At 43.4% G+C, this 72,089-nt stretch overlaps 1 protein-coding gene across 1 annotated transcript; it reads left to right on the top strand.

Moving 5' to 3' along the window:
• Window positions 1-34,307: 34,307 nt before the first annotated feature.
• Window positions 34,308-70,818, top strand: MYL3 (myosin light chain 3). The gene is given in 9 exon segments (XM_049798880.1): window positions 34,308-34,356; window positions 34,359-34,385; window positions 34,777-34,916; window positions 56,206-56,233; window positions 61,462-61,611; window positions 62,740-62,913; window positions 64,842-64,919; window positions 66,403-66,438; window positions 69,984-70,818. Coding segments are annotated over 8 exon segments (675 nt in total). The 3' UTR covers window positions 66,432-66,438; window positions 69,984-70,818.
• Window positions 70,819-72,089: the final 1,271 nt, after the last annotated feature.

Here is a 72,089-nt window from a genome sequence, read left to right as displayed (position 1 = left end):
TTGTGGCAAGGAAGTGGGCAGAACTTCCTTTATGCACAAGCACTGAGGCCCAAATTCCCATGCCAGTTGGCCGTAGACCATCTCATAGAGATGGCAAGGGGTTGCAGGCAGTGACCTTACCTATTCCTCATAACCAGAGGCAGATCTGCTCATCAGCACCGTATATCAGTGTGTGTGAAACACAGTCGGTTGTGCCTGCAGGAGTCACCGCACGCTCCAGAGAAAGGGATCTAGTAATTTCTTACCGTCTGTGAAGTTCCTCCTAGTACTTTGAAAACAGATGTCTGGTTAGAGGGAATGGACGCTGTCCCTGCTATTCCTTGCACTCTGAGTGGTCTAGAATTTAACCAGGGAGGAGTTTATCTACCAGATGTACCAATCCCATCTGCTCCACATTGACGCACTTCAGCACTGGGTCCAGAATGAAGCACTTCAGCTTCGTTCCATGTGTTGTGATCTGTTGCCTCCTCTGGGATAAAAGATTCACCTTCACCATCCACGTAGTCTTGGAAGATCAAGAGAGACACACATTTAAGATGCTGTGATAAGACCATGTCGAAGAAATATGGCCCTAACAGAAACCCACTGTCTGAACATATCTACCACTTCAGAACAGAAAAAAAAAGAGAGAACCTAATGGGGAAAGGTTCAGAGAGAATGGCAAGGATTACTCAAGGCAAGAAACAACTTTTGTAGCGGGAAGGGCTGAGTTAGAAAAGACATTTCCAAGATTTTGGGACTCCACACTCACTATTCATGAATTACCTCATGGAGTTCATTATATCCTTGCAGAATCCTGCTGCTACAGCCAAAAAATGTGGGTCCCTTGGGCTTTTGGATCAAACCTCCATGCAGGTGGTTTGAAAGATGCTGCTAAGTCCAGCTCAGGCTTTTCCCGGTTTGGTGCAGGACGTGGTGCAGCTTGAGGTCATGAGGGGGCCGTGGGTTCATCCGTGTGTGAGACGAACGCCTTTGGTCAGCGTCGTTGGAATGCAGGGCCCTGCTAGATGACACCCTGCTTCTTTGGGGTGTAAAGTCACGGCCTCACCCCTTGCTCCGTGGGCCCTCTAGAGTAGGAAGAGATGATGGGAAGATTAAAAAAGCTGCAGACCAACTGGGCTAGTTCACAGAACGGGAACACGCCTGCGATGATGCTCTCCAGACATGGAAGATGCTGGCCTGGCTGTGTGGGAGCTGGGTGCGAATCCTGATTCCCAGGCTCAGCACATGCATGACACTGCTGGTGGCACAGAAGAGAGCGGAGGGCAGTGAGAGGGCTGAGCTCCACACCTCGTGGCCTCAGCACCTGGGCGAGGTGCAGACGTGGGCCCAGCTGCACGTTAACAAACCATTTTGTTTTCAGGAGCACATTTGCTAAAGATTAGTGGCAAATCTAGCTTCTGTGCAACCCCGGGGGGAGGTAACGGAGGAAAGGCACTGTGGTTCCTAAACGAGGGAAAAGGAGGAACATGCATTACAAATGGAAGAGGCTTTCTTCCTCCTCCCACCACTGCCATGATGGGGGCAGCCACAGACTACTTTGAAGTCCTGTCCTTCGGGCTCTTTGCCATCGTTTGTGCTCAGCCCTTCCAACAAAAGCACAGTCTCTTGGTGGCAAGAGACTTGGCCGAGGAGCAGAAGGCAGGCTTTTTACATTAAGGGAAGGGCTGTGAACAATTTTGCCTTTATCACCACAAAAGGGACTGTAAATCCCTCAGAGTTATGGATTCTGGTCCTGCAACTTGATCTCCCAAAACCAGTCATTTAAGTTAGGATAAATCTTTTCATTATTATTATTATATGGTTTGTTGTTTTATTTTAAAAGAGAAAAAGAGAGAGAGAGGAGGGAGAAATTGGCTCTGAAGTGGCTTGAAAATAACATTTGCAGCCAAAGAGTTATTTTATGTATACTGCTTTGCCTAACTACACTCTGTAAGGATAGGAAAGGACCAGAAGGCTCAGACCAGATTTCTCCATTAAGAGATGGAGCTTAGTCCGTTTCTTGGCACTACTTAGAAAGTCAATATTTTCTCTTTCTTCTTTCCTGGCTGAATTTGGTGGAGCAAAGGGTCTGATTCCCAGCTACAGTTTGGGATCCAGGCAGGCAGGCTGGCAGGCATTTCACCCTACAAAATCACGCCCTGCACAATTTCGGTCCTGGCTGTTTCCAGCTCTTTCACACTCACTCATTCGATTCCTGCCTCAGCTTACTGCAAGTTCGTAGTCTGTGAGTTTGTAGACTTGCTCCTTCCTTGGGACCCGAGGGGCAGCTGCAGCTGAGCAGCCTGCTTTGCCATCTGCTTGCCTGGTGTCTGAAGATCTGGAGAGGGAGAGAGGCCACGCCACCACGTGTGCTCTCCTCAGGACTCCAAGGAGCCCTACGAGAGAGCAAGGTTTTCAGCTGCCATGTATATCTGCTTCCTCACGTGCTTCAGTGTGTCGACACCTTCACCCTGCACATGGACAGCGGAAAGCTGGGCAGCCTGCTTTGTTTTTTTTAACAAATCCCAGTGGCAGATTTCCTTTATGCTACCAAATAGACTCTTAGAAGCATCTCTGCTCATTGCCACTGGTACCGTCTTCAGTGTCCATGGGTGCTGGTGAGTGGTTTGCCATCACTGATTTGGGGAATGGTGTGCAGTAACACATCTGGAGCCACTCTCCACCTGCACCCTGGCAGGTTGCTGAGGTAGCTCTTTACAACCAATGTGCTGGAATGGAATGGGGCTTGCGAGTCACCAGTCTCTTGCCTCAGCACCTCGGCAAGGGATTTTCCTTCTCAAAACGTGATCAGTGCCTCCACCTGTCAATGCAGTGCTGCTATCCGCAGTTTAAAAATCTCTGACTGATGGCTTATATCATGAGGTTGCCCCTTAATCATCATGAAAAAAGAAACAGACCTATAATGATTTCCTCCTGTATATAGATAATAAATCAAAAATTAACATGAATTTATGATCTTTATTACCTATGTGCATATACCTGTGATTTAGAGATATATATATATATATACACTCATTTGCTTAATAGGCAACATCTTATTTGGTCTGTCTTTGAATTATGAACTCCTCCCCTCTCCAGATCCTGCATGTGTACAAAAGGGTATAGTGGTTTCTTCTCCCATTTAAAAGTTTCACCCCCTCCCCCCAAAAAAAAACCTTCTGGCACAACTGCATGTTAGCCTTTCCTAGCCGGTTCTGTTGTAGTTGCCTGGATGAGGGAAGCCAGCTAATTAAAATGTTTAAACAAACCCAGAGTATTTTGACATAACTGGGTTAGGCAGGTTGATGCTGGCAGGGTGAGGTCCTCACATGTGGCAACAGGCACATTATGTGTTCAGGCTACCTCCTTCTCACCCCCTTCTGTCCCCAAAAGCAATATGACTCACTGCAGCCTTAATAACTTGTCCAAGGTCAGCTGCACAGGCAAGAACTGAACCCAGATCTGCTGGGAGCCACCTGAATTCCTGAGCCAAAGGATGTCCCAGACCCAGTCAAATCTCCATGTCCTTGCTGAGAGCAGAGCACAGCCTGAATGGAGTGACTTTCTGGATGGCTGCAATTGGTCCAGCTGCCTTTTTGCTGGGTTGGAGGAGCAGAAGTGATACAGATCTGCAGCAAACAGCTTGAGCCACGCTTTATGGACAGCTGGACCCACCCAAAGCCAGAAATAACTAAAAGCAAACCTAACATCCTAATGTCCTCTCCTGGGTACTGGGAGGAACGTCTTTTAAACAACAGTCTGTGCTTTGCCAGAAATTAATAGTTTTGAATTAACTGGTGGTAACCAGAATTTAGCTGCAGATGATACGGATATGCAGTCAGCCTCTGGTTATGCTACCATCCCATGAACCAGAACCACAAAAGAAGGCTTCAGTTCCTAGAAGTGACATGTTGCAACCAGGCATGGATTTATGGAGGGAGCTAAAGAGTTATTCTTCTTTGTACCCTCTTCAACCCCCCAGCACAGCGCATGCATCATGCCAGAGGGAGAGATGACAGCCACAGTTGCCTTTGTGGCCACAGGCACCTTGGCATCCTTGGCACTCATTAGTCTCTGAGGTGCCTTTCCCTGGGGAGAGCTGTGTGAGCCCTCCTGCAGGTTCTCCTGGGTGCTTTAGCTATCTAAGTACTGACCGTCCCACTTTCAGCAAGGCCTTGGGTTGTTGCAGTGATCTAAGGATGGACAGGAGCTCGACATTACAGCTGAGTTTTGTTGTGCTGGCCTCCTGACAGGATGAACCCAGTGCTGTGCTGAGACTGTGGTACCCACCTCCTGCAGCAGAGATGCTTCCCAGCTGGGCAGGACCTCAGAACTTGGGTCTCTCTACACCAAGTTGCGTGGGCTCCCCTTTACTCTTTCTTTGGTTCCACCCTAACACCCTTCAGAGTTGATAGTGAGGACGTTGCTCCCCACCAGGAATGTCTGTCCTTTGTTTCACCAAACGTTTCAGTCTTATTAGGAAGGGTTCACAGTTGGAGATGCCAGACTGATTTTTGAGAGAGTCAGATTTTGAGCTGGGACAGAAAGAAACTGATTTCCAAGACATTATACCTTATGCTACTACATGAGTATCTCCTAAAAAAGTAAACCAGATCCCAGAGGTGCAACTGTCTGGGAGGAAATGAGGGCTATTTTTCTCCATTTCGTGTCCTTTAATTCACTTTTAATTGTGCAGCTGGGCACATCTTTGAAACACCAGACTTCAGTCAGAATGGGAATCTGTTTCTGCAGCACCCCCTTGTTCCCATGAAACAAACCTCTCCATAGATCTCATTATCCACCCATCCATCACTGTCGCAGTGAACACAGCGCACACGTGTCCGTTCAGGCGCACAGAGCTCTGTACCGTAGTTCAGTCATTTTCTGCAATTGTTACTGTGCCCATTCATTAAATAATAGCCTCTGCCTTGCAGTAATGATACGTTGCTTAAAGAGACCTCCTTTCTATTTATATTATTTACCTGGCAGTAAGCCCACCCCAATTATTTATAATGAAAAAAAGTTATATAAAGGGATGAGATGTTTATACAGATGGCAAGAAGATTCCCAAATCATAGTAGTAAATACTCAAGTCTTAAAACTTTTGGATGGGATGTAAAACCTCTCACTCCAGGATATGTGCCAGCTGTAATTAATGGGGTCAAGAGGAGAGCAGGGGAAATAAGTTTTCTTTGTCTTGGTGGATGAAGTAGAAAAGTGGGGATGGTGGGAAAAAGGGATTAATTTTGGCTTCACCTGAAACAGAATTTTGGTTTTAGGATGTTTTGGCAAAGATGTCCTAGAAAAAAAAAAAAGGAAATACTGGAAAAAGATGAGGTAAATGGGAAATAAGACATCTCATTAAGATAGCTAAGACTTCTCTTCAACTTCACATTTGATGAAGAAAAAAGGCACACTGCAATTAACAATCAAAACCTTTTACTTAAAATTTGACAAGACAAATTCATTGGTTTGCCTTTCTCTAATATTTTATTCTTTTTGATCCTTTAAAAAGTATTTTTATCCTTTTTTTCTCCAGCTTAAATGATCATCTGCGTTTGACATAAGCATGAAAATTATTTCTATTCTTTTAAAAGTGTCTTCCTTGGTAGAGATTATTCTCACAAAACTGATCAGATTTTGGTCAGAATGAGTACTTCCTCCACAGGCAAATTATCTCCTTACTTCTCAGTACAGCTTCAGGCAACTTTTTACCAGCACAGTTGGCTCTTACTAAAGAAAGAGAATGCTGAATAGTCATTTGAGATGTACTAAACCTCTTGTCTTCTCATACACGGACATTGTCTTTCTCTGCCTGAAAACTGTAAGCACATTAAAATGTTTTCATTGGCCCATCTGTTAGCAGGAAAGGCTTTGTGAAATCCGTGTGAACTTCCATTGATATATGGTGCTTTATTAACTATCCAAACCATGTTGATTATTTATTATTCATGGTTTAGATTTATAGTAGTGTTAATAGAATAAATATTTATTATAAAAGCCCCTGTTGTCTAGGGCACAGTTGCAAACCGAGCAGAAAACAGCTTGAGTGAAAGACCACCCTTCCTTCCAAAAACCCTCTCTAACTGTGGTTGGATTCCACATCTCCATCTCCTGATGGTGTGAAGAACATTATTACAAGAGATCTGTACAGTGATTTACAGGGAAAACCAAAGTCTGGAGGTTATTTTTAAGTGACACTGAGGAAAAGAAACAGAGAAAATGTAGTAGAAAAAAAATCGCCCTTTCAGAAATCTCTGACTTGTTGCCTTCTATTTCTAGACATGGGTTTACCAGTGATTTTAAGGAGATGAAGGCCCATCTCCACAGGACCAAAATTGCACCACCACCAGAAGAGCTGTTACCTCCTGCCCTGATGGCAAGAAGAGCAAAGAGCTGATGAGCACATGTAGGAACCCATATCAACCAACTGGGTCTGCTGCCCATGTCAGGTTGGTGCAGAGGCTAGTGAGCCCACGAGTGTTGGAAAGTCCATCTGTCCACATGCCAAGGCTGATTTCATTCATGATTGGAAAATGTCCTTTCGGTAGAGCTGTTGTGGACTCAGAAGCACAGAACTGAACCGGAGGCTGAGCATCTCTGTCCCAAAGCGAACACCCTCATGCAGTGACCCACATCTGTCTTCAATCTTTTTTTACCTGTTTATTTATTTTTAATGTGACCTGCTTATTTTACAGGCCTGGTCCAAACTTTATTGGTGTTAGCAGGAAAGTTCTCAATGGCAATAGTGGTTTCATGCTCAGTTTGTAGAATGCTTATGAAAGATCATTCATGTATTATTTGTGCTAAACTTGCAAGGTAGGCATCAGACCAGCAGGGCTACTGGAAACTGCTGAAAAATGAAGCAGTGGTTTGGGACTTTCAAGGGGCAAATCAGCCTTTTTAGACCCCAAAGTGCCAAGACCCCCTTTGTTTCTCTTCCCCCACGTCTACAACCCTCCCTATCTCATGTTATTGTTCATTGAGAAAATCCCGGTATCATTCTTTCTAACATTTAATGAAAATGAGAGAACTGCTTCCAGATTTGTGCTTTCATAACTGGTTCTTGTTAGAGTTGCCACGCCAGGTTGGGAAAGGAGCCCAGAGTGGGTGGGTGAAGAGATCCCCGCCAAGCAGAGCTGGCTGACTCTTGGGGCGTGCTACGCAGGAGCTCGAGACTTTTCAGAAGCACTTGGGTTTTTCCCCTCAGGTCTGCGCTCTTTTGGCCTTTGGCTTTATTTTTAGCCTGACTCCATCTGGTGTTGGTCTCTTCACCTACACACCAACATCCCAGGAGCAGGGCCTGCCTCCGAATCACATCCCTGCTTGGGCGCAAGTGGTGAGCTAAGGTGCAGAAACCGTGAGGGGACAGCACATTTGGTGAAACTCAAATGAATCACCCTGGGAGCAGTGGGCTAAAGAAGAGGAACTTATGGACCCCACCTCACAAGCAACTCCCACCGATACGGAATCAGAGAATCAAAGCATGGTTTGGGTTGGAAAGGACCTTTAAAGGTCATCTAGTCCAACCCCCATGCCACAAGCAGGGACATCTTCCACTAGATCAGGTTGCTCAGAGCCCCATCCAACCTGACCTGGAATGTTTCCAGGGATGGGGCATCCACCACCTCTCTGGGCAACTGGTTCCAGTGTTTTATCACCCTCATTATCAAAGATTTCTTCCTTATATCTAATCTGAATCTACCCTCTTTTAGTTTAAAACCATTACCCCTTGTCCTATCGCAACAGGCCCTACCAAAAAGTCTGTCCCCACCTTTCTTATAAGACCCCTTTAAGTATTGAAAGGATATCCTCAGCTCCCCACTGCCCCCCCTGAGGCATCATCACTGTGCCCTCTCCATGTCCTCCACTTCTCAAAATACCTCATCTTTCTATATGTCACGCAGGGTCATCTTCCCACCCATCTCCCCCCACAGTCCCTCGAGTCTGTGGTATACCGATACCTGTTGCCCACATCTTCATGTCCATCCCTCCCCTTTGCAATCCCTACACCTACATTTTGGCTAGCAGCTGGGTGGTGGCTAAGGAAACAAGACAGATGCTGATCAGTCCGGTGCTATGTGATCTGCTATTATTTGGCAGAACTTACACCATCCTCCCCAGCACCGGTCAAAGTTGTATTAAACTGGCAAAGGTGGCCAGTACGCAGGCAAATTTGGAGTTAATGAATGGGGTGTGACTGCTTGCCTCTGCTGTCAGTTCTGCCCTGGCTGGCTCTGCCCAGCGGCATCAGCCTCTGCAGCCCCTACCCCATCCCCGAGCACAGGCATGCCTGCAGCAGGCAAAGAAGCCGACAAAGTCATCTGCCAAAATGCTGATGCTTTAAGATGTTGCTTTAAACCAGATTGTTGCTAGGAAGCATGTCTTTGTGTTGGAAGCTATTTCTTTCCTGTCCAAAGGCAGATTAGAGCAAATTCACTGAGAGCAGCCTGAAATATATATATATATATAAAAGAGAGGTTAGACAGGAGAATATCCAGATCCAGTGCATTTAGAGATGGGAACAAAGTCAAACCTCAGTCCAGGCAGCCATGAAATATGGAGGTTATAATGTGGATATAGGTTCAGCCATGGGAAACTGTCAAGATTTTATGCTGAGATCTTCACCAGCTCACAGCCCTGACTTATTAAACACTGCTTTGCCTTTAAAGATTTGGTGACTCTTTTGAACTCTTTTTCTGAATTTTTGTACATGTATACATTATTTACACTTTTTGTCTCAGACGTTTTTACATTAAACCCACAAATGTTCCACTCCCATGGTATTTGAGGTTGCTAGTCTTCAAATAGCCCTGGTTCACATCCCTTACTAGGTTTACCTATATTTGTCTTCTGTTGACGGAGTCTTCTGTTAAAACACCACATTTTCAGGGTTTTCCCACAACCATGGAATAAGAAGTCGCTAACTCCCCCCCCCCCCGCCCTGTTTTTTTAAATGAAGCACGATATTTTTAAGCAGTCACAGGAATCCAGAAGCTGGAACTATTGGGGAAAAAAAAAAAACCCGAGACTTGCAATAATAAATTGGCAGTTATGGAAAAGCAGGCCTGTGGTTTGCTATTTATACTTGCGTCTGATCTGTTTGGCTCTTGTCTGAACTAGATCATTGAGGGGATTACTGCTTTATTTGTAATGCACCAAACATATCTTTGGTATGAAAATTATCATCGTACAGATGTGTTCCTTGGGTTGCATCCTGCACACACATACCTCATAGTAAATCAGAAACAGCTTCAAGAAAGGAAGCAGATTTACACAGAAGTAAAACCGGGGTCTATCTTCGTGCCCACTGTATATATTTCTATCAGGCTCTGAGATTTGTTTGACTTCCTATGATTGAATACTGAGCTAATGTTGATATTAGCAGCTAATGCAGATGAAATATTGCCAGAGCTGCTGCCAACTTACATTCAACCAAGGCTGATGGATTGTTTTTGGGGTGGGATTCACCTCAGCTAATTTTACAGTTCTGTACTTGAGTTAGTCAAGCCCAAACTCGGCAGACGACTTGCACTCCTCTCAGTGACACAAAGCAGTACAAAACATGGAGCAAAAGATCCCTGCTCAATTATCCTCGTGCCCTTTATCCCCACCTCTCCTTGCCCCCATAATTTTTTCATTAAATCGTGATGTTTTGTTGAACCCTCAGAAGTCAGGTTTTTAGTATCTTTTCATGGGTGGGAAGATGGTCAAAGCGGGGGGGGTGGTGGTGGGGTGGTGGGGAGAAGAAGATGGAAATGCATTGAAATCTGTGTCAATTCCCAGAAATAAGGGGCCTTCTGTTCAGGGGAGAGACAGGACATCTGAGTGCAATTCTGATGGTGAAGTCCTTATGTTCACCAGAAAAATATGAGGAGGGTTTTTTTTGGTGTTTGTTTATTTATTTTATTTTTTTTGTAATCAAGTGACTACATGAAGAAATCTGTTTCTAAGCCTAGCCAGGATACAGAAAATATAGGTATTTATACTCTCAAATTATCTTTGAAAATGCCTTATTATTCCAGAAACTGGAAGCATTTTCATGAGATACTTTACTAGCTCTCATGACTAACGCCTCTTCTTAAAGATGTCCCTGGGAGCAAAACTTTCTGCGGAGAAATCCTAGTTTTGAATAAGACAAAATATTTTGCACAAATTTCACTTTTGTTAAGCTATTACAGGGGAAAAAAGTTTGGCAAACTTAGTGTAGAACTCCTTGATTTTTCCTCCAATTTTGAAATATTGCATGAAATATCATAAATATTACCTCACTATTGCTGGTTGAAATGTAGTATTTGTTGTTTAACAAAATGAAGGACAGCTGCTTCTCAGTACCATTAAAAATTCTTATCTTTCCTGGATCAAAGTGTCTTCTGTCTGGGTTAAAATGGGGCAGTATGACACTTTAGCCATTTGTGGGAAACATCAAAAGCTTCTTTCCATTTGGAACAAAGAACATATTTGATAATGTTAATTTCCCATAAAATGGAAATGTTGAGTTTTGACGAGTTGGATTTGAAATCATGAATACTTATCTCTATTCACTGAGCTGTGCACATCGAGGGATCTACCGACTTCTCCAGCAACATAACTTTAGTATCATACTTTGCCTGTCCTTAATTTATATCTGTTCTGGATCCATTGCACACTAATTTTTCTGTACAACGAAACAAACCACTTTTTTTTTTCCCCAAATCAACTTGAATCCTATGAAGTTTATGTTACAGAGAGGAACAAAAGCAGGGAATAGTAAATGACTCAAAAAATCAAGATTTGATCTGTCAGAATGTCTCATTCACAATGCTATGGAAAGCAGGTTCAGTAGTATTGTAGATCCTAACATTTTAACAGGCATATATATTTCACTTCTAGTAAGAAGATGTCAGTGAACTGTTTGGCCAAATACAACGTAATTATCCTTTGACAATAAAAAAGTAATATTATGTAGATGTGTGCATTCAGACCAGTCTTATTAAAAAAGTTGCTAAAGTTTGGCAGGGGAAACTCTTTTAATATAAAAGGTTTTCTCTCTGTCACTAGAAAGTATGTCCCCTGGTATATTTATTGCTTTACAGCTGTTAAGACACATAGGACAGTATTTATCTTATCTAAATTTAGCCATGAAAATGTTAGACAGCTGGAATCTCAGCTATTTGAGGGATTAGCCTAGACAAATTTTGTGTGATAGATGCTTTAGATAAGCAAAATTTTCCGAGATGATTCCTAATGATAACGTAGGATCTGAAGGTTCAGGCTTCCATTCAGAATCAGCAAAGGAAGGAATTAACTCAGCATGGCAGAAAGTTTCTTAGCACTGGATTCAAACCATCTAATGATCTAGAAAAGGATTTTGTTTCATCACGTTAAAGGCTAAAGCACTGGCCTCTTTTCCCACCCTCACTCCCACCCAGGCAACCAAAAAATGTCCAGCTCTTTCCACACCAAATCTGCCAAAGGAATAAGCAAGCAACAAACCAAACTCACTCTTCTTTCCATAGAGCAGCAGAAAAGAAAATAAATCCATTGATCAAAATCCAAAGAAGCCGAGGAATTGAAGTTATGCAAAAACACTTGGTTGACATCTGTTGGAGTGGGTCTGAAATAACAGCTTCAACTGGGAATTTCACCGGTGTCTAATTAAACTGCAATGTGTACATTGTTAATGACAGTGAATTAGCAAGGATCTATTTTCTTTTGCAATTCTATGCTTTAAAGGGTATTGCTGGGCCAACAGTGAAACTGGAAAAGAGAAGCTCTGAACTCCCACGGTTCCAGATAAATATCTCCAAGGCAAGGCTGATCTGAAGACTGGGTAGCTGCTGGTGCTTTGCTGTGAAGATTCTCTGAGATTTTCACATCAAGACTTTGTAGCCAGTCAAGAAAAAGCTCAGGCATCAGTGTTTGGGATTCAGGTGTTATACCTGTCTCACAGTATGATCATATTTTGTGCCTCATGGAGTGAGAAGGATCCCTGAAGTGGCAGTAGGACAAGCACAGTGATATCACCACATATACTGGCATATCAGATAGCACCTGAAATTTTAATGTGTTTTATGCTTTGGCTCCCACTTATACCAATACAAATTAGGCACTTCATTAAGTTTAAGGGTGAGGATCATAAAGTTCTTATATTGTCTTACCTCTAGGACAGCCCCAGTTCTGAGAACTTTGTGTTATGATATGGAAGAATGATCAATAAACAAAGCTTTCTCTCTTTCTCCCTGTTCTTTTGGGAACACAAATTCTTATTCCAATATTATCTACGCTCTTTCATCCTGATAATATACCCCCCCCACCAACTTTAATTAAAGCAGCTGTTCCCTCTTCTTCACAGATAAGAAAATGAGGTCCCCTGCCCATTAGTTTGTTATGTTTACAGGAAATGCAGATAGAGGAAATTTTTCACCCCCCCCAATGAATTCTGGATAGGCAAAGAAATGTAGAAGTCTCCCCTCTCTCCCCATTCCCTTATGAACAGTGCCGTCAACTTGCAAATTAACATGAGCTCTCAGAGTCTGAGCAACTTCTTTTTTACCAACCTAATTTCCATACATTTTGAGCTTTGTTTCCATCCTCATCCTTCTCCTCCACCCCATCGATTCCTTCTAGGGATTGCTTTAAATGTGCAAGTAGCATCCTGAACAAGGTGGCATCCCTCCCTGTGGGGATGCCGTCTGACCCTGCTATCCCAAAGTGTGGGCATCTGAGTAGGTGGGTGACCGAGGCACCCCGAGGAAGAGACGACAGGGTGGGTTCAAGGTGGAAGCAGGGGCTGGTTCCTTCTTTGCAGGTACATTTCCCATACCGGGAGCTTTACCCCAAGTTTGCTGTTTATCAGAAGCCAATCTTAGTGAACAGCCATCTGCTCCTCTCCTTGACCTGAGACTCCACTAAGCTGTGTTTCTTGAAACCTCAGACTGGATTAAGGAGTGGTTAATCCCCGAGGGTCAAGCAGCTTTGTGAACAGCAACAGGAGCAGAGCACCGCCACATGATCTACACGGTGGTGTCAGCTAGTCAGCGGCCTAAGATAAAGCACACAAAGCCAGCATCCCCTTGTAAACAGTTCATTATGTTCTTTACATCTCTCTTTCTTTTTCCTGCTGGCTTCTCGCTCCTACACTCCCAGACTAGCTAATTACTTTTATCACAAGCTAAGTATGCAGCCAAGAGGTTCCAGTTGCCATCAGTTGTGTATTTTTAAGCCTTTGCAGCTGACATGCCATTTTAAGATGCAGGCTGGCTTATCCTTGGCCTTCATAGCTTTGTATAACCTGGGGCTGGGAGGCAAGGAGAACCAGCAGAAGGAACGAAGCAGCCCAGCGAAGATGAGTCCAAACCAATGGAAGACATGGGATGGGTCAAGCAGCCGGGGGGGGCGGAAGGTCAGGAAAACTGAACTCTGGAGCTGCAGGGAGTGAATTCAGCCTGGGATGAGTGGTGAGAAAAAGAAGGGAAGTAACATGGGGTAAGAGTTTTAAACTAAAAGAGGGTAGATTCAGACTAGATCTAAGGAAGACATTTTTGATGATGAGGGTGGTGAAACCCTGGCACAGGCTGCCCAGAGAGGTTGTGGATGCCCCATCCCTGGAAACATTCCAGGTCAGGTTGGACGGGGCTCTGAGCAACCTGATCTAGTTGAAGATGTCCCTGCTCATGGCAGGGGGGGTTGGACTAGATGACCTTTAAAGGTCCCTTCCAACCCAAACCACTCTATGATTCTATGGTTCTATGAACAGGACCTAACAACTGTCTGATGAAAATCAAGAGAAGGTTCTGGCTCAGTCTGAGGAGCAAAATTAGTTTCTATATAAGAAAGAACCACATTTCTGGCCTTCTCTTTCTCTCATGCATATTGTCCCACCTCTGTTACCAGTCTAGCTCAGCCTCATGTTATGACAGGACAGCAGGGCTGCCCTATCTCTGGACACAAACCCTGCATTGATTCTTGAATAGCAACCAGATACTCCCTCTCACACTTTCACATTCACCCTGTTGCCCACCAAAATGTTTATGAATTCACCTTTCCTCCTCTTTGCACTCTAACGCACTCCTGCCAAGGACACTGCAACACAAACATTCAAACCCTTCATCCAGAAACACTCGTATGCTGCTCATCCCTCCATCTGTCCCTCCAAGGTATCTGTTCAAGTCTACAGAATGAATATTAACTTTCCTCAAATGTTCCTTCTAGCAAAGTTCTCAACACAGGCACATCTGTGCATCCTCACCCCAGATCAAATGCTTCCTAAACTCCTTATAATGCTGTGTGGCACATCACAACTTCTGAGCGAGGTGGTAAATTAATGATGCAGTAAAGTCCAGCAGCTTTTTTGTCAATCTTTCCAGCAATGTTCTCCCTTTAGTGTTAATACTATCCATTTATTGATTCCTGCATTGCAATTTGCCTTAAATAAAGAACTTCTGAGTTTGTACAGCTCAAATTACAACTGGAAACACGTCAAAACTTGGAAATCTTAATTGGGATAAAAGTCAATCGTGTCCAAATATTCTTGCAAGATAAAAGATGGTATCTGTAAGCAAGAACCATTGATGCCACTGACAACGTTGTGGGTGTATGAACTAACATCTGTTAGTTGCTGTTGCTGTTCTCCTCTGGGAGATGGATAATCCAGCAGATAGCAGTTTTCAGTTGCTGCTACATCTGCCTGGCTTTACACCAGGGCGGAGAGGTTTGTGCTTCGTGGCAGTGCCTGTCCTGCTAGAGATGCCTGGGGTTTTCAGCATTTGCTTTTGAGGTGCAGAATATCCCTACTCTGTTGAAAGGGGCTTATGAGCTTCTCTGAGCACAACTGATGCTGCCTGCAATGGAAATAATGCACCTTACAGAAGTTAACTGCTTTTAAAATAAACACTCTCTAGATTACAGTAGCTCCCATCAGAGGCTCATTTCCAAAAACTGCTAAAGAAAACACGGAAGAACAAGAGAGCAGGAAACATGCTGGAAAAATTACCTTGAGATAAATACTGTTAAAGTTTATTTTTCTACTCTATTTTAATGAGGTAATAGTTAGGGATATTACACAGATGAAATTGCATTGCTTAACTGGGTTTGCATCTTACCTCACCATTTTTCACCTTCTAGGATTTCCTTCCATTGGATTCTGGGGAATTTATAGTATGCTAAGTGCCTGCTTAGTATGGAAAAGAGGAATCCTGGTGGAGGCATGTTTTGTAAACAAGCCTTGGTTATCGGAACAAAGTTATGGTGAGCACGCAAGCTTGATGATTTTTCTGTTGGGTGTGCAATATGCCTAGCACATCTGAAATTCTTCTGTGTGCAAACGTGTGTGTTTCTCAGTGCTTTGGACTATCTGAGATGACAAGCACAAGCTGAAAGGATGATTTTCTTTAAGTAAAACATACTATGTAATAATAGCCCAGGGACATTTCACATGCAGCTGTTAACAGCGGAAAGCAGAACAAATGAATGCAATACCCCCAAACACTAAGTGTTTGCAGAGGGGAGGGATCAGGCTTTCAGTATACCCCAGATTTTCTGGTCTGCAAAAGCATTCTCTGTGTGTTGGAGCACGTAGGAAGTATTTGTAATTGCTAAGCTCCCTCCTTAATTCATAAAGAAATATAAGTACCTCTAAAAGGTGCTTCACCCCATCTTAAAACCAAAAGGTAAGGACAGTCACAGTAAGCCAAGCCATCCAGCTGATTTGGGGTATTGACCAATTGCCGCTCTAAGAGACCTGCTTATCCAGATCAACAGACTGACTTTCCCAATGAATTTTTTTGCACATATTTCTATCTTCTTAGAGGAAGCTATCTCCCTCCAGCTGTCTACTGACTCTGTATGCCTATGGACTATGCTGACTCCTAATATTCTTCCTTTTCTTTGTAGACTTTTGTGCCAGGTTCTCAGTGCCAAGGATGTGGGATTTCTTTTTTTGGGAATGTGATATTTTGGAGTTACCAACCGGAGGGATTCCGTAACAGCCTGTCTAGTATTCAAGGCACTGGGACTCTCTGGAAGCTGCTGGGTAGAGGGGTAAATGAATGCAGCCAGCTGCAAAACATAGTTATACCTGTTATTTTCCTGATTGCTGGGGGTAGCATTCATCATACTTGAAAATTAAGCACTTAGTCTATGCAAGTTGTCTAGGCTGCTTAGAGAGGCAGAGCACTCTCAGGGAGCAAATCATCCAGATTAGACACTTGAGTCAACACATGTTTACTGATGCTAAATGTTTACATGGATTCAAAATATGAACAAGTTAAAGGCGGATAAAAAACCCTGAAGATTACTGTAAAAAGATACCCACTCTTGTTCAGAAAGTCCCTGAGGCAGAAATTTGTGGAATGTATTTTGAGGATGTATATTTCGTTTGATTTTATATTTTTCCTAGGCATTTGTTGTTGGCAAATTTCCCAGAAAGACTGTGCTAGATGGACCAAAGGTCTGGCCCACTGCAGTTCCTCTTACTTTCTTATTTTCTTCAAGTGGGATGAATCACTCTCTGGAGGTACCTATCTGTTGTCATGGCTAGGGAGAGGCTAGATCAGTTGTTACTGGACATGAGGGAATGGGTTCTTACCTCGTGTTAGACAACTACAGTGTAGATGTCTACACTGGAATTAGTCACTCAGCACCTCCTCCAGTCATTGTAGAGAAAAGGGCATTTTTCGAAAACAGTCCATCTCATACTGGAACCTGTTTCTTCTATAGACCAGAAACACTGAACCCACAGAGTTCCTATTTCTCTCCTGGGTTTTTTTTCAGAGAGAAACACATCTCATCCTAACTTCTGTCTTTTCTGGAGACCAGGTGCATTGTGACCTCAAAGTTCCTATTTCTCTTCTATTTCTTTCTCAGACATCTGGGGTACACAACTAACAGTAGATGAGATGAATTCCTACTCCATATGCTTAGGAAGCGGAAGATAATTGCTATGGATCTCACCTTTCATGTCCTTGTTCCAGATATAACTAGCCTATTTCATGCTTCTTTTTCTCACAGAAAGAACCGACTGTGTTTTGTAGACTACACAAGGTCTACCATTGACTGGTCATTTGGTCCTCATGTCCAGCACAGTGGTCCTGTGTGATGCTCTTCGGGTCTCTCCACCAAGGATATACAGAAGGGCTCCTTTGCTCCTTGAACTCTCTAGTCCACTGCCTCAGTTCACCATTTTCCACACAGCTCCCATCACGGTGGACAGCAAAGGTTTTGCCATGTTGACATAAGACGGGTTCCGTGGCATCTGATTGATCTCTGATATCTTTTTCACCTCTTGGAGCAAGAGTGGGTACACAGTAGAGGAAACAGTATTCCATGGGGTGGTATTCAGGGTTGAACAGTAAGGTGAAATTTTATTATGTAGGTCTTGCAGAAGACAGTGATGACCTCTGAAACGTCTTCCTGCTTCTTTCAAGATTTTGCTTGACCCAAGGAGGCCAAAACACACCATTTTTCTGGATTTTCTTTTTAACCACTAAACCTCAAGTCCATGGGTTTATACTCACAGGAATTCAGTTCCTCCCATGATTTGGCAGAAGGTAGAACCGTCTGACACTTTTTGATCAGAAGTACCCATTCCTTTATATAAAAAACCCAGGATCTCTCCCAGTCTCAGGACAAAGATGCCACATCCACAGGTCATCTCACAGAGGCAACAAGCCCGAGACTCTCAGGCTCGCTGCAGTATGTAGTTGTCACAGTGCAACACAGCAATCCTTGTTCCTTCTGAGCAATTTCTTTCACTCACCCAACAAAATTTCCTATATAAGTGGGATGGTGGAACATGCTGTTAAATGTTTATTACTGAAAATTTGAGGGAAACCACATGGATTTGCTAGACAAGACTTACAAAAACAAGTTGCAATAAAAACTTTATAGCATCTCCCCCAGCACCCTAACATAGACTTCCTTTTTGTTTATGAAACATATGCATAAACTGATGGGCAAAATTTGCCTCTCTGGCTACATGGCAAACATCCATTTCTGACTCTGCTCATATGCACCAGATGAGGAGTTTTCCTGTTACCATTGCATTTGAAAAATTAGCATTCAACACACAACTGAGATTTGCACTGCATGGGGCAGAGTTGCAGGAAGAAGCAGAGAGGAGCACTATGTTGCTAGCATAAATTCCTTTTATTTTCTTTACTTCTTTCTCCCTCCACTTTGGGAACATTTACTATGAAATGGATACGTGTGATTCTGACATCAGATTGGACAATTATAAATGGTCTGATTATCTCAGCTTAATTAGTTACCTGTGACAGACCTCACCAATTTATTTCAAATGCCAAGCATGGTGCATTGATCAAAGGAATTCTGCTTTACATAGCAAAGCTTGGAGACATGTAAATACAGTAATTTCCTCACTTCTATTTTCCTTTCAACTTCAAACTAGTACTAATCAAATCTGTAGATGAAAAAAATTATTAAAATTAATATTTTGGTGTGTTACAGTACTACACCAGTGGAGGCTTGGTGCTGTATAAACTTGAAGTAGTTGAAAGTTCCCAAGAAAAATGAAGACAATCTGCAGTGTAAAAATAACATAGTGAAGCAAGGACTAAAAGGTTATTTTCAAGTTCTCAGTGTCCAAACCAGATAAGCCAAATAGTCACAGGGTTAAATCGCAACAAGGATGAATCAGTTTAGTCATCTGTACAAAAAACAAACAAACAAAAAAATCCACTAAAGTTTGTGTAATGGCTTGGGGAAGGAAACCTTCTATGCATTACTTTGGAAGACAGAGAATTTCCCATCCGTGCAGATTTTAGGCACACTCCTGCTGGGAATGACAGGTAGACTCAGTCCTGTCTTGGCAGAGGAGACACGAGTGAGACTATTTTCTGAGATTTCAACCAACTCTGCAATTGCAGAGAAAGGGTTAGTTTTGCAAATATTTTGTTAATTCTGCATGTGCTTTTTTTGGCATAGGCAGGAAAATGAAGCCTTGTTAGGATGAAGATTTATAAATAAGATTAGGATCAGACCTAATGGAATAAAGGGGACTCCAGTAGCTTTGCTATTTGACAGGTCCCATCCAGTTTTCTCCCATATGTCAAGTAATGCTAACAAAGAGTTTCCTGTTGGAAGAACACCCTCAGGAAGTACTGCTTGAAATAAACCTAAACAGGATAAATTGATTTTGTCATTCTTTGGGGGAAAGATGAGGTCTTATAAACATATTTTAATTACACACGATCACTTTGCCTTCTGTGTTCATACATGTGCAATGTTCTGCGTTTTACCTAATGTGACATGAGCCAAAATGATATTCAGAAGTGGAGGAAAGTAGCTTTTGCAACTGTGTAAGTAGGTAATTCTTATGACAAATTGGGCAGTGCTGAAGGAGCTTCCATGGGAGCAAGGAGAGAGGACAGATCGAGTCAGACTGATTTGTCTCTGTTTGACTATCCACCACGAAGACTGAAAAATGTCTTGCTCTTTATCTGCTTCCACCTTTTGTGGCTGTTTGCTACAGATCTTTCTTTGAGTTTAACTGTCTTCACAGTTTGTTTGTGGAGCTGTTGATATGGGTGTTACCTTTCACTACAAGGTTACCTGTCTTCGTGCTGAAGCGAGTGAAAGAGTGTCCCACCTACCCCAATTCTGCTGGTTGCAAGGGCTTGAGGTTTCTTCTGGGGACAGGGAAGAACAGACATTGTGGGGAGGCTGAAACCACGCCAGCTCTTTATAAAACCAAGCCCTCATCAGCAAACCTTAATGACTTCTCCTGGAGTACATAAGGAATGTCAACATTGTCCTGTGCGCTAGCAGGCTGCAGGAATATCAAACTTCAAGCTGGTGAATAGACACAGAAAGCTGAATGTACTGACATTTTTATTCAGAAGAGCTAGGTCTGGAAGTGGTCCTCTGTCCACTGACACCTGAACTTCTGGCCCGTCCCCAGGACATGATAGCTATGTAGTACTCTTTTTCTCCATTAGTGATGAAAATTCTCTCGCTGTTTGTGTGATGAAATCTAAGAACTGAGATGTGCGCACGAACAATTGTTCAGTATAGGAAGGACCATGACCAAATGTGATCTGATTTGAAACTACAGCCCTTGAATATGGAGATATCTCAAATCCCTTTCAGAAGGGCAGAGCTATGTGACCTAAATATAACAGCTATCCACTTTCTGTGCTTGGCTTTACAGAGAAAATCTCTTTTGACTTCAGCAGGTTTTGAATTAGCCCATCTGAGAAAGCACCAGTAAACCCACATCAAATTAGAGCTGGGAAAAATCTTGAGGATGAATCAAATCAATATGCATACCTCGAGGCAGAATGGGGCTGGCCCTTAGATGGTCTTCTGAGATGATGGACCAGTGGAGGGTATGGCAGACCATTTCCCCATCTTTCTCTGTTGGTGAAAGAAACTGAGACTGAACATTCCTAGGCACAGTAACAAAAAGTCTAAGGCTCTAATATCTGCCTGGCTGGCCCTGTGATGATTCAGTCTCCTTTCCTTCCTCCTCTGCTTTTCCAAGCGATTAGTGAAAAAAACCCTACTCTAGCCTCATCTGACTCCCTTTGTCCCTGTGGGGACAGAGAAGACGTGCAGGTAGCAGAGTCCTTCTGGCTCGCAGACCTTGTCATGTTTTCATAGCCTGTGCAACTAATAGCTACCCTGGTCAGGAAAAGGCTGTTCAACAAGAAGAGCTGGATCCCATTTATATGAAAACTTTCCGGGGAACCTGGACTTCTCTTAGCCTACCTGACTGCATAATCGGTACCATTCACTGACACCCTGGGCCCAGTGGTCTACCTGATGATGTGTGTGTGTGGGGAGGGTCGGAAAATGGAAGAGACTGGAAAAACCTCAAGACATGCCCCAAGATTGGTTCACCCCCACACACGATCCTCACCAACACGCTGGGGGACTCTCCATGGTGATGGCTCCTTCCCACGAGGTCACCTTGGTTACTGAGCCCATCTAGGTTTCAACGTGATGCCTTCAACACAAAATAGAGCCCTAGGATCAGATGACAGCAATTGCTCCCACTGCATCCAAAACACTGCCTCTCAGCCAAAAAATATGTCTGGAATGCACCATCATTGTATTACACAGGGGCGCGATTTCACTGCAGGGGATACAGTAAACCCCTGAAAGATGTTGGCAGATCAACAGATCATGCCATAAGACTCTGCTCAGATTGCTTTTGGCATGGCTGCCTTGAGACAATTCTAATTAAAACCAGCTGGCCCTAACTATATTTAGTGATACTTATTTGGGTTTTGACGCTTCTTTTTTTCTTGTTTAATCCATATGGCTGTAAAGAATTTCGAAACAAGCATGTTGTTGATCAGCTAATGAGAACAAGAGCTGGATAAAAGGGGATGGCAAACCCAACCGAAGGGCGCAATATAGCAATGAACGGGCCATAGGCAGTAGAGCTCTTGAGCTCTTGAGCTTTCTTTGTTGTAGGGTTGTGACTGGAAACTAAAGCAGCTAATTGTCATGCCTGCGTGATTGAGAGGGTGGGATTAGTTCTGATTCCTAGTGGGAATCCCAACATCCTGGTAGACCCTGAAAGACCATCCAGTCCCAAGGCAGGAACAATTATATCTATTTTCTTCCTGACAGAAGTTTATTTAAAATCACCTTAAAGCTTTCCAGCAGGCAAAAGTCTTCCATAAGACAGGTTCCAGCACACAGTATTCATCCTAACACAGAGTTTCTCCTAACATTTAAGCAGAAAGATTAACCGTCCTGCAGTTTAAGCTGTTGATTATCACAGACATTGAGAACAGAGTAGTTTTGTATGCTCTGAAGCACTTTTTCTGGTTCCTGAAGGTTATCGAGTTCTTGCCTTCTCTTCCCCTCTCACCCATCTCATTCCTCTTTAGTCCAAACAACCCCAGTTCATTCAGTCTGTCCTCACAGTTCATATTATTTGGATCTGTGTTGTCTGGCAGCATCTCGAGGAAGCCCGCCTTCCCCTCCCCACACAAACAACAAACCTACTTCTGAGTCTCTGTCTGTCTGTCTGCAGGATTTGATGGGTTGCCATTTGGGTGAGATGGGTTGGCGGCATAGCACATGGCCATCCCCACTTCACAAGAGCAGGCGCTCACCCCTCACCAACTAGTACTCATCAGACGAGGATTTACACAACTGGAAGCCCCTTCCCTTCCTCCCCCCGCTTTAAATCAACTTCTGAGCTAGTGATGTAACAAGTCAGATGGTCATATGGCTCCTATTTCCCTGGGATCTGAGCAAGGCCCGTCACTTCATCTAATACCTTGTGAGTGGTGGCTGGAGATCTGATGTTTTGTGAAAACATGCATTTCACAGCTGATGAACCAGAAGGGAAAATCTGGTAGACTCCGTGTTTTATGAGAATGGGGAGAACAATGCTGTCATCAGATTGCACTTAATCTTTCCCTCTTGGCAGTCCAGATGTAAGCAAGGTTGACATGCTGCTTTGTTTCAGACTGCAGTGCTGTTGTGAATATGACTGTTCTCTCTGCAGCTGTCATTCAACGTGACACAAATAGGACAAAATCAAACTCTGCAAGACTTGGAAAACCCACCTAGCAGGTCCTCTGACCTGTTTATTCTTCTTAAAACTCTATTTTTCTCTAGTGTTCCTACACTGAGTGGTTCCGTACAGGGAAAAATGCCTAGCAGGCTGACATTGGCTGAAAAAATGTTCATAAAATTCATATCCATAAGCAGTTGTAGGTGGTTCTCTTTCTCTGTTTTTACCTCAGATGTTTTTACCAGCTGAGGATGGGAAATGGGATGTATCAATGTCCCCTTCCATGTTGTACTCTGCCTTCAATTTATTAGGTTTACTTTGCACAGTTAAGCGAACCCCAGAAAATAATCATAGTTGCATATCTTTTGAAGATACACTGAACAGTTTATCATGACTGCACTTACACTGGAGGAGATCTGAACAAATCACAGCATCTATCTTTTCACTCATGCCTGTGGGACTGAGACTTGGTCACCAAATAGTTCTCTCCCTGCCCAGTATAGGATCTGCTGCAAGGTTGACGGGCTGGGACTGCACAGCTCCTCGCGCCTGACCTGAACACTAAAAAATTATCATCATCACCCTCAGCTAACAGACAAATCTCTCTGTATTATTCTGATTCTCCCTTACCAAGTCCCAGATCCTCTTTATCATGCCAGAACTGTAGACCTTTGTCTACCGTGTCTTCTGTGCCAGGAATTTGAGGGATATTGTGTCTATCCAGTGCTCCTGTCAGAAAATACAGAAGGAGCATAAAACTCTCTGGTTATTCAAGAGCAAAATGAGCAGGCAGATAGTGAATGTTTGGGGTTTTTTTAAATGATAATGTTATTAATGCTTTCATAGTGACCACACACATAATATGATTATATGTGTGACATACAATAATTCATATATATGTATCTTCATAAATGCAAAAATTCCTTGACAGATTCATTGAAATACAGTGTATTTTTCAATTCCTGCTATATGTTTATGAATTTACACAGTAAATATTCATAGGCATGCATGTGGCAATGCAAGCACACAAACATGTATGTATTTCTGCTCCAGATAAGCCAGTGTAACAAGCCAGACAGCAAGCAAATATGCTTTGATATCAGAACCTCAGAACATTCTTACAGAACCACTTTTGGGTTTTGGGAAATACTTTAAAATGGTCAAGCATATCTCTGGTTTGTTGACGTCAACAAGTATGAATTAGAGTCATTCTTTCCAGGAACTGTCCTCTTCTATTACGTCCTTGTGGTGTGCTGTAAACCAAGACGTGACTGGCCGGAGCTGGTGGGGATCACATGCCTCTTGTCTCATGAGCTGGAGTCCAAGGTCCACTTGTGAGCTTCGTCCCGGCGTATGTTAAGTTTTGATGTGTTCTCAGACAACCCTTTGGGATGTTTAAAGGAATACCCAGTGTGTCTTCAACTGCTGTCAAGTGCTAACCACTGGTAATGAATTGCTATTTTGGGGGGCAGAAGGGATTGCCTTTCTGTGCGCTGGGTGCAGGATACCCCGCAGACAGCACTTATAGGACAAGACTCATTAGTTGCTTCCGTAGTAGACTGATATCCCCTGTGGGTATCACAGCACAGAGGATACTTGGCAGAGTGCAGGTTCAATGTTGGTTTATTTCCCATGTCCTTACCCCAAAATATCTTTTGGCCTTCTTCTGTACAATATCATCTCTGGACAAACTCTTGTAACTGAAACCGGGCAGGACCAGGCTGTTATCTATTTTATGGCTTTTGCTTTATTTACATCAACATTTGTTACAGAGATCTGGGATGTTCTCTGTGGGGGTGGGCTTGTTTGTTTTAATTTTGACATTTGATCACTAGATATGCTTGGAGTAGGCTGTGTCTTAGTGGGAGAGTTTGGCCATTTAATATATCCTACACAAAAAGCGTAACCCCATAAGGACCAGACACCCTTGACATCTCGTTAAACAGAAAGCTGAAGGAGTAAGAACACCCAGGACCAGAACATCAATCCTCTTTCCCACATGTCTTCTAATAACCCAGTCATAGGACCATTGCAACATACGGTCCACCTACAGTTGTCTTCCCACTGCGAAGCAGTGTCATTTTGGTCTTTTGGCAAAGTCAGATGGGCAGGCTTGGCAGATGCCTCATAGGTCAACATACTCAAGCCATTTTGGACAAGCGTATGAGGATTATAGTGAAAGGGGAAAAGAATCTTGTAGATGTGTTCTCCCTGTGGAAAAGTATCCGTCTTTAGCCCTTTCTGTGATCAGCAAAGCACAATGTCAGAGGAAGAAACTTCAGCCTAAAGCAACACTTGAGAGGTCAGTGATATGTGCTGGCCTCCCCAGTGAAAAATGCGTATTAAACGGAACTGACTCATGACAAACAGCTTTCCAGGTCCCCAAATCTGTGACTCTCTTATCTCAAATGAGATTCAGTGAATGTCAGCAGTGGATCAGCCCACCAACCATAGCGCTCATGCAGTCTTTAGTCATTAGATAACTGTCCAAATCTTATTCCAGCTTCTTGAGTCTGTATGTGGGAAACCTCTCTTGGCACAACTAAAAAGCTAGGGGAAGGAGAGAGAAGAGTACAACAAAAAAGGGAAAAGGGTAATTTTTGAAGAACAATGAAAGTTCAGTTAGATGTCAAGACCAAAGATATGTGTTTGGTGGACAACTTTTTAAAAAGGATCTCAACCCTCTTCAGAAATGTGCCAGCTGATCAACAAAGAAATAAGAAATAAGAGGATAAGTTGATAACTAAGGCAGAGCAAGAAATGTAACTAGAAATACACTCAAGGGCAAGTCCTGGGTACGAATGCTGGGGGGTTAGCATGGGATCATATTCCCTGTTCATGTGCTGAATTGTGTCTGTATATCATGAACTGATCCATGGGCAGCTCTGGATCTCCACGTGCTTTGCACATACTTGAACACGAACTCGGCTGCCAGGGGTCAGCTCTCTTTTCCAACCTCCGTGGCTTCTCCTGCCAAGCAGTGCCCGGTGGAGGGTCCCCAGGGTTTCAAGAGCGCAGAGCAGAGCTAGCCCTTGAGTCCTTCAGCCCAGGACATTCTTGGCGTTCCTCTGCCAGCCGACTCTATGTGACTATTGTTCCCAAGATGTTGATTCAGATTGGGTTACAGCCCTTCACGGGGGGTTGAGTTTCACAACCAAGCCAGAAATTCCACTGCATGAAAAAGGAAGATGAGTATTTTGGGAAGTGACATTAATGTTACACCTGTGACATCACAAGAAAAGACTCCATATTCCCTTTTGATAGCCCCTCTACTTATTAATAGAAAAAAAAAAGAGCATCAACAGTAAGTAAATTATCTATGGTTAAAACATTGCTCTGTGAGGTTTCATGAATATGTTCCCATATGTTCCCACACACACTGTGTGCCTTCTGCAGGAATTGTATTCAGCTCCCAGCATGTATAGTACAGTGTGGAAACAGCATGAGAAATTTATTTATTTCCTAATTCTGACACAGACTCTCTGTTTGACCTTGGTAAAATCATCTAACCTCCCACTAAAAAAAAGGTATAGGATAACACTCCCCACTCCCTTTTTCTCCTCCTGTTACTTGTATATATATTTTCAATTTTTATATTTTTATTTCTATATTTTACATATTTTTAATTTTTTTTTCTCCATATCTGTAACTAGCATGCTGGAATTGTGGTTTCTGCCAGGACCTCAAGATATTCCTGTGACTCAAATGATAATGATAAATGATAGCAAGGTGTAAATTACTTTGATCATCACTGCAAAAGTTGCCTTTATGGTTATGGCCCAGAATTTTAAATATCTCTGGTAATAAAAGAGGAATAGAGAAATTAGTAGCAGGGCCAGATCATGAGTCTTTATGGCTCATTTCAAGTTGTCAATGGTAATCTCCAAGTAGGATTTGGCCTACAGGAAGCAGAAATGCCGGGTACATCTATTTTTGTTGTTGAACAGAAATTTCCAACAGAGACCTGACGTGTTGCAGGCTGTTTCTTCTGCTGTAGGATTTCTGCCTTCATCTCCCATCACATCAGGAGATAACATAAACTGCAAGCTTCCCAAAGCTATGCTTAATGCTATAGTTGTGTATGTCCCGGAAATTTCTTCTGATGGACTCTGGGCTTGGGCTTTGGTAATGACTGAGTAGAGACACCTCCCCAGAAAATTCACGAGTGTCTCTTGCACATAACTCTGAGAGCATTGGAACAGAAAAGTGGGAGTCTCAGACTCAGTCTGGGACCTTTGCTAACCCCAAAGTTGCAATATTGCAGCAGTTACCACAACTTCACAGCTTGAAATACAGTTGTATTTGGCTGGAGCTCATTTCATGTAACTACCCATCCTGATAGACTTCTGGGCTTCTTGTCTGGTAAGTGAAGTGATGTAGATGCCTTTGAAAAGCAACTAAGACAGATTTCCAAAAGAATGTGATAAATTGCCCTTTTTCATAGAATCACAGAGTGGTTTGGCTTGGAAGGGACCTTAAAGATCATGTAGTTCCAACCCCCCTGGCGCGGGCAGGGACACCTTCCACTAGACCAGGTTGCTCCAAGCCCCATCCAGCCTGGCCTTGAACACTGCCAGGGATGGGGCAGCCACAGCCTCTCTAGGTAACCTGTTCCAGTGCCTCACCACCCTCACAGTGAAGAACTTCTTCCTTATATCTAACCTAAATCTGCCCTCTTTCAGTTTAAAGCCATTATCCCTTTCCTATCACTGCATGTCCTTGAGAAGAGTCCCTCTCTGGATGAGACTGGGATGGAGTCTGGATGATTAATTATCTCCTGTGTCCAGCACCAGGTCAGAGAATTCTCCTGAGATGTCCTCAGATTTTGCTGTGAATCCAGATAAATTGGTTGGTTGTTTTGGTTTTTTTTTTTTCTTTTTTTTTTTTTTTTTCTCTGCTGTATACATCACTGGCCCCTTTTGGGTCATATTCTTAGTATAGAGCTAGATCTCTGTGAATTCACTTCAGGTTGCTAGAAGAGGGCAGCCGTTACTTAGAGTCCCTGGGATTGCTTTTCAGTTAATGTGTGAAAGCAACACAGCTTGGAAAAAAGGAAGAAATCCACCTTTGCCCACCCCTTGTACTGCAGCTGTCCCTGGTAGTGGTTTAGTAACAACACAAAATGCTCAGCTTTGAAATTTGCAGCAGCCACATGGCAGTCCAAGTGGGGACAGTCAAAGGCTGTCACAATAGTTGCAGTGCCATAGGAGCTGCTGATCTCATACAGTACCAAAAAAGAGAGAAAGACGGAGGAGAAAGGAGGACAGCTCGTTGAAATCAGCCGTGCATATCTCCTTTTCCTTATAATGAGCTTCACAAAGTTAAAAACACAAGGTGACGATGAAATGGTGATGGTAGTGGGGTCTTCTGGCTAAATCAACTTGGATCCACCGCTTTTGCCTTCAGCATCTGCTCTAGGATCTGCAAGGTCACCCTGAAAAGAAGTATTTACTTGCCTGCTAAGTAACCAGTGATCAGGGTATGGGTAGTAACCTGTTGTCAACCCGTCATTCGCTGAGGCTGATCATTTTACATTGTCCCTGAGAAGACCATGAGTTGACTTGCTCATAGCCCATAAGTATTAAAAGCAGAAGAGTTCTCAGACTCTGCTGAGTCCCAGAGACAAAAGCATAAAAACCTGTGGTGGATGGAGGTTGGGAGTAGGTATACTCCTTTTGGAAATAAAGGAATGCGTTATTTTATTCCTTTCCTGAAAAGAAAATTGAAATATCCTAATGGGGATAAAATGGACTATACAAGCATGGAAATGTGGGATTTCCTCACTTGAAGCATCTGAAAGTTAAGACTCCAGTGTGAATGGCTGGGACTTCCTTTGCTAATAAATATAGAGAAAGAAAAGTCTAGAAGGATATTCATCCTACCTGTTATAAAGACCAAAAATTGGAAAGTATCACCATCTGGGAATGTTTCTTCATTTTGACAAAGAAAAGGCATAGCTGATCAGTCATCTAAAAGCTAGACATTTCATCGATGCTAAAGTTAAATGACATCATTGTCCCCTAGCATTTCTACTAGGAACTAAATGATTTTCTGAAAAAAAATAACAGTCTATACTTAAAAGAATTAGGCTATCATGAAGCCTGCAAAATAACTGTTAATTAGTCCTTTTAATTGACATCTAACACTTTTTCCTTTCAACAACCAGCTGAAGGATCTTAATGATTTTTGCAGACTTTTACTGGCTTTGCAGCAACACCTTAAAAGTTTGCTAAGGCTGTAACTAACACACAAAGCATTTCATTTGTGTTCCTCATCCCGTGGTACCTAAATAGTCTCAGGATCCATTATGTACTAATTTTCTACTAAATTCCACATGCAGCAAGAGCACATTTCCACTGAGTTTTGTGTCACCAGTGCTGTTTTGCTGCTTGGTATCTTCACTGTTACATTTTCTATCAGATTCAGCTTTTTTTTTTTGCTTTTTTTTTTTTTTCCCTTTTCCCCACCCCAGCCCAATGAACAGCAAACATGTGTTCTCCTGATCCCAATAGTCAGAAAGTAAATGATGGTTACTGCCAGACAATCTACTATTCTGGTGCATATCCACAGCTGGTATAAATCAGCATAGTTCCCTTGAAGTTAGTGGAACTCACTGATTTATAGCAGCTGAAAAGTTGGTCCAAAGGCAGGCGTTTGCTCTTCTTTTGAGCTGATGTTGCTAATAGGGAGCAGTGGTAATATTGGTCAGACAATCCACCCTATGGAAATTGGGTGCAGCAATAATAATCTCAGAGAAAATTCTCATTTTTACCTTTATTTCTGTTCTCCTCTACCTTTGCTTACAGAAGGTTCCCATCAGAAAAACACCCTCTCAGTTGGCCCACCACATCCCTCTCTCTCCATCTGGTTACAACCCCTTCTGTTCTTCCTTTCAGTATCTTGTCTTGTTTTAACAACTCAGGTGTTAAGGCATGGTTGGAAAAACTGATAAGCTCTACAGCTGACAAAAAATAGGGAGAGAAATGGAGATTTCTTGGACATTCCCCGTCCGGTTTTCTTTTTTTTTCTTTTCCTTTTTTTTTTTTTCCTTCATTAACTATCTTTGAAATGCCATTACCATTTGAAAATATCTGACTTTCTGTTTATAACTTGGTTATATTAAAGTACAGAGGTTGAGTAGCATATGAGCAGATGTGGTTTGGAGCTTGCTTTCTTTGTCCAACAGCTGACAAGACATCTGCTGTACTGGAGACTGAAGAAGCAGAAAAATAAATCGTCTGCTGGTTGCAAATCTTCTAAAAACACTTTTTCGCTGTTCTCTGGGGAACACACTCAAGCTGTGGCCATCTTACAACTCTAAGGACAACATTCCTTATTGGGAAAAGTTGCACAACCACTTTTGGTTGGAGAGAGAACATCTTTGACGTGCTCTCAACCTCTCATTTAAAGATGTCTGGAGAGTTTCCATCAATGGTTGTTTTTGAAGAGAGAATTGAAGTTTAAACTCAAAGATTATTCTTATTTTCAACAGGAAAAAAACCCCAACCTACGTGTGTGTGTGTGTGTGTGTGTTATTCTGTTAAGACGTCAAATGTCCAAAAACTGATACGTTTTGGCCCCAAATAGTTCAATTCAAATATCCCACAACAATATTTCATGACAATTGTTAGCTTTTCTCAGGTCTTCATTTTCCTCGGAAAGAGGTGATTCACATTCTCTATGCTATCTCCTCTACTTGGTCTGAGGGGGAGTGTGGCAAATTGCAGTAAATGGAGTCAGATTGCTAGATAATCTCATCCAGGCTCCCTTTCCTAGGAAAGGCTGGACAAGATGATCTTTTGAGGTCCCTTCCAAGCTGGGCTGTTCTACGATTCCAGTAAAACTGGACAGACAGCCTTATCAAGGACTGGAGAATCATAAGGCGCTGCGGCAGTATTCCCAAATTTAAACCATTCAGATTTGGGCCAGAATATTTTGTTTTCACATACATTCTATTTTTCTGGTTCTTAAATCCAATTTTTTTCTGTGGGAAATGTCTTGATGAGCTCTGTTCTCTTTGAAGATGATCTTGGTCCATCTCCCAGGAGAAACTTCTCGTACCCTGATGATCAAGAGAGTTTTAGAAAATTCACAGCTAGCCCAGCCTCTCATGTGGGACTCTAGGGTGACTCTGGAATAGCTTTTTGGCACTGAGATCTGCTGCTAACATCTGTTGTGAGCATGACTGAAAAATTGAAGAGCATCCCCACCCCCTGCCCTTCAAAACCTATTAATAGGAAGAGGGATTTTTGGTCAGGTTTGTTTGCAGCTGCTGGGACTCTAGGGATCCTTATGGGAGAGATGAATGGGGGATTTAGGGCAAGATTAGCTGCATCGATTTGGCTTTTTGCAGAAGGATTTACAGGGCATTGGAGTATCTTTAATCCGTGGAATTGATCCAAGACATCCACCCAGCAGTGGTTGGCCAGCTCTGCAGGTACTTAAAACTCATAACCTACCTCCCTGTTTTGCCTTGACATTGTATATTTAAAGATAAGCACACATATATGCAGTAATTGCATAGCTGGGACTATTGCCTGCCATCTACGCTACTTTGTGATGAAAAAGCAAAGTGAAGAACCACATGAGGCTGTGAGAAAGGGCTGATCTGGCAGGGTATTTTGGTCATCGATGGGTCTGCACAAATAAACTAAACAGACATCAAGAGGGAATGTGCCACGGGTCTAGAAGAGGAGCAGAAAGGTGGGAGATGGAATAAAATCCCAAAGTATTTAACTGGGATTTTTTAGCATTTCAGAAGCCTCCCCTCCAAGCAGAACTGACAATTTACAAAAAGTGGCAGGATACTGCAAGCATTTCAATTTTGACAGAAGTGCAAAGGATGTTTTCTGTGAACTGTGTCATGCCAGCTCTATTGGGAATACACTTTATCAGGAACATGTAAAAAAACCATACTGAGATAATCTTTGTATGACAGTATGAGTACTGAATTTTGGCTGAGAATCAGACTGAGGTGAACTTCCAGGATCATCTTTGCTATTATTTCTCTTTTTATTAGAGAATAGCTGAGGGGAAAAAAACCCAAACAACCCAACAAACCCCACAACCATGGCTGATTTGTGGAATTCAGAAGAGAAAGGTGAAATATGACTCTCCTTGTTATTATGGTCTCTTCTTATCTTGCAGAGGTGGAGGTGACAAGATCCCAAGCTGCTGTTGAGCTGCTGCTGGCATCTTAATTGCCTGATATTTTCCAGTGCTGTTTTCAGTTCAGGAATAAGATCTGCTGGGTTTTTTCAAATGCTGTGTAAAACGCACTTATGTGCTCAGGCTGATGCTTGCTTAGCTGCTGTCCTTGGGGTTATGGCTGCTCTCAGAGCACACGTTAATTTGCACTGCAGTTTTGCTGCTTTGATTTAGCAGAACTCAGAATTTCCTGGGTCTGTGCTGGCTCCTGCCATGTCAATCAAGAAGTCTGCAGTGGGGGAACATGGAGAAATTACTCCCTGGTATTTCTCTGGGTCTGTAGAAAGCTCTTACGATTCTCCAGCCCTGACCCATTTTAATGCAGAAATCAATGCACCAAAATGTTTTACAGGGTATGAAAACAATGCATGATTTCTGTTATTTTTTTCACAGCAATACCTACAACTTGTAAAGTTTGCAGGGATCACTTATTCTGATCATCAGGGTACCTCAGACACTTTCCACGCTTAATTCTTGGTTTTCCTGGACAGAAAATGGGCAAACAAGAAATAGAAACCTGCAGAAAAACCTCTACTCCAGGGCTTTGCAATATGAAGGAAATCTCAGAAGATGGAATTCAGCCCACGTAGGGTTCATCTCAATTAATTCAGGTGTCTACAATGCAAATATCTTTACGTGAACTCTGTGGCTCTGGTCCCGATCACAGTCAACAGAGTTCTAGTCCATATATTCAGTGTGATGGTGAGGCATCTCTTTGAGCTGTAGGTATCTGCGGCTTCACTCAGTTGCTTAAATGGAAGTATCTGGTGTCATTCGAGATGCCTCTGCCTACAATGGCCTTTCCAGAACTGTGTGGGCATCTTGTAGTTTAATAATTCACAGGGGATGGGATTAATTTGCCCACATAAGTGTTTCTAGAGCCATTTCTGATACCCTACGGTACCTGAGACATGTATGGGACTGGCAGGTACGCAGTTATGGCACAGACCCTATGGGAGACTGAGACCCTTCTGCAGCAGCAGCTGAAGGCCAGGTGGGGTCATCTGCTGCATCTCTGTTGGGTTTCGAATGCAAACAATGCCCACCCTATAACCCAGCGACCAAATCTAGGTTTCTACCTTAGGGAAGCTGAACTGCTCCCCTGGCTGCACTGGCTGTAGTGAGCAGATCAATACGTTGGTAAACTTCTGTCAGAAACTTCTTCCCCTGGTGACCACACAAACATGAACTGGGACTGGTGGGGTCTTGTGGCTTTTGTGAACTGAAGAGAATTGTCAGGACTAGAGTCTGATTTGGGCAGAGTGAGTAGACAGACGTCTGCACAGCTTCTCGTGGAGACACATCCCTTCTCTACTACTAGCTTTGACCAGAACTGAGTTTCCTGGAAGGTGACACTGCAGGGAAAAATGCAGTTCTCCAGGCTGTCCCTGAAACAGCGAAACACCAAAATACCTCACCAGCTTGGTCAGGAGCAGCTCAGGGCTCCTGTCATAGCCAATGTTCTCAAAGTGTCCTTTTTGATGAGATGAATGAGATTTGCTTCCCATTATCCAAAAAGCACAAATTACCATTACTGTGATAATCACGCTGTTGCAGTGATGGATTTGTTACTGCAATAACTGCTGTGGCATTGCCTCAAACCTGGAATCAGAAAGCAGGCTCTCATTCAGGTAGGACCTGGAATGCACGGTGTGGTGTACAGACACAAAGCTCAGCCCTTCTCCGTTCCCCCTCCAGCCCCTCCAGGGTCCCCAACAGTTTTCATTTGCTGAAGCCATGGTGGAGACAGCAGCGTAATGGCCAGCTTGCTGTGTAGTATTCATGTTGCGCTTCAAAGCTGCTTGTGCGCTGCCAGTAATGGATGTGCCGTGATTTGGGAGCAGCTGGGCAGGATAAAGCACAAATGCACTTCCAGCAAAGCCACCCGGGAATGGAGGAGTGCAGAGAGGCAGGCACTGGGGGGGTCAGCCTGACAGCGATGTCGGGAAAAGCAGGTCAGAAAGGGGTTTGAACAGTAGCTTATCAGGATGACGTAGTGCGTAAACGAAAGAGATTTATGGTTCAACTGATATTTATTTGAAATGCCAACATAGATCCCCTTTCAAATATATTGTGGTTTGGTGGGTGGTTGTCTTGTTACAGAGGATGATTTTTTTTGGGAAAAAAAAAAAAAAGAATCTAGGGAATGTGGAAGCGACCGTGTGTCAGAGAGTGACCTCCTGATTTAGCAAAATGACATAACCAAATGCAGATCTGAAAATTGTTAACTCTGTTTTGCTTTGAAGGGTGCTTATTTAAATCAAAGTAAGGCTGGGATTAGAAAAGCTTCAAATGGATACCCTTATCTGAGTTATTTTAATAGGAATCTGGCATTCAGGTTCCTAAAATGGTCTGGAAAATCTCAGCCATGAGGATGTACTTACAGGCACCTAGTGCTATCCCAGACTTGTGTGTGTATGTGTGTGTGTATGTGTGTGTGTGTGGTTTTGTTTTCTTTTTTTTCCCCTGCTCGTTAGATGCATTCTGCTATAAGCAACACTGGTCCTTTGCACCTTCCCAGGAGAAGACCAGTGTGCAGTCTGAGGCGTGAATGCTCCCCTGCGCCAGCTGACATGTTGATGGTCAACGTCCCGTACAGCTCCATCCTCGTGTCTAAATATAAATCCGTGCTTGCCTTTTAATGAACTGCAGCACAACAAAGGCCAGCGGTGCCGTCCAGCCTGAAAGAGAAACCCTCTGCAGCAAGTGAGCTGGGAATGTGAGTGTCAGCGTGGCCCTGGGGAGGAGAAAACCCATCGATGGGACCTGGGTCGTAACCCAACCTCCCCCTTGTACGCGTACACGAATGCACACGCACACCAAAAATGTTTGACCCAGCGCCAGCCTCAGACCTAAAACCCCCAAACTCCCTTTCCATTTAAGTGCTAATTCGTAACAATGCCGTATCCGATGGCTCTAAAATAGCCGGGTAGATGTCTTGTCCTTTTATAGCAGTGGCCCTATTGTAAGCTCTGACATGTGACGGGTCTGAGAGTGACACAATGTGTGACTTCAAGAGAGCGGACAGGGATAAAGACCTGTGCGCGCTGGTGATTTATCCCGTCTTCCCTGTCTGCCTGTCTGTCTCCTTCTCTCCCTTTCTAAAGCAGCCCACCAGCAAACCAACATGCCTCCAAAGAAGCCTGAACCTAAGAAGGCCGAACCCAAGAAGGAAGAACCCAAACCAGCGCCTAAACCGGCAGAACCAGAACCCAAAAAAGAAGTTGAATTTAACCCAGCTTCTATCAAAGTACGTATCTTTTCACCTGGCATTGGAAGAAGCAATTTGGGTCTGGTGGGGCTTGGGTCTGGTGGTGGCGTATTCAGTGCTGCGAGATGACCTTCTCCAAAAGTAGCTCTTGGTTTTGAGCAGAAAGTGAGCAGCAAAGGCAATTGCCACAGGCAGAGTAAGAAGTCAAATGAGAAGGAATTTGGTCTGGGGCTAGTTTTTAAAGTAATGACACCAGAGTTAGTGCCATGCTCTGAGAAGAACTTCCAGTGTGACCTTGGGCAAGTGGTACGTGGTGGGATCCAGCTCTCTGCTAACATCTCTGTACTTAACATTCCTGCGCTGTAAAAGGAGGAGGGGGCAATTGCAATAACTTCTCATCAAGGGCACAGATAGCTTCAGCCAGGATACCATGACATTGTGGTAATATTCAGCTGGGATACTATGACATTGTGGTATGAAGGGCAGCTAAGTCCAGCAGCAAGATGAGTTGTAATTAAAAAAACCCCCAACCCCCAAACTGGTACCGCCTAAAAAATAGACAGGCATGTTTGTAGCCAACACAATTTCAGGATCATCAAATACATTTTCATCCAAACAGGACTTGAAATCAATTCATTTCTGCATTTTTCTTTTAAACTTACTCAATCTGCACTCTTATTCATGCAAATTCTCTTTTTTCCCTCCAGCACAACTTGCAATTATGGACTCTTATCATGTTTTTTAAAGTGCTACAAAATATGTATTGAGTTCCTAAAAAATAACTAAATCCAGAACTCCCATGATAACATCTCTTCATCTTTGCAGAGACTATTCCATTATCTACTATACAGAAAACTGGAGTAGGGAAAGCATTGGTAGATGCATGGTTTGGGTCTGGTGGGGATATTTTATCCAAAACTTACAGCAAAGGGAGATGATATCCTCTAGAGAAGTCTTCCTGGGAATTTTTCAATTAAATGTTTTTCATCAGAAATGCTTTTGTCAAAATTGAAACTATTTGTGCAGAGGGGCTGGGTCTGGCAAATATACTGCTTCCTGCTTCATAAAGCTAGCTCTGGTGGAGCTCAAGCCATCTGGTGTAGATCAGAATACGTCCCTAGATCATTGTACAACATTCGAAAAAAATGCTTTAATGAGTTTTGAAATTCTCCAAACATTCCATTTCTGCATTCCAGGATGAAACTGTTTCTTGTTTTCATGCAGAAGATAATATGTAGTTAAAAAAGGCAAGGAAAACAACCTTGTATCAAAACAAAATGTTAAAAATGATCAAAATGCATCTTTTGATGGGAATGTCTCAAATTATCAATATTTATTCTCAGACCTTATTGCACAATTTTGTGTTTGGAATTTTTAAACTTTTTTTTTAGACACTCGAAAGTCAAAGAACTAAAATATCTCCGTGGTAGAGAAAAGTACTTCTTGTTTCAATTTTCCTGACTGTTATAGTCTGCTGCCATGATAATGGTTTAAAAGAGCCTTATTTTGCACTCCAGAATCCCATTTTCTTTCTCTTGCTGCTTCACGGTCTCAGTCTGTATTGGGTCTCTATTGGGATCTCAGTTATAGTGGCCTAAATGTGAGACACATCCCCTTAAGTAAATGGAGTTATTCTAAAGTTTTAGTGTTATACACATATACATTCCCATAGGATTTGATCCAATACTTAGGAATTTTCAAAGTAGATTGGGGGCGATTGAATGTTGTTTGCAACTCATAGAAAAGAGTTTGGGGGTTGTGGGTTTTTTGATTTGTTTTTCTGTAAGAGTTTGTCTGAGTCCACGAGGGTTTTTTTTTTTAAGAAAATGTTTCTCTGGAATGGCCCCTGAACCTCTTTACTTTGGGGAACAGATTGTCCCGAAGAGATCTTATAGCAAGAAACTGTCTTTTCCATATATCTAATTCATTTCCACCTGAATGCTGTCTTTGAGCAGGGGGGGCACATTTTGCCAGAAATTTATTCTGCTCTCCTGAAAAATAGTAAGGCTGATTCAAAACAGGATTTGTCTTTTATAGTTATGGACACAGAAAGTGGGACTAACTCATCTAGCTTTAACCATTGGCAAGTTGATCAGATCATCTATGATCAGCAGAAAGAAACTCTCTAGAGGCTTATCCCTTGCAGCAGTGCAAAACACCTATATCAGGATGGATTGAATCACCCTTGGGAGATGCTGATCCGTTGACAAAGGGAGACGAGACAGGTATTTGGGTGCCAACATTTCAGCAGCTAAAGTTAGCTGAGATGACGTGTGCTTAGAGTCCAGTGAGTCCTGGGTACAAAAAGGCCACGCAGAGACAGCTGGCGTCGTGTGAGGACCTGGATGGGACACGGCTTACCATATGGAGTTATCTTTAATAACCACACCTTCCCTTGTCGTCACTTGATATGCTTATTGTAGCAGCATGCAGTAATACAGGTGCCTGGGGAAAACCAGTCACCGTTTATTTTTGTGGAGTACTGTGATCCTGAAGCCATGTGAAACCCCTTCTCCCTGAAAGCCCTGCAGGCTTCTGAACACCTGCAGGGATCCTAAAAAATAAAAGCTTCTTCCCTTTTTCTGCAAGAAAACATGTAAGACCATCCAGGATGGGATTCAGCCAGGAGGAAAATAAAGCAGGCATCGTGCCGGTAAAGATGAGATCCTGCCGGACTTGTCTGTCTGCTCAGTTCCAGAGCTCCGAGCGGTGCGATGGCAGGGTTGCAGCTGGGCGGATGTGCAGGGGGACACGGGCGAACATCTGGCACGGCGTGAAGCAGGGCTGAGCAGAGCTTGGGGTGGCTGCTGTCTGCGGGGAGGGAAGCAAAGGTCTCTTGGGGGAGATGGATTGATTTTCATGGGGGAAAAAAATCCCATTTTGACAACAAATAAATGCCCTGCTAGGCGGGATTGTCACAGTAGTTTTTGGTGCCTTGCTGGAGAATTTATTCTGGGCTGAAGTGACTGAAATGATTATTTCAGAGTGAGCTTGGATGTGGGGGAAATGTATATGAGTTAATAGTGGGCATACCTGTGAGAAGTGCTTAGAAGGGGGAATGAAAAAGCAGGAGACACTTTGTGGTTAAAAAGGATTTTGTTTGTTGGGTAAATGTGTTGCATTAGTGTGCATGAGAGAGAAAAAAGTGCTCTATTAAACATGTGACTGCATTAAAGAAATTCAGTTTATGGGAGTAATGAATGTGTGTACAAGAGAGGGTGAAGCAGCATGTGACACCTTTGTGCCTACGTGTGTGAGACAGAGGCTTCGTAGTCACGGTTTTGGGGAGTTTCTGTGTGCAATCAGTAGCTGTGGGGTGTGTGCCCTGACTTCTTGAAGTTCTGTAGCTGCGTGAGGGCTTTTGAATGTACCTTTTATTCAGGAAGAGGAATTTAGCTAAATCCCTGACTTCTGTAAGAAAGGGAGGGGGGTAGGGATGAAGGGTTTTGTAGGCAAAAAGGCTTCTTTGTGAATAAGGAATCTGAGGTGTTGGCCCACTTGAGAGAGATTCTGAGTGTGCAAATCAAGTATTTTATTTGGATGTGTGAGGGAAATGGGGGATGAGCTCACGGGCCCGTACCTCTTCTGGCGTGGGAGGCGCAGCAGCAGGTAACCTGTAGCTGGCTGGTGGCAGGAGTGTAAGGTCCTTTCCAACCCAGACCCATGGAAAGCGTCCTACGACAGGTTTTGCTTAGGAAAGAGGGTTTTTTTTCTTGCCAGAAGAAGCCATTTGCTGGGCCAAGGTTAGGACATCCCAGCGCGGGCATGAGTCGAATCTCAGCTTATTGAAGAACCCCTTCCCTCTGGTGCAGAGACAACAGGAGCAGGTTTCTTCAAAGCGATTCACCACTCTGTCTCCCCTCTGCTTTGCACCAGAAAAACACAGCGATGTCAACAGTGCATGAGGTAGGAGGTGGTACAGAGCTGTCCCTGAGCCACCCCCACAGGGCAGCACAGTACTCGGGGTGGGGACCGTTTCTTTGAGTCCCTGAGTAGGGAGATGGTGACCTGGGACATACTAAAGACATCCAGACTACTAAGGGCTTGTCTGGTTCAGAAAAAGCTGGTCTGGATATCCCACGCAGCGTACACATACCGTATCCAGCTTGGAAGAAGAAATCATTATGTTTTACTAAGAGGTGGGGGGGATGCAGGTCTTTGCCCACTTTGAAACCTGTCAGGATGTTACATCTCCTTAAGGGTTTGGCCAAGTCTTCAGGCATCAAGACAGCTGAAGGTGGCCACCATAGGCGTTCAACCTCCTCCCAACACCCTCTCATCTTTCTCTCTCCAACCTATTTTTTCCCTTGGTTTCCTTCCTTCCAGGTGCTACACATTTCCATTGTCATCACCATTATTATTATTGGCCTACAAGTGCATCTCAGTAGAAATATTTTTAGAGAGCAATTTCCCTCCTGTGCTCACATATTTGAAGGTTTCTGAAGTGGGCAGACACCTGCCAGGCTAAACCAAGCCCATGCTGGGCCTCCTTCGCTCTCAGTGGTTTTTTCCTGAGCCTTTCAAACACAGGGAAATTTGAGTAGTGAGTCTTGAGGAAGCCCCAGGCAAAAAGACTGAAGGTTTAGCAAAGACAAGAGACACCATTGCAAGCTTGTGGGAGTCAGTAGGAAATGTTTCCTTTTGAGTTTTATGGGATTGGCCTCTGACTCACCATTCTTGCTATGGACCAGTGCTCTGGCAAGGTGTGAGAACTTCTGTAAGCTTGTTGTGATTTACTTTTTAATTTAGCAAGCAGCGAATGCCTCTTAGGCATGCGCTCAAAAATTGCATAGATCTGGCAAAATATCTTCAGATGCATCGAGACAATTCCCTTTTCAGCATAATAATGGTACAAAGTCCTGTAACTCCAGAGGGAGATTTCAGATGCCGCCTATTTTAAATATCAGATATCTTTCTTAGGATAGGATGAATAAAATTGAAAGTGGAAAAAGTCCAGTCTGGCTTCTACAGAGGGAACCTAGACATTTAGTTTACATAAGATGTCTATCTCAGCTGGTTACAGCAAAGAAAAGGAGCTCCGCCCTGAAACCTTTGGCTGCACAAGTTCAAGTTACTATCTCAAGCACATGGTCTTAGTAGACAATCCAAAAAAGTGCGGAGGGTGACTGGAGGTTTGGATTGCATTATTAAAAAGTTACCACAACTAATTAACATGTGACCCACTTCCCTCTTGCACAAGATAATGTACCAAAGTGCCCCGATTCCCTTGTGATGGGCACAGGAGAAGAACCAGAAAAGAATAAAAGAGGAGAAATTCCGCTTAAACCCCAGATAACCGGAGTCCTCTGCCCTGCTCAGCCTACACCAAATGGAAAGAAGAGGATGAGCAAAGGCCAAAGGCTCCTGCATGACCTATTAGCATTTCATGTCACTGAGCGTGGCGAGTACTTGTTTTACAGAGCTTAAGGCTGTTTAGTCACCTAATCTGACATCCTATATGCAGATTTTGACTCACGTGAGCTCTGCTGAGCCCAAAGACTTTGGTTAGGGAAAAGCATTTTGGGCCCAATGACAAAGAAACAAAGAAAGGAAGAAAAAAAGTGGGATTCACATGCAGTATTTCAGGCATCTACAAGTTAGATCCTCAAGCCTGAGCTAGTCTCTTCAGGCTCCCAGTACAGCTGCTAAAGAGAAACAGGCACTTTCAGAAGTTCATTCATTTCACCCAAAGATGAGCACCTAAGGTAGATCGAATAAAGCAGTGGTAGAGAAGAGGGGCCACTGAAGTATAGGCACACTGGAGCCATGACCTGGATGCAGCGAAGACCCCTGGTAGCTCATTTTTGTGCTCCAGCTAACGAGAACTGCAAGTACTCGGTGGTCATCAGTAGAGCCCTGCCAGAGCTGGGCTGTGCCTGGATGCAAACCAGTAAAACTATCTGGTTTGTACGGTGCTGTATAGATTTGGATTTCTACCAGTCTGGGGACTTTTCCACAGTACAGACATTGGCTGCTGAGTGTTAGCAGTTCTGCCCGAGGCCCTGCTCTAAAAGAAATGATGGACCTACTCCAAAATCCTGGCTCTGGGCGGACCATGGAGGAGAACAGATCTGCAGGATCCTGAACCCGAGCAATCTCTACCATGTCTGAAAGAAAATCCTGCATCTTCCCAATCCATCAACCCCACGAAGCCGGGGGGAATCCAAATTCAGTAGCCTGTGGTCCTTCCTCGGAAAAAACCCTTACCTGAGGATTTCAGGTCATGGTGGGCAGCAATTGCTTTGAGTGGGAGCTGGAAAAGGATCATCCTTCTGCAGGGATCCCCCTCCAAATTCGTGACAGCTCAAGTCCACAACATAGCACTTTCCCCTTATAAATGGTGCTTTTTCGTACCCGGTCTCACACTCTCTGTGTAGCAGAGATAAGCGCAATTAACATGCCATTCTAAAGGCAGCTCTGCTCTTTTATTCTCTCCTTTATTTATCACACTCCATGTCACTCTGGAAGCACAGGGCATTCCCAGCCAGGCTGGCCATTGCGGGGCAGCTTTTAATAGCGGAGAGAGCACCTTTGTCCCTCCTGTCCCTTCCTTCGGAGCAGATGGCCCCAGGCTGACATGAATTTGGCAGCTTGCTTGACAGAAATGAATCAGTGCCTGAAAGTGTGAAGGGATTTCAGCGTTAGGAAACAACCTGTAGCCTTGACCCAGTGAAACGTTTCATCAGAAGAGGGGTGGGATGACACAAGTCCTGGGCTGTAGCATCCCCAAAAGAGATAATCCACAAGAGATACAGGCCAGGATGCAGAGCGACGACGAAAGAGTAAGATGTTGAGCAAGCATGCATTAAAACACAGCAAAAGGGTTTCTTTGTGGTATATTCCACTCATTCTTAGGGCCAAAACCGAACAGCACTGGAAATTGAAGGAGCTTTCCAGATGAATTTTCTAGGCCAATGAAATTCTGGCTATCTTTGTATATCACTCTTGTTCGCAGAGCTGGGTGACGTTTCTCGTAAAAATACTTTTCGGGGAGACTTGAAAAGTGCAGTTTGGTGGTACCAGAATGTTTTGCTAATACACACAGATTTTGCAAAGAGTTTTCCAAAGAAATCTGAAAAGGATAAAGAAAATTACCAGTTTCAGGTTTTTTTAGTTAATTCCCTGTTTAGATTCTTTTTGATCTGAAGCAGCTATTAATTTTGGAGGGTTCTTTCCTTCTTATATAAAAAAATACCCAGAAATTTTTAATGGTTGAAATTACTTCAATTTGGGCAAAAGAGAACATTTTGACCTATCTGGAACAATTTTTCTGCCTCATTTCCAACTAAAACTGTCATCAAGTAAAACACAAAACCCAAACCTGTTTTCATTCTTAATCAAAATGACTTTTCCCCTGAAAATTTGGAAATTGCTCAGTGGCACCCTAAAATATGTAGTAGGATGATTTAACAAAAAAAAAAAAAAAAAAAAAAAAAAAAAAAAATATTCTGGGCAGTTTCCTCTTCCAAGTCTCTGCTATGCAGCTGCCAAAAAATAACTTTTCTGCAATGTCTGATGTCTGTGGCACAGGGATGTGCAAAACCAAACCTGTAAACAGCTCAGCTTGGTTTGAGGGATGTAGAGAGGAAAACCTGTCAAGTTTCATATGTTCTTCTTTATTTGAAATAACTCAGAATTGCAGCATTACTGAGTCCTCAGGCCTTGAAAGTAAAATGTATGGCTTTCTGAGTCTGTATCTGGATTGCTGAGAGGCAGGAATGCAGCGTGATTTTCTGAATGTGGCTTTCCTTAGTCGCTTATGGAAAGGAGATGGTTTCTGTAGAGGGTCTTAAATACCATTAACTTTATTTCCCTAATACAGAAGACAAGGCTGTGGCATTGGGTAAACCTTGCCCAAGGGTAGCCCAGCTTTACTGACTCATTTGAAATCATCGAAAGTAAGATTTTCTGCAAGCATGTGTAGGGGATTTTTTTCATCTCCCTCTACATTTCCTCTTGTAGACCTGCATGTTTCACATCTTCTTCTGTTTCCCCTGACATTTATACACCCCTTGTCTCTGCAGTATTTCCCAGCCTCCTTTCAATTCCGCGCGAAGCACAGACATTGTGCAAATTGTGCAAAGCAAAGAATTATGCAAAAACAGAGTTGGTTTGAAAGCGTTTGCACTGCTCTCAGCAGGGTGATTTCAATGCCGTTATTATTTTCCTGGTTCACATTCTCTTTTGCGTTGTTATCTCAGACAAACTAGGACACAAGAGGCTGTTTATTTCTGCTTTGCCACCAAATGAACTTTGCAGCTTTTTGAAAAGACGGGGGGGATGAAAGAATAACAAATAAGTCCTGTTTTGACAGTTTCTGGGTTTTTCAAGTGGCTCTGCAGCAGGTCCTGACCTAGAAAGCCCTTACGGCAATACATCCTGCCATGATCTTCTGAGATCTCAGCCAACATGTTTGTCTGCTTCTCCAGCACGTGGTGTGGATGTAGCCTCTGTAGGCTTGTTTGCATATCTGTAGTTGCGTGTAAGGTAGGTTTTCTTTGATTTATAGATGGGGAAGTAATCAGCATATCTGTGCGGAGATCTCGTGCTATAGGCGCGTGTGCCCAAGGTGGGAAGCGAGTGAGAGCTGCCCAACCTGCAGCCTTACCATCATCCCTTCAGCCGGTGCCTCCCAGCCTTGCCTTTCCCTTTTTCTCTCTCCAATCTGCCCCTTGATGAGCAGGGAGTTATTAAAAGCACACTCTGGATATGGAGCAGCTCTGTAATACGGTCTGCATTTCTCACATAGCTGCTAAACCTCAATCAATATGGTTTTAATCGCCATTTGTGTAACGTGCAATAACTATTAAATTTAAATTAAATGCACAGCTCAGAGCATGCAGAAGGCCCTGGCCAAAGTGCTAACTTTTCCCAGGTTGCTGGAAAGCTGGACTGTACAGACAGAATATTTATTCCTCTCGTAAACCAGTTAAATCTTCACTTGGAGAAGGGGAAAAAATGTTGAGAGTAGCTATAGGAGGGATGGGGGTGGAGAAGAACAGTGGCTCTTAATAGAAACAGAAACTTTTCTGGGTTTCCCCTAACTTTTGCAAAGAGGTTAGTGTTCAGGCAGAGGTGACCGAGTATACTTTTCCCCAGTGTCTGTGCTGACAGGATGGAAAACAGCGTTAGTGGGTGTAGAGCAGAGCCACATAGGTTGTGAGCTGATGGGGACGTGACTCGGAGCCCGATGATGATGATGTGCCGCCTGCCCTCCTGGTCCTGCACCCCATCCCTTCCCAGGGGCAGGCTGGTTACCAAACCGTCACCAAGTCCTCGCCGTGCTGGCCAAGGGCGATGCATCTCCATATGAGATGCATTCTCAAGTGAAAGAGCCCTTCAGCTTTGCTGTGCAAGCCCCGACGGTGACCTTGGTAGCAGTCGCCTTGGGTAAAGACCTATCTCTGCACTTACATGCTGCAGAAGCAAACTGGAGACAGTGATAATTATAGCTCCGAGAGGGGCTTTCATGAAGGGTTTTGATGTGTTAGAAGAGTAGGGCTGATATAAATACCTAAAAGCTGCTACGGAGCAGTTCCCCTTGGCAGCAGGAAAAGGCAGAGTGTATCTACAGCGACTTTCAGGCAGAGGCGTGCAGTGGGTACCTGCTCTGGACTGGCCAAAACCAGGGTAACCAATTCGCTTTGCACCAAGACGAGGAGCATGGGAAGAGCTCCTGCTGCCTCTCTATGCACATGGCTCCAGCCCATGAGACCTGCCCGTCTCGCTGCACAGGCTCTGGGACTTTGAGTCTGAAACCATCCCAGCCTCTCCTACAGCTGTCGTGGCTCTGAACAGTCTCACAGTATAGAGCTTTCTGATGCTAGACTAGTAGTGAGCTTCTCCACCTCCACCTTCTTTCCTCCCCCAGCCCAGGGACTGGTCTGTTCGCTTAGACCTTGTCGTAAGGTTCCCAAGTGACAAAAGGGTTGGTTAAAGCCCAGGTATTATTAAAACCAGCAAGAACAAAGCAACGTCAAAGCATATTTCCTACCATTATTTCATATATATATGTACAAAATTGTCATATGCTGGCCAGAGTAAAGAAGTGGAAAGAAATATGGGAAAGGAAATGGATGTAATGTTAGTAGAGGGGCAATGCCAATGTAATCCCCAGAATATTGTTTTTTTTCTCTCCTAAGCAAATTTCCTTCTTGAGTTTAATTTCATGTCTCATTGTCTGCACACATCTTGCATGGCATTGTTCCCTTCCCTGTCCTATCTGCAATCTGAATCCCAAAAAAGCAGACAGGCAGAGCAGGACTTACCTAAATTTAAACTGAAATCATCACGCTATGCTCAGAGTATGCGGTCGGCCTGCAGCCCAGCTCTCTTTGACGAGATAGCTGCTTCCCAGAATCCCAGCCATAGCCAGGGAACTGGGTGTTACTGACACTAATAACAGGGATCAGGGCAGCTTTAGCAGCTTTTGCTCGTGAATGCTGTCCACGTCACAGACTAATTCCCAGCAGGGGGTCAATTATCACAGCCCCTGCCAATCACGCATTCATCCATGCTGATTTATCCCAGCTGAATACCTGCATCCTATTTTCCCCAAAGATCATTGCTCTAGATCCAGAAGATGCGAGCCTCTACATTTAAAAGGATCAGTGCAGATTTAGACTGGTCTTTTATAAACCATCCTCTCTCACTTCTGGTTTCTCTGACTGCCTTGGGGGTTAATGACTGTGTATGGTTCTCAATGTGAGTTGTGCACACGATATATATATTAGGAAGAAATTGTTCGCTGTGAGGGTGGTGAGGCACTGGAACAGGTTGCCCAGAGAGGCTGTGGATGTCCCATCCCTGGCAGTGTCCAAGGCCAGGTTGGATGGGGCTTGGAGCAACCTGGTCTAGTGGAAGGTGTCCCTGCCCACGCCAGGGGGGTTGGAACTAGGTGATCCTTAAGGTCGCTTCCAACCCAAACCATTCTAGGACTCCATAGTATACATATATATGTAGTAAGTGTGTGTGTATGTATATATAGTATGTGCATGTGTGCATAGACATGTATGTAGGAAAGAAATGTGAGTGTGCATTTATGTATATTCATATGTATATATGAATCAATACACACATATATACAGACATATAGATGAGCAAACATTTACACCCATGCATACCCCTATAATGTTTTTCTTTATCCCAATGCCCGGTGCATGTGTAAGCACACACCATACCCATGCAAGGCACCGGTCTGGCCAACCTGGGGACCAGTGCCCCCTTGGCAGCCCTCCGATGGGTGCAGGGGAGCCGAACCATGCAGCCCATCCTGCTTGGATCATGCTGGGAATGAAGGAAGGTGTTCCTCAGCCTGTGACCTGGACGGAGCCTGCCTAGCCTCCAGCATATAAAAACTGTTCTGCTCCAACGAAAATTACGCATCCAAAACCCAAAATAGAAACACTGACAATCTATCATTTGTGTTTTCTGGGAGGCAGCGGAACATCGCAGCCACTGGGCAGACGTGACCGAAAAATCTCCTGCAAGAAGTCTGCTGCTGTGAACAATCTTAGAAAAACAAACCGGTTTCTAATGCACGCAGCCTTAAAAAACCAGCAACAGGGAGAAAGGAAATAAAAAAAGGCATCACTGAGAGCCCAGCTATGGTTAAGAGCAGCCTGATAATAACTGCTGAGTGCTTGGGGGGAAAAGAAAGACAAAAAAAGAATAAAAAAAAGAAGAAGAAAAAACATAAAATGTTGGTAAGGAAAATAGCTCAAACTTTTCAGTGTTTGTGGTTAGTGCTGACTAGTAGGTAACAGTCACAGCCTGGCAGGGGTAAATATGTTGCCTCTCTTTAATATAATGGTTGCAAAAAGAATCCCCCCTTGCAAAATGCACCTCTCTCTGCCCAAAAATGAAACGTCATTGAATGCCATGCTGCTTGGTGACAACATTTTATAAACACAGTGACTGAATCTGCCTCCAACATCCTTGTGGATGATGGCAGGAGCTGGCTGTAACGGGTGCGAAGGAGTGTTGGGGACTGAGGCTGCGGGACATGCACAGACTTTGTGGGTCTCGGGAGAAACTTGTTTTTCCATGTCACCTTGCAGGCTCCGCTGCAAAGCCTGGAGAAAACCGTCACGGGTCAGAGCACTACTTAATATGATCAGGTTTTGGACATTGACACCATTGTAAGCGGACCAAAAACAACCCAAAACAAAACTCTGAAATGTCAGCTCCAATTGCAGTTATAGGAAACTTCAGATTTGGCTTCTTTCTACATAAATAAATAAACCTCTAAATCAAGCAAAGGACCCCAGCAGGCTGAACTGAAAAGAAAAACTCGTGGTGGTGCAGGGAGAGGGAAAGGGCTTCTCCTTCTTTTTTTTTTTTCCATTGGAATTTGAAATTTTGATAAAAGGGCAGGATTTAAAATTTCCATCCTCTTGACCTGTCTCCCAGCTGGGGCTCAGCTTTTCGGACTTGAGCTCCCCAGTGGTGCTGGGGAGACGGGCAGGAACATCCAGTACGGCTGTGGTTACATAGCGAGATCAGAGCACACTGTTTTTCTGCTCACAATGAATAACGTCCTGCTTCGGAAAATAATTTAAAAAAACAAATAAAAAAACCCCCCAAACCCCAGAGTACGAAGTATGGCAGATAGTGCTTTGTGCTCGTGGATTTTCAACGGGGAAGTTTTGGCCCATTTGAAGCTGGGGCTGGGTTCTAGTGTGATTATTTTGGGAGCAGCATGTGCGCTGCGCCTGCCAGCTTCATGAAAGAAAAGCAGAGCTCTCCCCGTTGCCAGCACGTTATCACAGTGACTCTTTGGCAGCTTATTCCTGGTTTTTTTTTTTCAAGACAGTTACAGGGCAAGGGGTGTGACATTTTAAAGGGGTCCAGCTACTGTTTGATTTTCCTGGAGCTGCAAGTGCACGAGGATGGACGGGATTTGCTGGGGGCTGGTGGTTGGCATCATCCCATCCCTGGGAGGGTTGGGTGGTGATGGCTGCAATGCCGATGATGGAGAAAAACAACACCTTTGGGACAGAGCTGGGAGAGTGTGATGTTTGCATCGTGTTGCTGTGTGATCCCCATGGTATGGAGTTGTGTCTGGGTATGTCTGGGAAAACCTTAATATTTTCTACCCAGGACACTGAAGCTCTTTTGCATGTGTCGTTGGGCTGCAAAACACTGTCAGACTAGACCTTGGAGGAAGAAAAGCGTGGTAGATGGTTGTGGTGGATGGACTTTGCCAAGGTATTTTGTTTCTCGGGGCACCTCGCTGTGTACAAGCAAAAGCTTCAGCTTCCACATCAAAAAAATGACTCCTTGGTTTCCAGGAGATTTTTGCTTTACAGCTGCCCTTCTGCTGCGTCTTGCCTGAGACGCATCAAGCTCATTTCACTTAAGCCAACTTAATGTCTCACGTGGTCTCATTCACTACTAGCATGACTGACGCATCAATCAGCAGCCTAGAGGAGTTAGTTACACAACTGTGTCATCTGAGAGCAAAATTAGTTCGGCAAAGGCTGGTTGTTTTTAGGCTTGGTGGGGGAATTAAAATATTAAAAGAAACCAGCTTGAATTTTCAGGAGGAGGTTTCAGCAACACACAAAAAACCCACAAAAATTCTTTTCTGGCAACTCAAAATGGATTTGTTCAGCCCCAAAAGAATTGTTTTGGTAGGGTTGGGGGTGATCTAATGCAGGGTGGTGGGATTCTTTAAGTCAATTTTACATGAAATATGCCACATCAATATAAAAATATTTGAATCTAAAATTAAAAAAAAAAAAAAGATAAGAAAAAGCTGCCAGTATTTGCAAGACAAAACATTTGATTTTGGAAATGAAAGACAAAGGGAAAGGCTTTTATGTCAAATTTATAAGTGTAATAATAATAATAATAATGCCTCATATTTTTTCTTACTTTCAGATGTTTACCAAATTAAATAGTAAAATATTTAGCTATTTTTAAATTAAAAAGTGTTTCATTTTCCCTGGGCACTTTCCAACATATCATATCCACCAAACGTATTATCTGGTGACTAATTTTCCCTGTCCTGTTTCAGACCTTCCATTTTAAGACGATCATACTGCAAGGGGCACAAGTGCAATGCTGTCCCATAATTATATGTGAAACGGTGAGGTCCACCTGCCCCCATGCATGTGGGTTGAGAGATGGGCCTTCTTCCTTCTTAGCACCCACTCACCAGGAGGTTTGAGGGCCTGAATCCCCCCAAAGTGTTGTCTCCTGGTCCACAAGCTGTAACCTTGGGGTTCTTCTCCATCAAAGACCCAACCCATGAGCTAGTGTCTACTTGAAGCAGACAGCACAGGCAACGTCTGACCTCTCCTACACCCCAGGCTCCCCTCCAGGATTTAACAGAGGGTATTTTTTAGGTTTTATAATTTCTTCCATGGTTGCGAACATCTGAACAAACATCTGCTGATGGGGCTGGAGAAGGGGGGAGCGGCAGAGGAGGTGGGAAGCCAGCCATCAATAAATGGTTGGAGAATCCAAACCCATGTTGCTACAGGGAGAACAGTCAGTCTACAAAGTGTTTTATATTTCTGGTGCTGGCCGTTGCCAGAAGCCGTCTCAGTTCTCCAAAGCGGCTGTGTCATTCTCCTGTCGAAGCTCTGGAATTTCCCTTTGCACTCCGGAAAGTTGTGGCAACACGTTCCCCATCCAAGAAAGGCAGCTATCAATTTATAGCCTACTACCAGAGTTGGAAAAGCACAGTGATTGAAAAGCACACCGCTCCTTAAACCCCAGAAGGTGGCTACAGGAAAGCAAGAAGCAAGGCGATGTGCAGCCCTGCCAGGGGACTGCCACCCAGCGCTCCGGCTCGGGCTGAAGGTGCAGAGCATCAGCACCAAAAATGAGGCTGCCTTGAGTCGCCGCGTGCTCGGACACGCTTCCTGCACAGTGCAAAGCTGAACCTGTGCCCTGTAGATTTAGCAGGCTGCGGTTCCTCACTCAGCAGGGATCCAGAGCACAATACTACGGCTGAGGTATTGAGGGTCAGGAGTATGTTGTATTTCTTTCCTTAGGGTAGGAACCTCATGGGTTCCCCAAATCTATTTCTCAATCTGGCTGCACCACTGATCTTGTGTCTCTCCACAGTCCTTCGCCACCCCATAACCTTTAGTGCTACCTCAGCTCTCCCCATCTCCAGCTCTGTCTCTGCCAGGGAGCATCCCATGGAGTGACTCTGAGACCCAAACCAGCGCTTTCTAACCCCAAACGAGACACTGCTCTTTCACGCTAGGCTTCTGCATCCACTTCTTGAGGGACCAGGTGAATCAAAAGTCATAATATGGCAGACCTCATCCAGGCTTATTCCAAAATAAAGTAGGGACCTGGAAGCCATAAAGTCTGCTGAAGTTATAGTAGGGGCAGTGGTGATACACTGCTGTAATTTTTCAGCTCTCAGGAAATGCAGATAAAAGAAAGATTCAAGGTGACCATCTTCTGGTGGAAAAGAGTGCAGGCTGGAGAAAAACGTGTGTTTGTATTTCCTTATGTAGCAGCATCCTCTGCATGACCTTGACAAAGACTTTACCCTGTTTTCCTGATCTTGAAATACATATCTTTTTAATGAAAGTCTTCACCAGTTCAGCTGAAAATAATGGTTGATTTCTATCTTCACTTCACTTTCACTATCAGTATAGTTGTGCATTTTAAGAGGTCAGCAATTCAGTTCTCTATCTGACTCTCAAACAATATATTTTCTGCCATTCCAAAATGACCTGTCATTTCAGTCCAACCTGAAATAATTTTTCTCCTGAAAACATTGGGGACCAAACATAAAACTAAAACCACAGAATATCAGTAGAGTTTTATGGTTGGGTTTCTACTCTGCAAAATGATCATTATATTTTATCTGTTCCCCGTGAAGACCAGGTGGAGCATCTTGTACTGTCCTGTGTCACAGCTCGTATTCTAGTCGAGTGTCTGTATGTTGTACGGTGCCTTCCTTCCCATCAGACCATGAGCTGAGTAGAAATAATGAGGAAAGTCCTTAGGGCAACCCTGGGAGCTAAACGTAGGTGTACCAAAGGAGTTTCAGAAGGCAGAGGAGATGAGAGATCAGGAGTAACTATCAAACAACAGTAAGGGATAGAGTTGTATAAGACTTGACCATGTGTCAAGGTTTACCCACGGGCAGTGGAGGAGTTTATGTACATCGTAACTGCTCTGAGCAGAAAGTAATGGGAGAGGGGATGATGGCGATAATGTGTATTAATAAGTTTAAAAAGGTCTTAGTGGAAAAAACCCACACGCTTGTGAAATACAAATGTAACCTCAACACAACGATACTGATCTTGATGGTCTTCTGGGCCTCCTTCCATCTGCTGCATTTCTGCCTCCTAAATTGGTCTCTCAAGAGCACAATAAAAAAACCAAAAAAACCCAGCAACCCTTCTCCTTCTCCAGAAGTAGTCCTGCCACGGCTAAGTGAAAACCTTGCTGTTTGTATTAGGATTCCTCAGTGTACTATGAAACAAGAAGAACATTGTTTCTTTTCTGGAGGGGCTCCTTGCTTGCATTGTCTAAATGCTTTCCCCCAGATAACCTTTTGGCTGCTGGTTAGCGACAGTTTTATTAATAGGACTTATTTCAGACTTAGTTATGTCTGACTTATCATGCACAGCATTATGTGCTTGATTGAGATACTATGGGTTTATAAAAAAATTCCCTGAGATAGGAAGCTGTGAATGACGTTAACAGCGCCAAGGGGTGCGTGCAGCCCTCCTGGTGTCTCTGGGACAAAACCAGCTTAATGCCATGGTTTAAGCAAAGAGGAGAGTAGTATCAGGGCTACAGCTGATGCCACCAATGACCAGGTGATGACCTCCTGAAGCCAAGATTGCTAAACCAGCAGGGAAGCTGGCATAACACTTCCCATTTGTTATGGAAAGGATTTAATTCAGACATCTGGTGTCTTCAAAGAACGTGCAGCACAGCCCACACATCAGGGCAGGGGACAAGTGGAAAGAGATTAGCTGTCAGCAGCTCTGTCTCTCATATGGATTTGTACCAAATAACGCCACTGTGAGCCTTGGTGTAGTGCATGCTTGGCACTCATAGGAATGTCCCTGCTTTAAAACCTTGTCAGTTACCAACACTGCCAGGGGAAACTCAATTCTTCTGAAGTGCCAGTGTATTTCAAACAAACAAACAAACAAACAAAACACTATGGGAAATCATCCTAGTCTACTTCCAAGGAGCTGGAGAACGTAAAACCGTATCTGGGAAAGGAAATTCACATTAAGCCTGTGGATAGGTTTTGCAGCCTCCAGCTTTTGGCAATGCTCTGCTGCCGGAGCTCAGTGCAGTGTGGGGTGACGCTGGTGTGCGGTGTAAGTGTCTGGGGGCAGGAGCGGGCCTGAGCATCAGAGATCCCACTGGGAGCTTCCACTCCCTCGGATGCTCGTTGCAGTAGAGCAGCAGAAGCAGAGCTGCCTCAGAACATGGATACGGGTCACTCTTTGTGGCTGCGGTGCATTGGGACTCCTTTGCCCGCTGCTTGCCTTAGCCTGAGCCCATTTTTACAGCCTGTCCTCTGGATCCCTCCTGCCTGGGTTCTCCAGGGCAGTGAGTCTGCCGTCCTCATGGACACCTCCACCCTTGCTCTTGCTACAAGGAGATGGCTTTGGTTTTGTGTCCTCCACGCCGTTCTGAGGGAGAGGGGAGGGAAAACAAAACCCCAGCTGTCTTCAATCTAAACATAACCCAGGGTTTGTTCCATCCATCTTCAATGATACCTTGTGGCCGGGTAAATGATGACTCGCCTTTCCCTACGACTCCACGGCGGTATGTGCTGAGAGGGGAGGAAAATAGCAGCAGATGCCACCCACGCATCTCTGCAGCTTTCCTGAGAGGAAGCTGTGCCCGGGCGGTAGGTCTGGTCAAATCGTCTGCTACCACTTTGCCAGCTGTCACACACGGTCCTCCAGCTCTGGGTGGTGTTTTTATAGGGGCCATGATTAGAGGTGAGGCACCCTCAGCCCTTCAGCTCAAACCTTCCCTTTGATCCGGCCGTGGGAATTTGTGGTCATCCCTTTTCGCTCCGGCGTGGTTTCTCCTGGCCTGCGGTCTGCCAAAGGGCTGGCTCATGCTTTTGGGGTGGGACTCACCAGATCAGAAAGGGACATCCACCTGCACACTTTTTAGTGTCATCGTAGAACTGATTGATCCCCTCAGTGAAAAGGAGAGCATAACTCATCTTCTCCTCAAGTATAGACCTAAACCAAGTCAAATTACACCCTAGAAGTGCCTGTTCCCTTCTGCTGGTATAAAGCGAATGTGGGGTCACTGACACATCCAGATGTCTACATCTAAGTGTAGCTGAGATGAATTCTTCTCCAAGAGCCATCCCTCATAGTTATTTAAATATGAGTTTCCAGCAGCTCTGGCCTTACTTCACCCACACTGGCTATTGATGCCTGAATAAACTCAATACGTGATTACCTTCAGTCAAATTCTCAAAGCTTGACATAATTAGACACACTGGGCATAACGCTGCTGCTGACAATGCACCTCTATAAATGTGTTCCCCAAGTGGTATTTATTTCAAATTAAATTACGGTATGTGGATTTGGGATAGGACTCAATCTAGATGATTATAATCTTCATGACAAAGATGAGCTTTGGACCCCTCCATGTATTAGAAAATGGAAGAGCATTCTTATTCTTTTAGGGGCTACTTGCATTCTTTAAAGGCTTCCTTCTAGACAGCCTCCTGGTTGCCACTTAGGCAACTATTTTATTAATTGGACTTCATTCAAGGTAAATCATGACTGAGAATTGCCAACAAAGTGGTAATCCCCTGAATGAGTTAGTTAAGATAAGGCTGAACAGGGCAGACACAAAAATAGTGGCCTGATTTTCAACAATTGCAGGATTAGTGTTGAGTCCTGCCTTCCAAGGTCACCAGATGTTTTCTGGTTCTTCCTTCTCCTAAGCCAGAAATTCCATGCTTGGAAATACTATGGCAAGGAGTGATAGGCGGGGCACTGGTAGGAAATATGTATAGGTGAAGGGTTGGGCCAAAAGAATAAGGCTGTTTCAGTGCTTAAATGAGGTACCTAATTGAATAATATGGTATTTTGGCATTTTCTAGCAAGGCAGACTGAGCCAGTAAATTCACCTGCACCAAATACACTGTCTTGAAGACTGCCAAGCCTCAGCTATTGCAGAAATTGATGCAGGATACCCTGCAAGAGGGGTCTGGGTATCACCTTCTCTCGGGGGCATTCTCAGCCACAAATAATGATAGATAATTAGAGCTGCCTGGAAGGAGATCCCAATCAACACCGTGTTACTCATTGGGCGATGATGTTCTATCAAGCTTAGAAGAGTCCTGTGAAGAGGGCATGGGACGAGTCCTTTAAATTTCTGCTAGAGAGTGAAATACTCTTTCAATGGCCTTGTTTTCCAGTCTAAAAAAAATGGAAACACTAATAGTAATGACTATTATTGCAAAATGCTCTAACACATGCAGAAACAACTTTCAGTTAGAAGATGGTACTTTCTTGGGGGGTTGGTGATGGAAAGGTCCAAAATTGCCAGGGAATAGCTACATTGGCAAAAGAGGGACTCTAGACTGAATTTGCAGGGTACTGTGGAGCCCCATGGCATGACTAATATGTGCCAGGAGCTGGACTACAACGAAACACCTGAAAGCATGAGTAGAATGAGTTTTGGATTGTCTGTATCTGCCCTGTAGGCTCTCATTGTGTCCTATGAATGCTAGAGCTCCTTGTGCTGCTTGGGGTGTCTGGAGATAGAAAAATGTCTGGGAGCTCTCCACCAAGCCCTGGGTGGGAGAAGGAGGTTGGTGTTGTCATGCTCCACCATATCACAGACATCCTGGCTGGAGAGCTGAGGAATTACAACAGCTCCAGCCTTTAATAGCATGAAAATCCCAACTAGATGGTGAAGAGATGTGTCATGTTGCATTTCTTCTCCTTGAAACAAGGAAACAAGGAGTTTGTGTTTGAGGCTTTCAGTATGCCTTTGCTCCACTTGGCTACTTTGCTACCAAGGAACAAAATATGATATTAAGCAATGAGAGGTGGTCAGCTTCATAAGGAAAATTTGACCCAAAATGTGTGAGGTTGTGCATATACTGGGGGGCAACGGGCCGTATATGTCCACAGGACTGTTAGGTCTGTCCCAAGTATATGCTTTGCATGTGTGCATTTGAAAGTTTATGCATATCAAAATATGGTTTCTCTTTATTAATGTATTCACCATTAGGGCAATCTGCCAGTCTTCCTGCACTTCAGAAATGCCCCTGTCAGCAGAGACGCCCATCCTGTTGGTTTTCCCTAAGAGGCAGGTGTAAATTCTGCTGTAAATTCACATTGCTGACGTGTGCCTGCTCATGCAGAACCTTGGACCTCACATTCTGACATTGTGTTTCCTTCTTTTGCATTTGAACTCAGCAGCAGCCTGTGGGTATCTTGAAGCATTTTTGGAATCCTGCAAGAGGGCAATGCCATGGAGAAGTAGGGAGTAGGACAACCCTAAAACTTAGGAAACAGGAGGAAATATGAAGTGATGAAAAAAACAAGAGACAGATGGCTCTTAGAGCAAGGTCCAGAGAGCTGTCCAATATGGTCCAGCCATGGGTATTAGAGGATGCTTTAGGAAAAAGTACAAGAACTGGGCAAAACTCCCCCAAAACACTCTCCTAAACCTCAAGGAGAGAATTCCTAAGCTAAGTATTTCTGTACATTTGGTAACGTAGAGAAATTAATTTCTTTTCTAGGAATTGGTCCTGTCACCCTTTACACACATGTAGACTGTGAGCATCCACAGTGTCCCATGACCAGCTTTTCACAATTCAGCTGTAAGAGCAAAGAACCATTTCCTTCACTTTCCTTTGAGCCTGATTCACACCAGCGTCACCTGATACCCCCTAGTTCTTCTGCTGGAAAAGACTATGGATAGTAGATCCCCATCTGTCTGCAGATAAAACCCTTTCAGTGAAGTAGTCTGGGATGTACCATGGTGCTACCGTAATCATCTCTAGAAAGGACATCATCCTCTCTCTGGAGTCACTTGGGATAGGGAAAAAAAGACTACAGCAGGAACACAGGAGCAGCAGAAGAATGGACAAAGGGCACCTGTAGCCATGTGGGAAGGGCAGAGGTCCTAAAGGTGGGACTGGTTGATAGAGGAAGGCAGAGGAGGAAAGAAGAAGAATCTACAAGCTCTATAAAATTATTTTCTTGGATTTATGAGCCAGTCTCCTTCATTGACTTCACAAGCAGCCAGAACCATAACAGAGACTAACCCAGTGCTGCTCTTATTTGCTTCAGTTTTCTGTTTTTATCTGGCTTTTATTCTTTGTCTCTTCCAGGTTGAATTCACCCCCGATCAGATTGAAGGTGAGGAAGATGTGTTTCTTTTCTTCGCATAGTAAATGCTGTCACTGGGAGGTGCTGGCAAGTGCTGGGGTGAAGGCGGGTGTGGTATTGATGCTCCCTTGAGAAGGCTGTGCTTTAATTCATGGCTTTGCTCCTGCTCCATCCCTCCTCCAAACCCTCTGTTGAGTTGGTCAAGAGAAAAGGGGGAAAGTCATGCACTATGCATGGTTAGGTACTTATTCCATTAAAGAAAAGATCAGGTTGTCTGCCAATGAGGCAAAACCAAAAAAAGACACACACACACACACACCCCTTTCCCCCTCTTCCAAATTCTCAGTCCAAATATATATTATTTCTTTAAGAAAACCCAGTAATAAAATATCAATCCTTTGAAGAGTAAGTCTCCCAACTCTGCTTTTGAGAACTTTTCCCTGTATTCAATCAGAATTTAATGTGTTACAGTTTTGTGACAGCTCTCCAGAAACCAGCAAATAACGACAACAAAGGCAACTTTTTTATTTCAAAGCAAAACATCAGCATCAGTTTCTGAGACCCTTGTCCCAGCCCAAGAAACTGATACTGAAACCTCATGCATGAAGTCCTGGGAACACCACCTCTGCAGCTGTCCCCTTTTTCCTCAACTACCAGCCTGCTTTTTACTTAAAGATATAATTGATAGATGGAGTCAAACATCTGGCAGAATTTTGCTTTGGTCTTTAAACACTTGGCAGAACTTGGTACAGCCTGTGAAAGATGGTATCAAAAAAATGGGGTAATTAGATGGAAAAAAAAAAAAAAAAATCAAGGACTATCCAGTCAGGCTGATTCAGAGAGGAGAGATACGGAAAGAAGGATTTACTGAACTGGAACCAAATACGATAATGCCTTAGTGACTGAGGCTTTGCCACAGACTTCCAACATTACCTTGGGATTTTCAAGTCCCCGTTAATGCCTTTAGTTTCTATTTTCTAACAACAGGTCAAAAGTAACATATGTTTGGAGACAACTGCTAATTTCTGGGAACCTGCCCCTTTTCTAGTCCCAAAGTCATGGGAGAACCGTACGAGAAGCACAGTTCTGAGCCACAAACCTTTGAACTATTACAGCAGCACATAACAGCTGGATCTCATCAGCTAATGTTTTGGGGGATTAGATAGGACCCACCTAGTTTCCATGCCTTGTTTTATCTCTCCCTGAGGAGAACTAGCTCTAGAGACTATATCAGAGAATGGGAAAAGAAAAAGGCCTATTCAGAAAAAAAGGGGATGCTTGTCTTGCCATGAGCCTATTGGAATGGTTAGGAAATGGCAAATTTGGAGCAGCTCCAGGGCTGCCATGAAACATAGGGGGTCTAGAGAAGATGTAGACCATCCTTAGAAACAGAAAGTTGCATTTTCTTTCTTTACAGCAGCCCCTGCTCCCTTCTGGACTAGCTGTACTCACTGCAGACATAGTGCAAAACTGGGAATCTGGGACTTGTGAGTAGGATAGCCTTGAAATATCAAAGGGAAAGCCATGCAGCAGGAAACAGATAACATTGTCTGTGTAAGAAAGGCTATGAGACCTCCACGTCAGCTACAACACCATAACAGAGTTATGCTGTGTGCTAGCACTGGGGAGAAACACTAAATCTGCTTGAGATTAATCCCACAGTTGGTTCATAGGTTCTGCCAGGAGTTGTGGAAGGAGTGCCTAGTGGCCTTAACATCGCCTGGGGACTGATCACTGCTCATCAGTCAGCTCCTCAATTCCTTTCCTCCTGGCATCTTCTGGTTCTTATTTCCTTTTTTTTTCCTCTCCTTCACCTGACCTTTAGGAAGTTCTTAGGTTCATAGGTGAGTAGGTAGGGAGGTTGATAGTTGCTACATAGGTATTTAATCCTAGGTAGAGCTTAGATGCTTCAGATGTAGAATTATATCTACAGCGTGGTCCACAGTTGTCCCTGGACTGTCCCTGGCATGCTCTGTCCTCTAGACTAGTTTGCACATGTCAAAACCTTGCCAAGAAGTGTGCCACCAGTTTAAGAAAGTGGACAATCAGTATTCCAGTGCTTGGAACTTTTTTCTTTTGTGTTAAACGCACAGGTTAGAAAGTAAGCACCACTTGCCATGATTTATAGCTGTTATACTGGCTGTTGGCATGACTTGAGAGTTGGGACTTACAGGAGCTCTAGAATACATCTTTTTGATTCGTTTTGTCCTCATTTTCTCCACATATTCTCTGAGGCTTCCAAGATTGCCATCTGTCCCTTTCTTCTGCGTTTCAGTTGCACTTGTTTTGCTCTGGGTTCACTTTCAGCTCCACACTGCACTGTTAATTTTATCAAATTTCCTCTTTCAGGAAGTCATCAGGAGGTTAAGGTCACCTGTCGTACTTTTATATGTGTTTGTAAAAAAATAGACCTCGAATGTGTAATAATCACCTCTTTCTCTCTCTGTTGACCAGATGAGGAGCTAGGTATCTCAGTGAGACTAGATGCTTCCCCATTTGTCAGCTGAATCTAAGTCAGTAGGAAATCCATCCTATGTGTTAGATATAACTGGCTGTCAGTCTTTCACCATTGACCCCAACTGGTTTTCTGGCAGCTGATTCCAAATTGAGGTGGTGGACAAGAAACAGACAAGGCAGCATCTCAAGGTCTTTTCCAGCCCTATCTTCTAGGATACTCTGAATCTCTTCCTCTTGCTAAGGAAAAGACTTTGCTGCACCAGGCTTACTTCCCTACAAGGAGTCATTATTGTGTTATTATGTTAGCCCCCAAAATGTTACTCTCAGAAGAAGAATGGTCTGTGGGTGAAGCCATATGTAACACACCCATCTTTACACATCCTCCTGCTTCAACTGCGAGTGAAATTCATTGGATGTGGCAATGTGTATTTACGAAACTGGATTCCTTGCCTCTTCAGTCCCCTAAATTGCTGAAAAGAGAAGAATATGAGATATTCAAGATGAGAAGATAGGTAGCAATTAGGCATATGAAAATATACACTGCTCCTGCCAGTGGTTTAATGGCTAGCAGGAGGACAAAGCAGACCATAGCCATGCTGCTTTCACTGCTTTGATGGAAACGTGCATTAAGCCAGAAAATGCAAATGCAAGTGCAAATGACAAAAAAAAAAAAAAAAAAAAAAGAAAGAAAGAAAAAAAAAGAAAAAAAAAGGCTGCTTCTGTATATTGCCAATATGGGGTTTCCAAACCCAGGGGCCAATGCTCTGGTGAGAGGCAGTCATATCTAATTTTAAATTAATTTTAAAAAAATTAAAAAGAGAGAGAAATATCAGCTGTCAGTAACTGTGATGAATTCTGAACCTTTAGGGGGTGGTTCGAAGGGTGCTCAAGCAGTTGGTCTCAGGGGAGAGGTAAGGGGCAGGCGGATGGGTAGCGCAGGGAGGTGGGTGTATTTCTCCCCCACCTCAGCTGCTGGGTTCCCCAGGAAAGGCCAGAGCTGGGAGTGGGGCTCTGGCCCCCTTCCACTGTCAGCAAGGAGCCCATGAAAATCCACCATTGCCCTCTGCTGGAGTGAGGGCTGCCAATGGGACCTGGGCTCCGGCCGGTTGCAGAGGAGGCGAAGATCCAGGAGAGAGAAGCAGGGAGAGAAAGAAAGAGAGAGCAAAGAGGAGAATGCAAAGAAGAAAACAAGAGGAGTGTTAATTAGTCCAAAATGAGAAAATGCATTGTTGTTTGAAAGCGTTGGATGAAGAAGGAAATGAGTAAGATATGAGTGGAATGATAAAAATGAAAAGGGAGGGAGAAAGGAGGAGAGGCAAACCCAGCAACACTAGAAGAAGGAAGGAGAGAGGGAACGAAGCAAAGGAGAAGAAAGAAAAAAGACGGAGGTGGAATAATGGGGAGGAGGAGGAAATGAGAAGCGAAAGGAGGAGAAAATATGGCATGCAGAGTGCATGGCTGAATGGCTGAATGAGTCAGGATCTAGGGAAAAAAAGATAGCCTCGCTGTGTTGAGAGAGTGGGAGGGAAACATATACAGAAGAGTAACAGCAGGACAAGGGGCAGACTCAGGGATTCACAGCTTTAAAGCCAAAGGGATATCTGTGATCACTCATGGACCGTGCACTATGCAGTGTGTTCAGTAAAGGATAACAGCCTGCTACTGCTGCTTGCGCCCTGAGATGTTCCTCTGTCTCTGCAATGTGTCTGCAACTCCAACGGGGAGAGGAGAACCTGAGTAACTGCTGTGTCTGCGGAAACCCTGGGATCCTGCATTGTCCCCCTTAATCAGAAGCACAGAATCATAGAATCATTTAGGTTGGAAAAGACCTTGAACATGATTGAGTCAAACTGTTAATGACACTGCCAAGTCCACCACTAAGCCCTGTCCCTAAGTACCACATCTACATGTAATTAGTGGTAGAACAGGGAGCCTCTTCCATGGGAATGCCTTTGTCAAGATATTGCTGCTCACAGCGGTAAGGGACTCCCTCTTCGGCCACAATTAAAGAGAAGACATGAGGATCTGTTCACAAGGTGTAGTGGAGGGGAGCTGGCTCTCTTGCGAGGGGAAGGGCTCTGCATGGGTGCACGGGGGAAAGCAGGCAGATGTGAAACCACTGGAAGGAATGATTGCATTGCCACACATGAGATCTGGCCTGCTAGCGGCAGCTGATGGCATACCAAACCTTACTTCTCCAGATGCAATTGGACTGGGTGCTAGGAAAAACAAAAATCAGAGGATTCTTCTGGATCTGCTCCTTGACACCGTTAAATCCAACAATTTATCAATAATAAGGTTTTCTATATACCTTCACCCTCCCCCACCAATCGACTGCTTGTGGTGTGATAATTCCCATAGGTTATCACGGCATATCTTGTTGCCCGCTAATAGAGGTGCTCCTTTATCTCCGTGGGCTGTGTCAGTGCTGAATCCAGTTAGCTAATGGGTAGAACTGCTGTTGAATTCTGTGCCATCCCGAGTGCTCCTGATGAGCTGGAAAGCTCTCAAGGCCAACCATGTCTCTAAGGTTTTCTGCACTTCCCGATGATAGCTGAGACGGAAATACCAAGCGAAGAGCACTTGACCTCTCGGATTCTATTCCCTGATTGAACCGGAAAATGCAGGGGAGGTGGAACACAAACAATGCAGATAACAGCAACAGCAGAGCTCATCAAACTTGTTCCCAAACTGCAAAATAAAAGGGTCAGGCACAGTTAGTTAGGCAGAAGGTCTAGGCTTGCTTTGACTTTTTCTGGGCGACTATGGCATGCTTTACTTTTTATCTTTTTGTCTTCCAGAATTTAAGGAAGCTTTCTCACTTTTCGACCGGACTCCTAAATCTGAGATGAAAATCACATATGCACAGTGCGGAGATGTCCTGAGAGCTTTGGGGCAAAATCCAACCCAGGCTGAGGTCATGAAAGTGCTTGGCAGACCCAAACCGGAAGGTTGGTGTCCTCCTCAGTGTTTGTTTTGAAAGGGATCGCTCTAAGAGTTATTCATGAAACAGATGAGGTCTCCATTTTCTGATGGAAAGATTAATTGTGAAATAACAAAGGATGTGGAACAGCCTCTGCAAATCACTAGCAGAAAACTAAATGAGGAAAAAAGTGATCTTGCAAGTCAATATAATTGTCTCAAATCTAGGAGAATGAATTTATTTAATGGCCCTGTGCGTCAGTGTGTTTTACAATGACAAGTTTTTACCTTTTAAAATTGCTTTGATGACAGGCATTCACATGTGTTTACTAAAAACGCAGACATGTTGAAGACATCCAAAGAAACAAAGGGATAGAGTGATTGTGAGGACGCAGCTCGTTCTACAAAAGTATGTGTTAGGTCTGTAATGATTGCAGTAATATCTCCCTTCAACATTCACCATACACTGGATATCTCTTCAGAACAAAGGAAATCTCTCTCCCACCATTATCTGCATTCAGGCATTTTCTAGATTACTTCTCTGTCCTTTCCTCCCACTGAGGTGGAACTGACAGTTAGGCCCTCAAAAATTCAATAACTATGATATGTCAGGATATTGCAATGACACAGTGGCAGGTAGGACAGAGAGTCATATGGGAACAAAATGCCCTCTAATGCTCTTAGGCATTAGAAAATGGGATACACAGCCCTGGACCTGCCTATTTGCTCTGAAGCTCCTCTCCCAGTATGGTTTTAAACACCTCTGTGTTATAGAACTGCAAAGCAAAGCTGATTTTGTATTCGGAATGAGCTTCTCTTACTGTCTTCTGCTTAGTTTCATACTTTTATGTTGCATGAAACAGCCTTGAGAGTCTAACAGTATTTTTTTCCTTGATGTTTGTGTATGTCAGATACTAGGAGATATCTATCTATCTATTAAAAACTCATCTTTGTCTCTTTGCCACACCTCTTTCCCACTCTGACTGTCCATTCTGTATCTGTACTTATGATATTTCTATGCTCTTCTCTCCCCTTTAGTGGCATTTATTGCCACAGTTCTTCTACCCTCATCACCTACCCATGGTGGATGCCCCGTGATTAGTCCTCAACTCTTCCAGGATCCACCAAAACTTTCATTTCTATCTGTGTCTTTGTAGACATGAACTCCAAGATGATCGACTTTGAGACTTTCCTGCCCATGCTCCAGCATATTGCCAAGACGAAAGACACGGGCACCTATGAGGACTTTGTGGAGGGTCTGCGCGTGTTCGACAAGGAGGGAAATGGAACGGTGATGGGGGCTGAACTCCGCCACGTTTTGGCTACACTGGGTAAGGTGAACCTTCCCTCATGCAACTTCATCACTGAGGTCTTTCCCATACAGCTTGTATCATTATGGGTAACCTTTATGGAGAAAAAGACTGGGCAAGACTGCAGCTATCACATTGGTCTCAGTTATAAAGACTAAAAAAAAATTCTTTGATAATGAAGCTAAAAATCACTGACCTACAGCTCAAACATTTGCCTGCCTGCCTTCCTCTCTTCCTTCCTTCCTTCCTTCTTTGTTCTAGCATTTTATTTCTCCAATAAATATTATATTTCTATCACCATAAAATTATCCAAACATTGGAAATCCCATCAATTCCTTCAATATTTGTCTCCATCTTTCTGCACCTTCAAGAAAAGTTTTAAGATGAAGCACTTCTTTATCAGTCATCTATTTAACCGAAGTGTCTCCAAAGTTGAAAGCCCCTGTTTTTACAGGAGGGATAAATATTTGTCTGTCCTCTCCAAGTTTTACTTCTGAAGCTCAGTTTTTCACAGAGAGTGATGACAACTGAATGAGTGCAGGACAGAAAATTTGGCTGTACCTTAATGACAGGTTTCCAATTTGGATTAGAAGGCACTGCCATGTTGTCATCTGAATCCAATAAGCATTTCTCAAGATCAGCCTTTTCCACTAGTGTTTGTCCACTATTTTCAAAAAGGATGAAGCTTTACAAAAGAGATTTGGTTTAGACCAAAGGATTCCAATGATGGTTTTTTACCTGGGACATCAATTCAAGAAGCCAAACCTTTAATGCCCAGGGGTTTTTTATTCAATGACATATCAATGTCTATGAATGACACAGGGAATAAGAAAAGAAAGCAATACTATTTTCCTTTTTATCACTGATGCTATTGGATCAGTTTGGGGACCAAATTCAGTGATGACAAAAAAACCCCCACAGGGTCAGGACTGATGCCCTGTTTAACTTTACCTGGGACAAAGAAACCACTGTGGGCAGTGTGCTTTTGTACTTACCCTTCTCTTTCCAGTAACCGAGAACAATGTGGCAATCTCTGATTTTCAAGCACCCATAGGAAGTATTTCAATCTTAAGAATTGACAGTTCTGTTTAGAGTGGCATCTCTAAATGCCAGCCAAATGCTAGGCACAGCCAAATATTCTGTAAGTTAGCATGCTTTTCTGTTCAGTTTTCCAAAAATCGGTTGAATTTTCCAGGTTCACATCAGCTGAGGACTTGTTCCTGTGTGCCAGAACTCAGTGATGGAAAAGTGGAACAACATGAATAGCACATCACACCCAATGTATTTTATTTTATTTTATTTTATTTTATTTTGTTTTGTTTTATTTTGTTTTATTTTAATTTAATTTCTATGATTTCAGCTGAAATCACTCCCAGATTTCTTGTTTACTTTTCTGGAACTCATTTGACATCATCCTAAAATCAGTGCCTAATATCAGAATAAGGGGATGGATTGGGTCCATCCCTGCTTAACCAAAATGAAGCTTTATAGGCAAATAGACACATGGTATTTAGATAACTAAATTAAAATGAATGGATTTCTTATCTGAAACAGAGATCCTAAGTTTGTCCTTGAAATCTTCCTGAACCTCAAACTCAGAGGCAAACTAGATGGTGACTTTAGTAAGAGTTTTCTTCGTGAGGACTTGGTTAAAAAGTGACTAAAGCCTTCAAGATTTGGCACTTAGTGAAAGCTTATTCTTAGAAGAATGAGTATGTGAACATGATATCATGTGGGTTTCCATATTTATTCTGTCTTTCTGGTTTTCAGATCAAATTTTCTCAGTTTGCAAGTACAAAAGTAGCTTTCCTAGCAGTCAGCACCACAAATTAAACCGAAGAGAAAATCCCCTTTCTCTCTCACTCTCTTTTTTATTCTTTGGTTCTTTGAACTGTGCTTCATAAGTTCTTAAAAAAAGGTACTGAACAGGCATTTTGCTTTCCACCCAGGTGAGAGGTTGACTGAAGAGGAAGTTGATAAGCTGATGGCTGGTCAGGAAGACGCCAATGGCTGTATTAACTATGAAGGTAGGTATGACCACTCCAGTCTGAGCAGTGCTCGTGCTTGAAGGCTTTGTTGCAATTATCCTGAGAAAGTTTAAATCTGTGGAAGGTCTGGGGCAGAATGTGTTCTTTCCCAAATTTTAGACCATTTCAGATTCTATAATTCATCTGATATACCCTATCTGTTGAAGGTTACTTCTATTTTCCATAGCTGAATGGTCATGGCCCTTTCAGGAGGTGGGTCTGTATATTCTTATTTTGTTTGCCTTTTTTTAAAAAAAATTTTTTTCTACCTGCTCCCACAGTACCTTCTCCTCTCAAAAAGAGATATACATCCCTTTTGAGACTTCCTTCCAGATAATCACTACATTTTCCTTAAAAAAAAAAAAAAATCAGCAAAAAAGTATTATCCTCAGCATCCTCTTTGGTGTCCTAATAATCCTACAAGGCCTTCCATTTTATTTCACTGCTATTGTAGAAAGCCAGAATAAAATTATTTGGTCACAAGTTCGTGGACCATGGTTCTCTCCTGCATCTAGCAAGCCTACATGCTTTAGGCTGTTCAATAAACCCACAATATTCTAGCAGGGATCATGAACACAAACTTTCATAGACAGCTGAGTCCTTCTTCAGGTTAACTGGTGACTGACATTGTATGATGGTGATTTAGCTGGTCTGTAGTATTCACTGAGTCGTTTATGAATATTTGCGTTGGTGGTCTCCTATCTACAAACACCAGTGATCCAATCCCAGAGAAACTTTTACAAGTGGTTTATTGGTAGAAATCTGTAGATTTAGCCAACCCAAATGACTCGTGAACTTATGCTGAATTCACAGAAATTCATAGCATGGGGGTATTGTTGGGAAGGAAAACATATTTCCTTACTGCAAAATGTATTTTTCCTTTTCCTTTTGAATTTCAAAATTATGTATAATGAATGCTTTTTTAAATGAAGAAAAATGGAACCCCGACTCTTTTTGAAACAAAAGCTTAATTGAACTTTGAAATACCATGTTTGTTTGTAAACCTGGGGTCACTGGAGAGATATAGTCAGGTTACCTGACTTGGTGACCTTCTGTGGATTCTGGAGGTTCACCCCAGAGACACCTTCGGTGCCCCCTGACTAGTACAAATGTGCTGAAGTCTTGGAAGCCTTGCAGGGTGAGGACCTGGAGTTTCTCATGGCTGTATACTTTGGAAAGCCAGTTCCATATGGCAGCCAGGGGTAAGGGATTAAGCAAGCTATGAATTAACTGATGTGTGTGTTCATTTCTACTGGCTACTGAGACTGCTGGCTACACTGCACTGCATATATTATCTTAAGGATTTACAAAGCATTTAGCGCCTGATATCTGCAATCTTATTTACAAAGCGGTGTTGTCTTCATTGCATCAGAGGAAGCAAGAAGAGTGAATTTAAATAACAACCAAGCTGAGATACCCAGGATGGTACTGAGTTCAGTGAAAGGGAACTGATAAATGACCCTGCTCTTTCTCTTGTTTCCAGCTTTTGTGAAACACATCATGGCTAACTGAATGCCAGGTGAGTCTCTTCTCTCCTCCTTGCATACCCTATTATTTTGGTTTTGGCATCTGAGATAGACAGGCTTGAAGAATGTGTGACTAATCAAAGAGAATGAATATTTTCAGCATGCTGTACAAAGAAGTAGGACAAGAATGAGTAAAATGTTATCTTCATCCTATCAAGTGCACAGAAAATCAATGACCTTTCTGCAGTTGTCTGGTAAATCTGGGCACCTTTATTTTAGAAGTCCAATGCAATATATCATAAAAGGATTTGATTTCCAAAGAACAAGTGCTCATTCCTTTACGATTGACTGGAAACTTCAAAGGATGCATATTTTTCATGTCCACGTACAAGTCCCTGCTTCTAGACTTCTCCTAAAAAGGCAAAGAGTTAGAACGGAGCTGACTAAAGAGTGGGCAAAAAGTACAAGGAAAAGTAGATAAGAAGGAGTAATGCAAGCTTATGTTGCTGAACCTACACTAGGAGGATAATTATTGGCCTTCCGTAAATCTGGCTCCCAACATCTCCTGGCAAATGGGTTGGTTTTCCAGGAAAAGACATGAGCTTTGTCCGGCAAATCTTCTGGTTTTATTCAGTGGTGTTGTCCAAACCACAGTACCATTAACGGTGTCTCTGTCTCACCATTGCAAATGAGCTGAACTTTATTTCCAGTATTTCCTGATTATCGTTTATTTTTGTATTCCTGGAAAAGGTGCCTGCTTTTTTCAACTGGTATTCACCATTTTTTATCTCTGTTCAGCTCTTGGGGAAGGTCTGACCTAAGAGTTAACCAACTCCATCTATTCTGCAAATTATCTGACAAACTGGGAAAAGCAGTGGCTTCTTTCAGATTTGTTCTGGTTGTTTTGGGTTTTGTTGGTTTGTTTTGTTTTAGGTTTTTTTTTCTTCTGCTTTGGTTTATTTTTCTACTGTGTCCTGACCAGGCCTGACTTTGTTTTGCTTTTAGAGCTGACATTATCACAGACCACCAAGACCTGTCTGTTGTGTGGTGACTTTGGATTATGTTCACTTGCACCCCAGGGAGGGAGTTAAGTAGGAGTCACATCCAGGTTTTTGGGCCTTTTGTTCCAAGACATAATAGAACAAAATGTAAACTGACTAAAAAAGATGTCTGGGTTTCTTTTCTTATTATGGTCCAGTTTTCTTTCTTAAAGGCATTTATCTTCTCTGAACATACATTCAGTTTTCCAACACTGGCTCCCAGTTTTGATTCCAAAGATCTGGGCTGGTCCACAGCCATAGTGGGTAATCCCATCGCTGGCGTGATCCTTCCTTCTTGTTTAGAGATGTTTCAATCCTTAATTCTATCCTAAACCCACTGACATGGAAATTCCCATTCCACTGCCAAAAGTCTTTCTAGTCACCTAAAGCAACGTCAGCCACTGAAGAAGACAAGTGAGCCGTGGTAAGCTGTAAAGCTGGCACAGGGCTGGGAGCTGCAGCATAGGAGCCAGCAAGAGTGTTTTTGCTTGTGATAAGTTTGGAAAGGGAGCTGAGAGCTCCAGACTCACAGAGAACCAATGTGCCACTAATTTGCCAATGGGCCGTGATGGGCATCATTCAGGGGTGGCATTCTCCACTCCCTGCTGTGTTGCTGTTGGCATGTTTAGGGAAAGACAAATGCAGCCTTTACCCTTGAAAGCGTGATGGCCGTTTGCCATGGAGCATAGAACAAGCAAATCCCAAAGCACTGGGTTTGAAATCAGTGGGAATCTGGATCTGAGTCCAAAAATAAAGTAGTGGCTCATGTTTCTCGGCCATTCCCATATGCTGGAGGAAAGCTAGAGCTGTATCCCAATATAAGAACTGAACTGTGTCTTTCCTTTTCTCTTTATTTTCTAAGCATAGTTGTTGTGACTACTCTGTATTGACTTTTCTTATACACAGCCTCTCCACTGGCTTGTCCTCAGGTGCTACGTACTATTTATAACACAGAGTAATCAATTACGTCTTTAGTTAGTGACTCTTCCACTGTTTTCTTCAGAACCCCCTGGTCAAGTGCTCTGCAGAATTATAGCCAACTAGTCTTCCTTCACAGTAGACATCGTGGCAGAAAAGACTCCCAGATTGGCTACACAACTAGTCCTTACTCTCGTCAGTGGGAAAGAGATGGGCAGCAGGACACATGAAGCTTTCTCACGTAGCTAGAAAGCACTACAACCTACTTGTGGTCCAATGACCACTGCGGTGTGGAGCAGGGCTGTGGGATATGTGCAGTGACTACATGGACCCCCTGTGAAGGCAACGAACACAACTATCCCACTGCCGTGTGACTGAATGTGTGATAAGCAGAGTCATCTTATCTCATGGCCTATCTCTTGGGTGCATATCCATTCATGGGAGTTGCTCAAACAGCCCAAAATGTTGGGGAAGAACATCTTTGGGAGTAAGCTGGACGTTGAGAGAGTTGTTCACATACCTACTTCTCTAAAACAAACCTTGTGTTACAAAACCACCCTACTTAACTTTAAACATATTAGCTCAATAGCGGAGCAGTACAGCTGATGGGACAGCCCATAATGCATACACAGAAGCTCAATTCAGTGTCCCACATGTAGGTTCACGGTGTTGTTTGAGATGTCCCAAGTGTCTCATAGATCCATAGCCTCACAGATGGGGTGGATGCAGAGCCCATGGCAGACTAGTGTCTTCTGGCAGTTGGCAGCCAGGCACGGTACTCTAGGACATCTCAAGTGGCTCTAGGTGCTGAGGTGTGGGGAAGTGAATTGAGCTCTGTGGCTTGAACTCGTGTGACTGTAGGTGAAATCCTAAAATATGCCATCAGTACTTGACTGGCTCACATAGTCTCCCTTGGCCCCCATCAGATTAAAGTGCCTGCAGGTAGGTGTCTACATGAAAGCAGGGTATCTGTTTCCAGACCTAAAGGAGGTCCAGTTAGATGGAGCATGGAGAGTGATTCACCTCCTCCAAAGAAGGGACACAGATGCAGTGAGTCCAACCGCCAATGTTGAGAAGGACAAATCTCCCACAAACACTACGTCATATTTGTCATCTGTATGGGAATGTTCTGAATGCCTTGGGACTCTCAAATTGCATCAGATGCTTATGGTTCAGGAACTGAATCCTGCCTGAAATCTAGATGTTAGCTAAGAGAAATCCCTCTGCTCAAATGTTGCTGGTGGGACACTGAGTACAGATAATAGAGGGATAACAGAAGTAGGAGAAACTGCCTACCGGCTCAGGAACTGGACTGGTTTTCTGGAAAGCTGGGTCTTTACCCTGGCTTCATGCCTGACATGGCTACATTGCCTCCCCATATAGCTGCTTCCCATGTTTTGTCCATCATTTACACATGGAGTGTTCGATTGTGGGGTTGGGACTGACTAAGGATGTTTTGTCACGTCGTGTGATTGCTCTTTGATGTCGTCTGGCATCTGCATAGTGTAGAGACACTCAGCTGCAGGCCTCACTGCCTGTAAGCTGAGTACAGATGCATGAGGACGACTGAGGCTGGTTCCTGGTGGCATTGTTTGTTTCTTCTTTCTTCCTCTAATGCTTAAAAATAACTTTATTTTTAGGACAAGATAGGCGCCGAGGACCCCAGATGCTGGCTTTGGATTTCGATGTAATGGAATGTCTTCTCATTTTTCAGCCCGGATTCCCATTACAGAGCTACAAAATGTGCTGTCCCTAAAGTTATTTGGAAAAATGTTTTTTTGTTTGTTTTGTCTTGTTTCTTCATGGGAAGAAGGCAGCCTCTGTGGAGATGCAATACACTCAGGAAACTGAAGAAACTGGAATGTGAACTATGAATACCTGGGCATTGTAATTTTTTTCTGATACAGAACATAAACAGCAATACAAAATTGTTAAGCGAGAGGGAAGAAAAAGAGAGTAATTTTTTTCATGACTAAATCAATCAAAAAATGTATTTGTCATTTATCCTTATCCTTCCCTCCCCTCCCCTCTTCCTTCCAAAACAACTGGACCCTTCTCTTTCTGTTTATTGCATTTGTAAAAAACAGCTGTAAGAGAGTAAGGGAGAAAAGAAAATAAACCAGTTGTATAAATCTCATGTATGCAAGCAATACTCTTAGTCTTTAGAGAAAAGCAGTAAAAGCAGAATGCCCAGCAATCAGCAACAAACACAACCTTGTTCACATGTTTCTCAACTTTGGAAGATACCACCGTTACCACCATTAACATATAAGATGTAAAAGGAAAAAAAAACCAAAGCAAAACAGTAATGTACACAATGTTTGCTAAAATGCATCTTTTCTCCACAAAGATTACTTCCCATTCCAACAGTCTGACCTATGAAACAAGTAAAAAACCTTTCCCAATGCAAACTGGAAATTGTTCTAATATACATATCTTGGTCATGCAGCTTTTCGTAGTAAAACATGGGATTCTTTGTCACCTGGTTTCATCATTGTTTCTGTGTCTGTGTGAGGGAAGGGGAAATGGGAAATAAATGTTGTTGGGAAAAACCTCAGTAGAGGCAATGGAAAGTTGAGAAGCATGAAAATGCACATGGATTAAGTTGACTCATTTTCTGGGGAATAATAATTTAAAAAGAAAAAAAAAAGATATGTCCTTTGGGAGCAGAAAAAGGAGAAGCTAGAGGCTGGTACAGTTTGTTAGGAAATACCAAGAAATTGGAATATGCAACACTCCATTTAAGCAAGAAGTATCGTTAAAACAGACAACTTGGAAACTTGGTGGAGGAAAGATAATCAGTGGAACATTGGAATACCAGGATACAAACTGCATAGCGATGACTGAATAGGTCATCCCCACAGAGAAGAATTGCTATGAACGAGAGAACACAAACTATCAAATTTCATGAATATATGAGCTGTAACAAAATGTACCACTGAATAGCCATAATAGAAAATCAGCAGTTAGAGAGCTAAATGCAGTATCAAGCTGATGGCAGTAACAAGAAAATGCCAAAGGAAATTCAAAAAGCTAGTGCAGAGGGAGGAGTAGAAAGATGCTAATAATGACAGGAATGTCTTCTATCTAGCCTGGGTTAATGGTACACAAAGGTGCAAATAAGGGGCAAAACCCATTGTCACCATGAATCACTGGTTCTGAAGAAACCACCTCTGAAGCATCAGTCCTGAGCAGAGCCACGCATTGAACAGGCCATTGATAAGGCCATGAGGTTAGCAGCTAGGTCTGCTGTAGCGTACCAGAGGTGGACGCCAGAAATAGCCCCCACCAGTGGTCCATCTCCCCCTCAGGGTTCCTTTCGTGGGCAGCCACTTCCATTCTCAGCATCGGCTCCTGTGATTCCCTAGGGCCTAGTTTGTCTTGGAGCAAACACCATTTCAGAGGCATCTTGCCTTCACTGTCTTGTAAATATATATTTAGACCCTAATGATAGCCTAATATTGTTTTGACTTAAAGGTGTACAGTAGTTGGACAATGCAGTTCTTTCTCCCTTTCCTGCTGGTGCAATGAATCTCTCGGGAATGTCTCCTGTCCTCTGCGATCCTCCTACGAGGTTATCTCCGGAGTAAAGACCCCTTGAGCTCTAGGACTCACACAGCTGGGGAGCACTGTGAGGGCTCAGTACAGAAACACTCTGCTAGCAGTTACATCTGACTACCTCCTCTTTGTCCTCCAGCCCCTGTTGTTCCATCACCAAAACTCATCTCTAATTTGCGCTATTGGAG

This window comes from Accipiter gentilis, chromosome 4 (assembly GCF_929443795.1).
Source record: "Accipiter gentilis chromosome 4, bAccGen1.1, whole genome shotgun sequence".
In the NCBI taxonomy this organism is placed as follows: Eukaryota; Metazoa; Chordata; class Aves; order Accipitriformes; family Accipitridae; genus Astur; species Astur gentilis.
This window is presented reverse-complemented; position numbering and strand designations above follow the sequence as displayed.